Genomic DNA, 72,089 nt, shown 5'->3' on the forward strand with positions numbered 1-72,089 from the left:
GTACTACAAAATGTGAAGTTGATGGCGACACGGAAGTCCAACGGACTCAAATTTTTTGCAGGAGCAAATTAGGGTTTTCGTATGATAATCAAAACTAATTTCAAATTCCTTATTTTTTCTTTGTACTTTGAAAAAATATAATGTTGACATTCATCTGATAAGTACTGAATCTCTGCCTCAATCCGGTATAATGTCTCCTATAGAAGTTCATCTTGGAACACACGAAAAGATTTGCGGGTAAAAATCGCAGCAGCATGGCTTTCAAGGTCGAACAGTTTTGTGATCTGGAAGGGCTTCGTATGAGAACTTAAGTAATCCGCTTTCAACTCGTTCATATGCATTTTACTAATTCCATCTTCAATTGCAAGAATAACATCTAAATATGTCTTCTTGTGTTTCAGTGCAATCGCTAGTGAAGCATTCATAGACTCGCACCTTTGTGTTGAGCGAATATTGGCAAAGAAATGACCGGCTAGATATGCTTGTGCCCATAAGTGCCATGTATTTCCCTTCTCAATCACCCATGAATGCTTTTCGACGTTGAATTCTGAAACAACCGAACGCCATTGAATATCAAATTCCTCGGTTGTCCACCAGGAAGCCATGCATTTTGAGAATGCTGCTGTAAATTTTGGGTCACCAATGTTAGCTTGTGCATTGCGAGAAAGATGCCAAAAACATAATATGTGCTTAGCATAAGGGATAACATATTTGATAGCCCTCTGCATTGCCTTATCCCCATCGGTGACAACTGAAATATGTGATTTATTCATCATGACTTCTAAAAAATTCTGTAGCACCCACTCAAAAGATTGAGACGTCTCGTCAGCGATTATGGCAGTGGCAAACACAATTGTGTTATGGTGATGATTGACACCGACAATAGGCATAATTGGTCGACCATACAAATTATCTTTGTACGTTGTGTCGAACGCAATTACATCTCCGAAGCATGTGTAATCCGATCTCGATGTAGAATCCGACCAAATAAGATTATACAATGCCCCTGATTCGTCTACCGAGTATGTCATAAAAAACCCGGGATCATCATGTTTCTTATAATCAAAGTTTGCAATAAGCGCATTCACATCCCCATCGACGATTTCCTTTGCTTTACCTCTTTGAAGTGCATTGTAGAGGTCTTTATGTGTAAATCAAACATTATGATAACCCCTGCCTGCTGCATTAAATAGTTCATTACTTGTGGCGTGCCAACACCGACCTCTTTCAATGTTGTTGCCTCATCAATATCAGTCTTACTTACAGCTCTATTAGAATGCATAAATGGTGTCATAGCAGGTGTGCACAATGCATGATTATGTTCCTGATAAGACTTACTTATAACCCACTGATCATTTATATTTGTTGCTGTAACTACGACTCTAGCCTTACATCATGTTCTTGTGACTGGTGTATGAGCACGTTGACGATTAACAATATTGACTTTTGATGCTCGAAACCCTTCTTTAGAATAACAAAATTCTTGTGTCTTCACATTCCCTTCCACGTCAAGCCGTGCTATTCCCTTACGTGCACTAAACTCATGTTCCCGTGCGAATCCCTTGTAAAAGTACCAAGCTTGATCACGTGAACAGAAGAGCTGACCAACCAATCTGTTAGATTTATCAACATTATGTACTTCATGGCATTCCTCGGTTGGCTTAACATTGTTTGCATCAGTATGATCCATGGCAAAAATTTTGTTGTGCAAGTTCATTAAGTTGATGGAGATATAAGCAAAGGTTTATTGAACATGTTTCAGTCGTGTTGCTTTCAATAGGATGTGGTATTGGTAGTGGTAGTTAAATGGTGGGTACAACATTAAATTCGCAGTACATATTTAGGTATGTACAATAACTACCTAAATATGTGTCGATACATTTTATACAAGTATCGACCCAAAAAACATCAAAACCAATAATTATAATGTAATAGGTAAATTAACAATGTAATCGGTATAAATATACCGGTTAATTAGAAAACATGTCAACATAATGTATTGACACTTGTGTAATTTGTGTCGATACTTATTGTCCATGATTAATGCACAAACGAGGTGCGCGCATAAAGTGTCGACACTTGATAAATTTGTGTCGATACTTTTGGTCCAGAATGAATACAAAAAATGGTGCAACCATAAAGTGTTGATACATTTATAAAAAGTATCGATCCCGAAAACATCGAAACCCATAAGTATAATGTAATAGGTAAATTTTCAATGTAACCGGTATAAATATACCGGTTTTATGAGAGAATAGGTCTAAATAATGTATCGACACGTTGTTAATTTGTGTCGATACTTTTTTCCAGAATGAAATATGAATGTCTAACCAGGTGCAAGCATAAAGTGTCGATACATTTAAAATTGTATCGATCTAAAAAACATCGTAACCGATAATAATAATGTAATAGGTAAATGTGCAATGTTACCGGTATAAATATACATATTTACTTCGAAAATAGGTCAATATAAGCGCTACCTATTATATTATATAAGAGTTACCTAATATGTTATTGTACTTGATAATATTTCCGGTTAAATGACTATTACATTATATAAGCGATATCTATTACATTATATAAGCGCTACCTAATATGTTATTGTACTTAATAATATTTCCGGTTAAATGATATAACATTACCGGTCAAAATTTTAACCGCTCACTTGTTTAACCGATCACGTCATTTTTTAACCGTCGTAAGCCGATCGGTTTGTTTCTTTCGTCAAAAATAAATAAATAAATAAATAAATAAAACATCCCATTTTCAGGGCCACTGCTCCTTTCCTCTTTAATGGAACAAACAGACAAGAACATGATTTTACTACCATCGTCCAATTCCCTTTCCAGCTATTTCCATCTGTCTTTTTTAGCATAATTGCCTCTTCAACTTCTTTTCAGGGTAAGAATCATGGTAATGAACTTGTCAACAACCTAACAATTATAAACATTCATTGCATTCCCAGAATTAACAAACTTTAATTGTTTACACAATTCCTTCTCCACGATGAAATTACCCTTACTGAAATTGAAAAAAATGGATTGATAAAATTGAAATGAAGAAGAAAAAGATTAAAAGATATCAAGAATTTCTGCAATGGAGGCATTGCAAAGTGGGCAGTGGCCTCGCTGAATCCAGAGTTCCCTTGAACAGACGCGACAAAATGTATGACCGCATGGAATAAACGCCGCGCCTTTTTGCCTAACCATGCAAACGAAACAACCGTGTTCCATCCGCCCCATGGTTTCTTCGACTGCTTGTTCTTCCTCCGCCGCCCCCACTTCCTCGTACTTGTAACCGTCGCTTATGAGGTAACTCGTTCCCATCAGCCCCATTTGTTGGGTTGTTTCTTCCAATAATTCAATTAGTGACATCCTCACCGGCTCCTCCGCCACTGGCGGAACATTATTCACTGCCTCTACAGGTTGTTCTGCCGCCGCTGCTGGCGGAACATTTCCCGCTGCCGCAGCGGTCGCTTCTGCTGCTTCTCTCGAAGACAATGCCCTTTCCTCCGCCAATATCGCAGCCAGTCGGCGAGTACCATGACGAACCAGAGGAGAGTCATCGTCATCGCTGCTGTCAACGAAGTTTACGGCAGTGTTCGAGGAAGGCAAAGGATCCGGATCATCGCAGTTTGTTTGTGGCCGGAAGCTTCTCGACGGCGGAGCGTCACTAGGCATGCTAACATCAGCCGAATCATCGTGAGACAGCTGCACCGGATTGTGCCAAGCCCGAACCAAATCCCTCCGCGCCAATTGCAACAGAGAGTTCATAACCGGCGGATCAGAAACCGGGGCACGTTCTCCTCCATCATCAGCCTGAGTGGAACCATCCGGGTCAGAACGAAACAAACCGCTTCTCGATAACTGAGATCTATCACTATGGACATTATCATCAGAAACCGGGACAAAAACCGAGGAAGCCCAAGCAGAGGTCGGCCGCTTGAGCCGGATCTTGTCTCTAAACGCTTTCCAACTCTTCCTGTCCTTGTTGGACGCATCGTCTAGTATAATCTCCAGAAGCGTACGGTTGTTAGACGGCGGAGTTTGGGGCCGCTTATTAGCGTTTCCCAAAATGGCATCGAGAGTCAAAGCGGCGGCCAGAGTGGTCCGGCCGTTGTCGACGGCTGTCATTTGCTCAAAAAGCGTTGGTCGCCGGTGACTGCTCTCCATCGCATAAGCGTTACATAAAACAAAAAAGGAATTTTAAGATAAAAATAAAAAAATTATTGGGAGACAGAGAAAGTAGAGAGATTTCTCGGGAAAGAGAGGCGAATGTGGAAATGAGGACTTTGTTTGGTTTAAAACAGAGATCTGAAATAATAACCGTAATTAAAGGTTGAAATCATGCTTAATAAATCTTAACATTGGATTCCTCTTACTGTACAAAAACGGAAACAAGTGTGGTGAAAATGACTTTGTACACACAGCTTTTCAATTCCAAGGAAAGTATGTTAATATTATTTGAATTAAAATTCCGAATAAGTTACTTTATTTATTATGAATAATATTTAAGAAAATAAATGGAAAAGATAGATTAAAATAATAAAGATCCTCTAATTGGAGTATTCAAAATGAAAATAGGATCATATTGGTAACCGTGAATAGTCACTTAAAAGCACAAAATATAACTGACCAATTTCACATAGCTTGTATGTTGCAAATTCTATTGGCAATAGTGATGAAAGTAGGGCCACTATGAATTGTTTAGACTAAATCTCATGTTCTTATAGGAAATAGTGTTTTTTTCGAGCTCAACCAAAACACTGCCATAGTTGGACATAGAGGAAGTTGCTTTAGAAGTTTGGCTCCGGTGTTGGTTAGCCTAAAATGTTTGGGATATTCTGAGGCCTAAGCAGTGCAGAGTATGATGGCATAAATAGTCAGGAAAGCTTTATAATTATGAGGCATTCCTTTAAAACTTGGCTAATTATTCAAGATAGGCCAACAACAAGAGTAGAATGTTATTGTAAAGTTTTCTTCTCCTCATACCTCCATTTCAATATGACAATATCAGAATACAGGCCCAACGTACCATCCTTTAAACCATAGCCCTATTGTCGTACATTTGAAACAGGCCCGTCCATGTACAAATATGACATATGAAACATCACATAACCCTAAAATTTAGAGATTCCACACATAAATGTCATTTAAACCTGTCTATTAATAATTTTTGTGTTCTAATGACGTATTTTTTCGAAGAAAAAACAAACTTTCCATTTGATTCATGGGAAATTGGCAGTGAAAGTTGCAAATAAAGATTTTGACAGTATCTATAATTATTTTTCATGATAACTTTTGGTAAAAAGACATCGTAAATCTTTCATAATTTTAAATTTGACAAACTAATTCTTATTTTAAAATATTTTATGGGTATTATTTTAAAAAGTGGCATAGGGCCTACATATCTTTTGGATGAGCTTGATTTGGAACCAAATTTACACCACTATGCATCCCATAATTAACAATATATTATACTGTAAGCAAAATAATAACCAATGTAAAACGATCGTAAAATAAAAAAAATCAAGATTTTATTTGAAAAACTCATTCGGAGAAAAATCACAAGTAAAAAAAGGAGAAAATTTACTATGTCAAAAAAAGAGTACTAAGAAAATTTGTGTCTAGACATGATCTAGGGTTTAACTTACTATTAAACTCTAATTCTTAGTATCTATTTATAAAGATAAATTTATTGTTTACAGAAAAAATTTGCATCGAAAGAAATCTACCCTTTAAGTTTCTTACTGTTCATCGATGAGGAAAGGGAGGAGTAGAGTTTTATGCGAATAACTTCTTCACCCACCACCACATATTTCCATTTTAATCTCTATTTTAAGTGAGTTTCTTCCTAACTAACTCAAGTCTAATAAAAATGGATTATACAATTATAATATAATAGATTGTAACTTGATATTTTATCTAAATTTTAGGGATCAAATTAATATTTTATCTAAAGTTTAAGGTTTAATTAGTATTCAATCTAAAGTTTAGGGAAAAAATAAAAATTAACCCCTTTTAACTAACGTGTCGTGTTGTCTACCAAATAACGAGAGCTCGTTAATTGCTTAGTGATCAAAATATAACAAGAAATAACATAACTGATCAAAATTTAATAAATCAATAATATAAGTGATCAAAACTTAAGTTTTTAAAATTTAATGGATAAAAGTGTACAAATATGAAAACAAAGTGACCAATCCAAAAATTTACTCTACGTAATTTTATCTGGCACGCCGCACGCGTAAGAAGAACGAACCGTTTACGTACGGCTTCTTCAGTGTCTTACATTACTTCCATTGGCTGCCTCACATCACCAAAACAACTACCTTTCTTTTCAAGTCCCAGAGTCCACACCTTCTTCCCCCAAAAAACTCAATATTGCTGGTACTTTCTTCATATTTTTCCTCAATTAATTATAATCATTATTTACCCTTGTTTGGTTTAAATTGTTTAATTGATTTATCTGTCGTTTGAATTTTTAGAGGGCTTGATATTCGCGATCGTTGTTTGGTTTCCGAGAACCAACCATGACTCATATCCTTTTTAATTTTCTTAATTAACGGTGTATTCCTAATTTTCGTCGGCTTAATTTTAAATAAAACGATTGGGGTATTTCTAATTTTGTTGGTTCTTTAACTCATGCTAACGCGGTAACCAGAGAGAGAAAGATCGAGAAAGGGCCCAATCTAGAGCCGGCAACAAAGGAAAAACCAAGGACGATGGTTTAACCCCTGAACAACGCCGTGAAAGGTTTCCTTTTTCTTTCTTCATTTGATATTTTATTTTATTATAGTGTTATTTCCGATCTTTGCAATCGTGTCTTTTTTTTTTGGATGGGCAGAGATGGAAAGGCCTTGCAAGAAAAGGCAGCAAAGAAGGCGGCACAGGCGGCGACTGGAGGGAACACTGCTGGCGGCGGTACCGGAAGTAAAAACAAGAAATAATGTGACGATGGTGAGATGATTTAGGGTGGAGGGTAAAGATAGTGTTTTTGGTTGATTGGGGAATCAGATCTTTGTGCTTTCCTGTTGGTTTTCAGTGTCTTTGCTTATGTCGTTTTAAGGCTAACGATATGCACTTTATGTGTTTTTTTAATTGCCATTGATGTTGATCCTTACATTCTCAGTTTTTATTTTTATTTCAAGAATGGAATTGATTCCCTATGTTACATTCTGCAAGTGAGTCCTTTCTATTTTAACTGCAATCATCAATTTCCCCATTTAGAAAACCCTTTTAGTTTGATCTTCTGGTCCATTTGATTTGTTTCCTTTCATTGTTCTTGAGGATAATTGGGGTGTGGATGCTCGGTTTTGGTGTTAATTGTTTATTGTATCTTAATATAATTTCTGCTGGAGCATGATTTTATTCATGTTAGATGGTAAGGAATTAGATCCCTTCAAGACCTTTCAAACATAGAGCTTAGAAACAATCCAACATATCCATGTTGGACACATACTCGTATTAGATTCTAACACCAAGATCAACTGTTGTTGACGACATTGAGCTGTCAAGTGTCGTTTTGGAGGGTAAAAGCTTCTGGTAATGGTGTACACACTTCCTTCCTTCCTTGAAACAGAATGATCTGTTTTAGAATTTCTAATTTTTGAAACTGGATACTAATATCATGATGATTGCCTGCCCTGCCCTGTTAAGTATCAACTTGTTCAAGAGTAAGATGAGTTTTCTAGTATTCTAACATCAAACCTGCCATGTGTTGGTCATTAAGGATGACCGCATGAAAGAATTGAGCTAAAGCTCTGGCTTCACTTGTTAATGAGTTATTAGTATAACAAATATTTATAGATGTCATGACTCATCATCATTTGACCAACTCCATAGCATGTGCAGGACCCTGAGCATAATATGAGTCTTCTTTGATTTTCTATAAATTGTGCAAGGTTTTTGTCACAATTGCAAGTGAGTCGAATAGAGGTATTATGATGTTCGCATGATACGGATTAATCTTAATCGAATGGTAATAGATCATGGTATGATAATAACTATTAAGTAATTATAAAAGTTGTCCCATGCTTTCAGATTTCTCAATTTGGATTGTTGAAGGGCTGAGTTTTTGACAACTAAATCTATGAAGAAATTAAAATATGAAGGATAATTAGAGTAATTGAAGTAAATTGTAAAGAAGTTGATAAGTAATGTAGTCCGTATTGATGGTTCAACAACTTATATGACAAATGAAAATGGATATGATTGATAAAAAATTTAAACCTTGTAGAAATTTACTTATGGTTTCAAGGTAGTTGATCTTGACAATGAGGGTTTCACTATAATTGATTTTTTGAAAAATAAACTCTGAAAAATGAATTACTATTTTTGAAAAATAGGTTCTGAAAAGTATTTTCTAGTGTTTAGATAATGTGTAATTTATTTTTCGTTGTTTGGTAAGTTTTTCTGAAAATATTTTTCAAAATTTATTTTTAGCGAAACAAACACATTTGATTTGTTATTTTATTTTAATAGAGTTGATCTTATTATTAAATAATTTTTTTATAATTATAAATAATATAGACATAAAAATAATTTTTTTATAATTATAAATAATATAAACATTTATGTCGATTGTGTTATAATTATATTACTTTTTAATCTATTCAAAGAATACGTTGTTCTTAATAATTATTAAACTATTTATATTTTTTGTAACGAGTTATCTAACTTTTCGAAAAATAGACTTTCAAGTAAAAAGATTTAAGGAAATGGAAAATTTGAGAATTGACATTAAACACATTATCCAAATTGTTAAGAGAGTTTCAGCAAACATCTAATTTTGTACTACTTCACCATGTAAGCAAAAGGAAAAGGATGAAAGTGTCCTCTACACTATAATAGCTGTTTGAAAATCATATAAACAATTTAATAAAGCAAAGTAAATCACATAAAAATCACTCAAACAACAAAATTAGAACACACAGTGAACTAATCACACTATCAAAAGATAATTTTAGAGTTTTCTTCTTCTTAATTTAAGCATAAATTGTATTAATCCAATACGGTTATACTTTGTCAAATTCAATGAAATATATTTCAGGATATTATATAGTAAATACCTAATAAAAAAATGCAAACTTTGTAATTATCTAGAATTCTGAAATAAAACTCAAAATATAATTCAATTGTTTATATTACCTTTTTTTTCTATTTATACTATATTTAAAAGTTTAACTAAGTTTAGTGTTACCGGTTAATCAAACACCAATTCCATTAAAAATTAGTAAATCACTCTCATTTAAGGGTATAATATATATTATTTTAATATTATTTTTGTCTTTTCATTATTTTGTATAATCGTTAAATAAGATAGATTAAAAAAATTACTCAAAAATTGTATGTGAGACTAATAAATTTAAATACGAATTAGTTATCACTCTAACTAAGATTATTTATTGAATAAAATTTGATGAATATATTTTTATATAAAGTATTTTCTTTCCCTCACGACCACAAATCTAGTTTAGCTATAAACTAATAAAATGAAAATAAAAATATATGTTTTAATATTTTTTGTATTCAATTAAAATTATTTTTTTCTTAAAGAATAAAAAACATTAACAATTAATGAGAATAAGAACTGGATTATTATTAAAATACAAATGATAAATTAGTTTAAAAAATTATTACTAAAATATATCTTTTAAATGGAAACTTATTATTAAAATATAAATAGTAAATTAGTTTTAAATATGTCATTAATAATTTAATGATTAAATAGTTAAAAATATAAAAATTATTCAAGTGATCAAAACGTTAAATGTTGTTAGAGTACAATAAAGTTTGAAGTAATTACAATGTAGTATTTGTTTAAAATTTTTCTTAATCTATGAATAACGTACATACATCCTCTGTTTGAACCCATATCATCTAAGGACCTAAATAACAACTCTCTTTAAATGTTGTTAGGATTTAATAAAGTCTAGAGTGTGCCTGCATTTTCAATTAATTATTATTTTTAAATAGATAATATCTTATAAACATGAACACTATTATAAAAAAATCAACTTTAGGTTTGATTTCTACAGCAAAGTAACTGTTGGTATGCAGTATGTAAACAGTTGGTTAATAGCTGGATACTGTTTCTTCCTATTTTATGTAGTCTATTCTTGATCTCTACTATGGTTTCCTAACTCTTCCTTTTGCTTGTCGAGGTCTTAAATTATATCTGTGTGTGGTTCCATCACCATCACCACCTTCCTGTTGTTGATCTCCGACGACAATGTTTCTCACTGATGAAGCTCCTTTCTCATCGTTGCCGTCCACAATCATCGGCTGATCATTAGGTGCATCTTCATAAGGCAATGTCATCAACGTAGTCAAAGACATAGCATACTGAAATTCAACATTCTAACGATAAATGCAGTACAAATGTAATACTTGTGATTTACAAATGCCTAAAGAAGCTGCTTACAAATGTAATACGTAGCCACATAGGTACCATAGTGTTTGAGTTGAAAACCAGGTTTTATGTCGCATTAACAAAAGAAAAGAAGTCAGTGGCACATACCAGAAGGGGCTGGAGCTGGGGCTGGGGCTGGGGCTGGGGCTGGAGCTGGAGCTGCGGCTGCGGCTGGGGCAGGGTCTGCTGGAGGATTAATGTCCGCAAAGTATCGAGCCACATCTAATAGCAGTAAACTTGAATCAGTATCCCTTCGGAATGAGTTCATAATATATTAAATATTTGATATAACAGTTTTGGATAGAGAAATTCGTTAACGGACCTGGATCGAAGAAAACTATTTGACCATTGACAATTGTTGAAGCCAGAAATGCGAATGGTTCGGACCCCCCTTGCGTCGTATGCGGTTCGGGCTGCGGCTGATTATTGTTTTCTACAAATGAATCCAAATTCGAAGCTGATGGTTGTCCTCCAATCAACGTTGCGGGATCGCAAGAACTGCTCGATGCTGTTCCTGCTAAAGTTGACGATGAAGATGATGGTCGGCTTTCTCTCCGACTATTTCCAGCCATTGGTCCTCGTAATCTTGTGAAAAAGAAGCCACATTTATCCAAGAATCCAAGGAAATAAGAAAAGAAAACGAAAAAAATTGCTTACTCAAAGAAACTTACTATTTTCTTTACAACTATAGAACCAAAAAGATCAAACAGAAAGAAAAGGAACCCACCCTTACCCAGACGAAAGACAAATGAAAATCATTCACTAGAAAACATAGAGAAAGAGGAAGATATGAAAGAATAAAGAAAAGAACTCACTGGATGAGATTCTGTTTCTTGAGAAAAAATGGACAAGTTGAAGAGAATTAAGCTAGGTTTTGGTTTGCACAGTTTCAAATGGCAAGCCCTCTCGTGTAAACACAGATATTTATACACTTTATACTTTATCTATGTATGGATATCACGTTGACATTGCAAATATATGCAAATTTTCCAAAAATATATGATGCTAAGTTATAATTACTCATTAATTATATATATATATATTTAAAATTTGTTTAAATTTTTAAGGCTCAAAATATCGATGTTGGTACCTGAGTTTTGGAACTCTCTAGCAAGTATTGAAGCTCTTCATGAAACTTTTGAAACTCAAAAGCACGTTGGAATGGAAGTACCAGAATCACTATAAGATTTTTGGAACTCTTAAGTAGGGTTGTGAATGAGTCGAGTCGAGCTCGAGTATTATTAAGTTTGACTCGATTCAAAAAGTTTAAAGTTGAGTTCGACTCGACTCGAAAACTTGCGACCTTAAAATTGTCAAACTCGACTCAGACTTGAAATCAAAAATTGAAATTCAACTCAACTCAAAAGCTCACTAGCTTAAAATTTTTAAACTTTACTGGAGCTCGAAAATCTTGAACTTGAAATGTTCACTTAGCTCGATTGAAGCTCAAACTCGAGTTCGAACCTAAACCTTAAGCACATGAAAACCTTATATTGTATTTAAAAAAAACATATGAATGTTAATATTATTAATAATTTAATATATTATTTTTTGAGTTATTCGCAAGCTTTTCAAGTCAGATATCAAGTAGCTCGCTTCGGCTCTTTAAGAACTCAAGTCAAGTTCGAGCTCAAGTTGAAAACATTCATTTCAAGTGTTGACCGAACTTTGACCGAGTGAAACTCGAATAACTCGTAATCTGTCTCATCTCATTTACAACTCTAATCTAAAGTGAAATTTTAAACTAAGCTCCAATATTTCAGACTTTTGGTGCTTTTTTACTTTTTAAAAAAAACATTTCAAGCAGTTGAGCCAAAACATTTAAGAATTTTTTTTATATAATTTTTCATTAAGAATTATTAAAAAATTGTATATATTTTAGTTTTAAATATAATTTTGCAAGTTTATAATAATTAATTTTTGTTATATATTTTATATCAAAATTATTTATAAAAATAAATTAATGAAAAATATGAAATAAAACTTAAAATATAATTAATAAAAAATGAACCCAGAAGGAAATCCAAAATAATTTAGATTCAATTGTTCATATTACTCAATTTTCTTTCTATTTATATAATATTTAAAAGTTTAATCGTATTTGATTTCGCCAGTTAACCAAACACCAATTCAATTGAAAAATTGTAAACTATCCTTATTCAGTTGCATAAAACTTGATAGATATATTTTTTATATAAAATATTTTCTTTCGCTCACGATAATAAATCTAGTTTTTATTTGTTGGATGATCAAAATAATAACCCTAACAATTGACTAACTATTTAAGCAATTTATCCGACAAAAGACATTTTCAACTTTAGATTTCTTCTTATAGAAAATTAAATGTTGTATACAATATGTAAATAGTTGCATGTCTAGGTTGTAACTATCGGGGAAACCGGGTTATTTCTCACACGAACGTAGTTTCAAAATTGATCTGAAATGTCAAAATTAAAACAATCTAAATTGCACAGCGGATAAACCTGTCAAACTATTGAATATTGAAACACAATGGGAAAACCCAATAAAGAACAATAATGGAGAGAACATACCAAATTTACGAGGTTCGAATAAAATATCATCTACTCCTCATGCACCACCAACGGATGATAACTTCACCATCGACAAAATATTACAACAAATGGAATTTCATAGAATTCCCAAAATATTACAAAGTGGGAGAATGAAGAAAACAAATAGGAGAGAGAACTTGTTGGAATGCTTTCAAGTGAAAGTGCTTAGGCCTATTTATAGTTGAGCTTCAAGGACCAATCTTGCAAATAACCTAATAGTTTAGGGACCAAATGATAATTTTCCCATGCACACAATTTGGCAACTTGCCAACTTGAATCCTTGCAACTTGTCAACTTGTGGTAGCAAATTCAAACTTGAATTATTTGATGGTTGTAAAGTTGATCTTAAATTCATTCTAATTTTGACTACCATTTGGACTTTATCCAACTTTTGGCTTGTAAATATACAAGCCACACATAACAAATCTCCACTTTGGCTTGATATTTCCAAGCCTACTCAAATTCTTCAACTCCCCAAATCCGATGAAGCTATCCTTATGTAGTGCCTCTAATTGAGCTCACAAGCACCATATACCCGAAGGTGCTCAAACTTTAAGGATGTTAATCAAGTTCAAACAATGATTGAACTTGATTAATGTTACCACATTGGTCATCATATCTGTAGGACTTTCTGTTGTCGTAATCTTTCGTAGTATAATCTTTCATTCTTCAAAGATCTCACGCACAAAGTGATACACCACGTCAATATGCTTAGTCCTTGAATGGTAGACTTGATTTTTCGCTAAGTGAATAGCGCTCTGACTGTCACAATTGAGACTAATGTGACTTTGAACAACTCTCAAGTCTTCCATCAACCCGTTAAGCCAAATTGCTTCCTTCGCAGCCTTTGAAACTGTCATATACTCTGCCTCCATAGTAGACAAAGACACCGTAGATTGTAAAGTAGACTTCCAAATCACTAGGGCTTTAACAAGAGTAAACAAATATATAGTATTTGATCGATGCTTATCCAAATCACCAGCATAGTCGAAATTAACATATCCAACCACAAACTGACCAAGTGCTTCATCCTATTCAAAAACTAAACCAACATCCACGATTTGTTGAAGATACCGTAGAAACCATTTCACAGCTTGCCAATGTCATTTTCTAGGATCATGCATGTACCTTCTCACAACTCCAATTGCATGTGAAATGTCAGGACACATACACACCATCACACTGGTGTATTTACGCCTAATCAAAAGCTATCAAGTCGCTTGTACCACAACCTCGAAGATTGCTTCAATCCATATAACGTTTTGTTCAGCTTACAAGCCCATTTTTCACAACCACCATCTTTGTATCCTTTTGGCTGAGTCATATAGATCTCCTCTTCTAAATCACCATGCAAGAAAGTTGTTTTTACATCACGTTGAGCTAGCTCCAAATTCAATTGTGCTACCAAGGACAACAATATTCTAATGGAGAATTGCTTCACAACAGGGGAAAATACTTCATTGTAGTCGATTCCCTCCTTTTGAGCGTAGCATTTAGCTACCAACCTTGCCTTGTAACGAACATCTTTCTTGCTATGAGATCCGTCTTTCTTTGCAAATACCCACTTGCATCCAATTACTCTTTTACCTTTCGGTAATTTTTTTCAGTTTTCAAGTGTTGTTCTTTCGGAGAGAGTGTATTTCTTCATCCATGAGACTTTTTCACTTATCACTTTCTAAGCTTTGTATTGCTTCTTGGTAAGTGATAGGGATATCATCATCAAATACTGGAAGAGCATAGACCACCATATCAACAATTCGAGCAGGTCTACGAATTTCTCTCATTGGCATTGTAACTGCAAGTGGTTTTGGCGTCTCCAATGATTTTTGGGTTTGATCCTCTTCATCTTCTGATTATTCTATTGGAGTTGAAGAATCAGCAGTATCAACTTATGGAATCATCGTCTGCTGAAACTCCATCTGTTTTGGAGTATACTCCATCTGCTACCTTCTTTACTAGGGCATATTCCTCAAAGGTAACATATCTGCTACAAATTATCTCTTTGGTGTCTAAACACCAAAGATGGAATCCCTTCACTCCATGGGTGATTCCCACAAAGATAACATTCTTTACTCTCGGATCAAGCTTGGATTCCTCACATGATAATAAGCAGTGAATCCAAATACATGTAAGGAATCATAATCAGTAGCAGGTTTTTCAGATCATACCTCCAATGGTGTTTTTCCTCCTATCACTGATGACGACAGATGATTGATGAGATGGCCAGCGTATGTCATAGCCTCGGCCCAAAATGTCTTACCTAACCCAGCATTAGACAACATGCATCGAACTTTCTCCAATAGTTTTCGATTCATACGCTCTGCCACCCTATTCTGTTGTGATGTATTTCTAACAGTGAAGTGTCGAACAATACTATACTCATGACAAACATCAAAGAATGGGTCACTTTTATATTCCTATCTATTGTCCGTCCTAAGATGTTTGATATTTCTACCAATCTGATTCTCGATCATATTTTTCCATTTAAGGAAAATTCGGAGCACTTCATCTTTAAACTTGATCGGATACACCCAAACCCTTATGGAAAAGTCATTTACAAAAGTTACAAAATAATGTTTTCCTCTCAAAGAGGGTGTCTTGGAGGGACCCCGCACATCTGAGTGAATATAATCCACAATACCTTTGTATTATGTATAGTGGTACCAAACTTCACTATCTTCTGCTTTTCCATAACACAATGCTCGTAAAAGTTCAATTTGCAAGCCTTTGCACCTTTCAAAAATCCTTTCTTTGCCAAAATTTGTAAGAATTTCTCTCCAGCATGTCCCAACCGCATATGCCACAACTGGGTTGTGTCCAAATCATCGCCTTTGGAAGCTGCTGCAACTGCTCCAATAATTGTACTACCTTGGTAGTAATACAAATTATTTTTCATGATACCCTTTATCATCACAAATGCGCCAGATGTAACTTTTAAAACTTCATATCTCATAGTGACTACTAAGCCTTTGGATTCCAAGGCTCCCAAAGAGATGAGATTTTTCTTCAAACTGGTACGTACCGGACATCAGTCAGAACTCTGGTTGATCCATCTTGATTCTTCAATCGAAATAAATCTATCCCAGCAGTTTTACGGGCATTATCATTGCCCATATAAACAACTCATGCATTTAGTTCTACTAAATTGGAGAACCACTCCCGATTAGGGGACATATGATAGGTGCAACCCGAATCTATTATCAATTTATTTGACTTGAATATTGTTGATGAAACAACCAATGATATGTTTAAGTATCATGCTCTGCAACACATGCATATGGAGCATCTTTTCCTTTCTTCTTCAGCTTCGGACAATCTTTCTTCCAATGACATTTCTCATGACAAAAGGCATATTCATCTTTTCCGGTATGGACTTCGACTTTGACCTCCCTCTCCTTTTTGGCTTTTGACTTTTTGAGCGATCTCTTACCACCATGGCCTCCGCTACTTCGTACTTGCTCTCCTTCTTGGTTTTCTTCATGAGCTCATAACTACACAAAGCAGTAGTTACATCTTTAAAGGTAACATTATCCTTATCATGAAGCAACGTTGTCTCAAGGTGCTCAAATTCATCTAGAAGATATGACAATAACATCAAAGCCAAATCTTCATCTTTGAAGGTTTCATCCATGCCCAATAAGTCTGTCACAAGCTCATTGAACGAAGTGATGTGATAATCAAATCTGAACAATCTTTTCTTCATTTGGAGATGATTCTAAGAGCTTTTCTTTAGGAATTTTTCCTCCAATACTTTCCACAACTTACTTGCAGAAGTCTCGTTCTTGTAGCCATACTTCTGCTCCTTGGAAAGACAAGATCGAATCGTGTTGCATACCAAATGATTTATTGTTCCCCATTTTTTATCCTTCATATCTATGGGCTTTTCTTTCTCAATGGTGATGTATAGATATTGTTGGAATAAATCCTTGCTTTGCCACATGCCAAAATGACTGGATCCATCGATAAACTCCACCGAAAAGTTTGCATTTGACATCACCCTCCTTATCGGTCCAGATGAAGAGCTCAGTGTCTCAACTGATCCGTATTTTGGCATTTTAATTCTAACGAATAATATTCAATAGCACAAACTGTATCTTTTCAGCAACGGGACCACCAAGATAACCTCAACCGAAGCTATGATACCAGTTTGGAAACCGAGTTATTTCCCACACGAACGCAGTTTCAAAATTGATCTGAAATGTCAAAATTAAAACTATCTAAATTGCACAGCGGATAAACCCGTCAAACTATTGAATATTGAAACACAATGGAAAAACCCAATAAACAACAATAATGGAGAGAAAACACTAAATTTACGAGATTCGACGAAAATATCATCTACTCCTCGAGTACCACCAACGGATGATAACTTCACTATCAACAAAATATTACAACAAAAGGAATTCCATAGAATTCCCAAAATATTACAAAGTTGGAGAATGAAGAAAACAAATAGGAGAGACAACTTGTCGGGATGCTTTCAAGTGAAAGTGCTTAAGCCTATTTATAGTTGAGCTTCAAGGACCAATCTTGCAAATAACCTAATAGTTCAGGGACCAAATGATAATTTTCGCATGCACACAATTTGGCAACTTGCCAACTTGAATCAACTTGTCAACTTGTCAAATTGTGGTAGCAAATTCAAACTTGAATTATTTGATGGTTGTAAAGTTGAACTTAAATTCATGCCAATTTTGACTACCATTTGGACTTTATCCAACTTGTAGCTTGTAAATATACAAGCCACACATAATAGTAACTTCTTTTTGGAAAGGTAAGCGATATTCGTTCAAAATTCTCTCATAATTTAATCGAACTTAGATTTATTCGAGACAATGAAAGGGGAAAATAATATCAAGAACTTTGATTAAAACAACAGCAAAAACGTAACAAAACAACCATGATCCAATACGAGCTAAACATCATAATACAACCCAGACTCTTGTGTTAACTAAACAATTCCGTGCAAAAAGGGCTTTGATTTTTCAATCTCTAACTCCTTTATCTGTTCAAAACAGAGTTGACATTCACAAAGGTGAACAAAAGAAATAAAATTAGTGAAATTCAACTAATATATATATACATGAAGAAAAAAACAAACAGGTTTTTGAAAATACCAAACAATGGTTGAGGTGCTCCATGGATGCCCGGTTGTCCTCCTATCAATCCAAGTGTCAGATGTAGACTTAAAGTATCATCTTCTGAATGTAAACTCAAATTAGATGCGGTAATCGACACTTAAAGTATCATCTTTTGAATTTGTTTTTATTGTTTGAACGAAGATATTTTAACATTTTCAATCAGTGTCAGAATGTCAAAAGAAAGACGTTAACATTCTTGGTTGATAGATAAAACAACTCGATACCCTTATAGATATCTTCGATTGATGAGAAGATCTTTTACGTAGGAAGAGCAGTTAGGAGGTGTCTATCTCCCTTTCTACGACAAAAGCATCTCTACACTCATAGTAGCAACTGAGCAACTTCGTTGAGCATAGACATCTAATACTCTTTGAAGGGTTCATAGAGCTGTGAGAATGAGAGTACGAGATAACCCCTTCTCAGTATAAGTTATGAGGATGAATCTCAACATTTTCGGATTCAGGGTTCTCTACGCCATATGATGTGGTATTGGATAATTCCAATTTTCATGATGGAGGTATCTTAATTTTATTTTCTTAAATTTTTTATGATATTTTAATTTATTATTTAAAATTTTTATTAAAATTTGAAGTACAAACAACCAAGTATGTTTTTATTATATACGTTATAATATTATATATTATTATAAATTAAATTTGTATGTTGAGTAAAAAAATGTGATATAAATGAATTTTTACATATTGTAAATTTAAAATATAAATTAAATCGAATTGGGTGACAAAAATGAAACAAAAACTTAAGTTTAATGATGATTTTGAAAAAAATAAATAGTTGACTAACCAAAATAGAAACATAGGAATAGTTGAGTGACTTAATATGTAATTTACCTTGTATTTTTAACGGGTTAATAGATTTGAACAAATGAGATAACGATCTAAACTTTAGGAGACAAACATCTCGAAAAATATTTTAGGGGAAAACTTGGTACAAACAATATAAATTAGGGGTAACGGTGCATTTAAACATTTTATGAAAAAATAAAAAAAATCATGCATTTGATTTTCATTTCTTCCACTTTCAGTTTCCTTATAGCCAAAACGTTGTGTTTGGTGGGACCTCTTGTATTTCATTTTGAGTCTCAATTCTTTTAATAAAAGCTTAATCGACGTTATTTAAAAAAATCGTGCATTTGATTATGATATAGATTTAGATTTTTTTGTATCTTTGTTTTCAAATGAACATTAATGATAAATTTATTATTATAGTTTAATTTTAAAGAAAACCGAAGGGGTCTAAATTATATTTATTGAGTTTGAAGCATTTTATAGTGAAACGAATACCTGATCCGTATTCTATAGGTAAAAATAAGTGAAATAAAAATTTTGGATCTAATAGTCGACAACGACGATGATTAATGTCGACCAGTGGTGATTGACAAAGATAGCAGTGAGTGGTGACCGACAACAGGAGACTTTGATTGAATTTATGGGTAAAAATCATATTTTATATAAAGTTTAAGGATCAAAATAATATTTCATCTAAACCTGAAGGGTCGAATTAAAAATTAAACTCTTTTAACTAACATGTCACATCATCAAACTAATAGGAACTAATGTTTTAGTAAACAATATATAACAATTGATAACATAAGTGACAAAAATTTAATGAATTGATAACATAAATGATTGACACGCAACTTTTTAAAATTTGATGAATAAAAATAAACAGATATAAAAGAAAAAATTATCAATTCAATAATTTATTTTATTTTTTGATTTATTTTAAATCATTAAAATAAAATAAATGTTTTTACTTCTTGAAGCTCCAAATAAATATGAATATGATGACAAACATTGCAAAAGATAAACTAAAGTAATTAAATCCATCGGAGATCATCAAATTCGTAGATCTAAACAAATTTCTCTTTTAATCAAAATTATGTCTAGTTTAGGGAGAATGTTGATTCGACTCTTTTTTTTTTAGTTCAACTTAAATTGCCACACATAACAATATTAAGATGATATGAATAACCAGTAACATCAAAAATCAACAATTTATAATTGTTTTAAAAATCTTTTCAGCTTCGACAATAGCAAAAGGTAAATAACGAACAAATTACACAGAAATAACTAAAATGCCAAGCATATAAAAAAATTAAAATCAAACCCATACAAATATTTATACATCCAAATAGTTTTGCATCCACTTGTCCCTTTCTAGAAAGCTTAATACATTGTGATTTTTTTTCATTTAATTAAATAAACAACCAACCAAGTCAAACATTATGAGTAGTGAGAAAATAAAATGAAAACATTATGAATAGATTAAGAGGTGAGAGAGTGTGAGAATGCTGCCATGTTGAATATACCAGAGAAATCTTTAAGAATTTATGCACTTTCTTTATTCAATCAACAAAGATGATTACAAAAGCTAATCACAAGCCTCACGTTCTTCCAGCTTATATAACAGCTTTACAAAGCTTTAAAAACCGCTTAACAATATTCTGTTATAACCAATTAGCTTCTAGACTTATTAATTCTAGAACCATCTCAACTATATCATGCATGAGCATGCATGGAAGCACCTCTGGGACTGCTGCATACATATGAGTGCAGTAACTCTCAACATTCTCCCTGCTTTCTCAACCTTCTTAATGAAAAAAAAAATGAACACTTGAATTGAAAGTGCGACGCCTCATTCCGTTCGACTTGAATCGGAAGTGTTGATGCCTCCTTCCGTTCGACTTGACTCGGAAGGGCCGATGCCTCCTTCCGTTCGACTTGACTCGGAGGTGCCGATGCTTCCTTCCGTTCGACTTGAATCGGAAGTGCCGATGCTTCCTTCCGTTCGACTTGAATCGGAAGTGCCGATGCCTCCTTCCGTTCGACTTGAATCGGAAACAGAAGTGCCGATGCCTCCTTCCATTCGACTTGAATCGGAAGTGCCGATGCTTCCTTCCGTTCTTGTATTTCTCGACCTACCTTCGATCTCTTGGCCATGATATGGACCAAAGTTATTGACATTGTTTTCATCTGGTGTCAGATGATTAATAGCCCCTGAATCAGGGTACCATGCTGCATTTACATTTCCTGATAAAACAGGTGACCCATGCATAGTAGCAATTGCAGAATTTACCAAAGTTGGAACATAATTTTGTAGGCAGTCATTGCCAATATTTTGAACTTCAGTATGCTCATAATAGCAATGATTAATCGAGGCAAGGTTGTTACTCTTAAGACTAAAAAACACAATTGAAATCACATCGAACCTGTAGTAGCATCGATTGACTAAGTGACTGATCTTTCCGCATAGTTGACATTGATGACGAGAGCAACCACCATGGCCACAACCTCCTCTTCCTCTATACGGTGGTGTCGATGTGCGAGATTGTTGATAAGAATTATTGTTTTGGTTAGAGCCTTGATGATAAGAACCTTGTTGAACCCCTTGATTCTGAAAAACTGATGGTGAAGAAAAAGAACTCTGACCTTGAACAATAGTAGTATTACCTTCCACCAATTGAGTTGAGGGGCCTAATGAATTAAAACTTTGACGTTGACAAAGAATTGAACCTGGACTTTGTATCTGACCTTGCGCCAAGTTAACTGAAAATATACTTTGACTTAGTTGATCTTGCTGGCGAGCTTCTGTGTCGAGCAACACACTGCACACCCCATCTAGTTTATACGGTTGTTGACTAGATGTTATGATCGCCACAACCGATTCATATTCTAGAGGCAAATCAAATAATATTGTTGATATGTGCACCGTTTCAGATAAAGGATGCCCACATATTGCCAAATTATCGTAAATCGCTTGAATCTGGTCAAGATATTCGCGCATGGTGTGATCTCGCTTTCTTAGGCTTTTCAGCGAACAATATAAGTGCATAATCCTGGTGGTGGAAGAAATAAAATACATTTGCTCTAACTTTTGCCAAATATCAAAGGAAGACTTACACCGAACCAAACCTGGTAAAATGGAGGGACTAATTGATGCGAGCAACCAAGATGCCAACGCACTACTAATTGATGCGAGCAACCAAGATGCCAACGCACAATCTTGCTGCTTGTAGGCGACATATTCTTCATTAAGAATCTTGTTTCCACTGGGTTTTCTTTCTTGAACTAATAATGATAACCAAACTGACCAAGAATCGTTAGAAAAGGAAACCGTGATGAGCAAACAAGATAGCGGCAGAAATATGCAACGTAGTACCGTCGGCGACTGAATCTTCTTCATTGCTGGTGGAGAGTCAGGACTAGGCGCGAGATGCGGAGACAAGTCCGGTCCGAGTGAAGGCGAGGGTGAATCAGTGGCGAAGGCGAGTTGAAGAAGTAGGAGTAAAGCAATGGTAAGTACACAGAGTTTAGTCATTTCAGTAGATCTCTGAAAAATACTTGAAGAAGAAGAATGCAGTTGAAAAGATAAAACAAGGGGAAAACAAATCTGTTTTCTGCAGAATATGTACACAATAATATAAGGAAGAAAGCGCAACAACGGAAGATAAAACGATGCCAAGATTTTTTAGCGAATGATATCATGTGAGAATGCTGCCATGTTGAATATATCAGAGAAACCTTTAAGAACTTATGCACTTTCTTTATTCAATCAGTAAAGATGATTACAAAAGCTAATCACAAGCCTCACGTTCTTCCAGTTTATATTACAGTTTTACAAAGTTTTAAAAACCGCTTAGCAATATTCTATTATAACCAATTAACTTCTAGACTTATTAATTCTAGAACCATCTCAACTATATCATGCATGAGCATGCATGGAAGCACCTCTAAGACTGCTGCATACATATGAGTGCAGTAACTCTCAACAGAGAGGGTGAAAGGAGGAAGGAATATTATGGTGGAAAGTAAGGGAGGCTGAGGAAGAACCAAGGTTTTCGAGTTTGGGTAAAATGTATGAAATTAGGGGTCGTATCGTGGCTTCACCTATGCACTCCGGATCAATGAGAGAAACTGCATAGACTTTATCCTCGAGATACCTATTCAAACTGGGATCCATTATTTGGCTCAACTTGTTTTTATCCCAAAAAGTGTTTTGGCCCAATCCGATATTATCTCAGTTTCGGTTCGCCTAAGTGCAGGGCGTCCACAAATCAGTTCAAGTAAAATGATGTCGAAACTATAAACATTACATCTCGAACTTAGTTGATCTTCATAACATTTCGAATAGCTAATTCTCCGTACACAATTGGTTGCATAATAAAAAAATGAGGAGCAAAACCTGGAGTACCATAGCAACCAGTAACAAGATGATCATCTCTTATAGGTACTGCTACTGCAAAACCAAAGTCTGACATTTTTACATTAAAATCCTGCAACAATTTAAGAGAGTTTGAATTAATTCAATTCATAATTATGAAATATTAAAACTCAGATTTTAGACAACATACTTCATCAAGTAGGATATTCGCAGACTTTAAATCTCGCAATATGATTATTTGTGTGTGTAAGAAGAACATGCCTCTAGCAACATCGGTGGCAATTTTAAGCCTTGTTTCCCATGACAGTTTAACACTAACAAAAATTAACAAACTAATATTAAAAGAGTCCAAATTAAATGAACAACTGAAACAAAGTATGGCAAGGCACTAACTTTTTTCAAGTTGTATATCTAAGTTGCGATTGGACAGATATTTATATATCAAAAGCTTGTTATCCCCTTTCCTACTATATCCTATAGGCTTGACTACAATCGGATGACCAAGGTTACCCAAGATACGGATTTCGTTCTACAATCAACACAAAAGTTATAAGAAAAATAAAATATCTTCAAACAAAATAATTATGATAAAGTGAAAAACCTCACGACTTTTCTTTTTCATTTATCTTCACAACAACCAATTTTCTTGGTTCACACTCAGGATCTGAATTTATAAAAATTTTGAGGGGCCAAATTAAAATTTTTAAAATTTTTAAAAATCTAAATTATAATTTTAGTATTTTTATCTTAAAAAGAGGGAGGAAACAGTTAGTCTAGGTACACTCTTTTCTCTTTTTTCACTCTTATTACAATGATAAAACTCACTCATATTTATAGATTTTAGTGGTCATTGGATTGTTGACACATGTTAACATCATAGTCATTTAACATTACGAATATCAAGATTCTTTTTTTTTGAAAGAATGAACTTTGTATTAAGAATGATAACAAAGTACACCACCTCAAGGACCTCATTAAAAAACCTCCCTAATCTTAAATGGAGGAAAAAGAGTGTACCTTAAGGTGGTCATGATCAAATACACTTAACACAATTACATGGTTCAAACCGAACCCTCACCCTACCACAAGCCCCAATTCGATACATAATAACTAACACAGACAAACCGACAATATACATAGAGAACACACTAAGTACCATACACAAACATCAAAGCCAATGGTATGAACCTAATGGAACTACTAAAACACCAGGACAAACCCAACATACTAAACTAGGTTCAAACCATTATAAATAACGTTGCTTTTTGCAAAAAGTGGAAGCACCACCCATGCCTCCCATGCTTGCACTACAACCAAACAAAAACCACCCATGCTCCCACTTACTCACCACTTCCCGCTCCACTCTCACGCCCATACCATGCTCACCCTAAACCAATAAAAAACCTTGAAGCATCAAAATAGAGCTACCAATCACCCGACAACCACCTTATTTCCACCAAAAAGATCAACATGTGGGAATCTGCATGTCAGAACACCAACTTCACACCTCTTACTTATTGTAACATTGAAACTTTATACATAAAAGTCTACCTCAAAACCAACAACTGTATTGAAAACCACCTGCAGCCTAGGAAAACTCTCATCACCGTCAACTGCTGTATTCACCGCTCCACCACCGACCAAAGTGCCATAAATGAACACTCTTTCCACCGTAAGGATTTTGAAGGAAAAAACCCTATCATTAACGATAACAGAACCTTACTCTGGTACCACCGAACATTGCACATCCAGAAGCAATCTGGCTTCATCAAAAAGAACTCTATTTCTTGTTTCTTCATGGATTGAAAGAAATGATCCCCACATAGATCCAGAACATACTGAATTGCTGAAGAACACACGGAAAACTAACACAGCGAACACATGAAAATCTGGCATAGTGGCCTGCTGAAGAACACCACCCAAACCATAAAACACTAAGAAAGAGTTTGCCTTGAAGGAGCATATATTTTCGAACCAAGAAGCTTGATTCCCCCAAAAGAAGTTGAGAAATGATCCATCATCCATAATAAAAACTTGTTGAAAACATTTTGATGTTTCGATATAACAAATCAAGTGTTAATAAATTTTAAGTTTTATATTGATTCTTATATTATGTATTCGATTAATTCGAATAACATAAATTATTACTCCAAGTTTTCAAATGTCTATTTCAATCCTTACTCAAGTGTAAAATTAAGTTTCAATCTTAAAATATTTTTGAAACAATTTTTACAAAGTATTTCAAGCCATATTCGAGCAAAAAATAAACTTTATTTAGTATGGTATCGATACCCCCCATAGGGTACCGATACCCCTATGAACATTTTGGTTCCGAGAAATAATAGATTGCTCGGATGGTACCGATACCCCCCAGAGGTATCGATACCCCATGCAATGGTACCGATACCCCCTTAGGAGGTACCGATACCCTCAGGCATATAACGGTCGAAATATTTGAATTTTACACTGCAAGTATCGATACCCTATGAAGGGGTACCGATACCCCCCGCTCCCAGGAGACAAATTTAAGTGGTTTTTCACACTACAACGGCTCTAACTTCATCCAAATGGTTCCCAACGGTTAGAATCATCCCAAGGTGTATTTAAACAAGTTCTGAAGCCATTGATCAATAAGAAATCATTGAGAGACAAGAGAGAAAGCATCAAACACTAAGTTTGTGAAAATCAAGCCAATTTTCCTTCAATATTCATTTTGCTTTCAAGAACACACATTGTGCTCATTTGTAATCATTTTTGAGTTCTTGTTCTAGAATTGTGCAAACATCTTACCTTGTGAGGTTTTTCATTAAGTTTGTGAATTTGTAATATTCCCTTTGAAAAATAGTGTTCTCAAGAATTGGGATATAATCTTAAGGGAGTTGTAAGGTTATCTCTTTGGCCTCAAAAGAAAGAACAAATTAGTGAATTTGTTGGAAAATCCTTAGTGTGGATAGCTAAGGTAGTGGACGTAGACTTTGGTTGAGAAAGTTGAACCACTGTAAATTGTTGTGCAATTACTTTCAATTTTCTACAAAAGCTTCCACCAAATTTTTAATTGCCAATTTACCCCCCTCTTGGCTGATTCCATCAATCGATTAACTCAACAAAACAATATATTGATTTTGAACTTTGATCACGTCTTCCCCATCTCCAGTAAAACACACATCTTTTAGCCTTTTAGATCTGCACTTCTCATTGCTTTGTTGGATTGATGAAATGATGACATGCTTTGAAGAGCATGGGAGGGTCTTGCGATGAAAAAAAAAAGAGTGGGAACAAAGATGGCGAAGGAGAAGATTACCAAACAGAGGAACACTATCAAAGTTGTTTTGTTGTGGCTTATCCTAGTTGAAAGGAGAGAGTCGACCATGATATTTCAACCCCAACAACCATCCAATTTGCTATTCAAATCCAAAAGAGACAAACACCAACACTCAAATTTGAACTAACAAACAGTAGTAGACATTCAATAATCCCTATCGATGTCTGGGCGGTGGTGGCCGCCTCCACCACCGCCCTTGCTGTTTCACTCGTTTTGTAACACCCCCAACCCGTATCCGACCCGGATACGAGTATGAGGTGTAACATTGACTTTTCAAACTTTGACACTTGACAAAATTCAAAGAAAATTTAAACATTTCATTAAAGTAAAAGCGGTTTAGTTACATAAACTGACCACAATAACCAAAATCAATCAGAGCATACTTAATTCAACCAATTAGTACATGCCAACTATACTCAAAATAACCAAAAACATTTAAATCCTCTATTTTCTGATCTGAAATTTTATAAGGGAGATGCTGACCTGTATTGCTCCTCACAGCTTCTATATTCACTTTCTGTAACCTGCGTGTGAAACACTCACACGCTAAGTCGATGACTTAGTGAGGCATAAAGAAAACACATCTAATGGAATTCATACCCACTAATCATGCATGACTGTTTTATGCTATCAAATTATACAACTCAATTACATATACATCAATATATATTCATGTATATTATGTAACAGATACCATAACCCCTATCACACATATATCATATCATGCAATTCATATCACACATCATATACATATATCACATGCATTGTTCTCATATCACCAACCTGTTTATCCTTACTAATTCCCTTGTCATTACTTCAATTCCGTCATATGAGCATATAATGAATATAAACATATTATATATATTTTAATATGCCACAATACATTACTAATTTCTATAATCATATAATACATAAACGCATAGTATCTTATATCACCATGACATATATGCACTTCTACCATGTCACGAGAAATACACATATCATTATATCAAATTTATGTTCTCTTTTCAAAGCCCATGTATACATGTGAGAACTATAGATATGTGAGTCTATAGAGGTTGTGCACTATGCTGTCACCACAGCTCGTATAATTGCACCGAAGTGCCACGTAGAATTGCACCGGAGTGCCGCGTAGAATTGCACCGTAGTGCCATATAATAATGTCATAAGGACCACATATCATTCCTTAAGAATCATATACATATACTAGAGATCAAGTATGTGTCTCACCAGACTTCACACATGTTCCAAAGAATACATATATGTCCCGAAGGACCACATATAATCCTTAAGAATCATATACATATGCCAAGGATCAAGTATGTGTCTCACCAGACTTCACACATGTTCCAAAGAATACATATATGTCCCGAAGGACCGCGTAGACCCTCGACTCTTGGCATGCCAACTATACCCCTAGCTCTCATGACACATAACATGGGCATTAATATTTATGTTAACATACATTCACGTATACACATAGTCATGTAGTTCTTTCACATAGCTCATCGTCATATATATCACATATCCCATATACATATAAACACATGGTTCACTTACACGTAGAACATTTTCATATAATCGCATAGTCATATAATATTTCATATAACATATATTTTCTCTTTCATATATCTCATATCTTGTGATCATATAATCATGTTACTTATAATCACATAACTTCTACTCATAGGGTTCAACATCATTAAACTTAGTTCCTTTTTTCATATCATCATACATTATATATTCTTATATGTCCTATCAATAACCTATAAACTTACTCATATTCTCATATCATATTTTAATATATTTGTATAGTAATACTCTATAATTGTATCATATAATGATTTTACCCAAGTACTCCTTTATAAAGTTTATATTACATGTTCAATTAGTCATTCTTTAAATAATTTCCACTTATTATATCATTTTCCTTTTCCACTCACATAAACCATCTATTTATTTAGTTCAATTCTCATGACTTCACAATACTCTTTAATAAAACTTTGTAGCTCTTCACTTTATACATAAACCATAGTTTCCTTTAATTTATCAATCTTCCCTATATAACTTATGTATCCTTATTTATGCCCTCGAATTTATACTATTCTCTTAGAGTCTCCTAACATTTCTCGTATAATCACTTATACCATATGACTTATACTTGATTATCTTATTCTCTCGTGTTCATTTCATTTCTTATGATCTATCATATAACTTATCCATGTTTTTCCATTATTACATAATAAAGGTTTACAATCATAGCATATACAAAGCATATCATTATCTTTAGTCATGCATACAACAATCAATGTAATACAGATAATCAATATAATTATAACAAACATATCATGTCCATGACTTCATGCATATTACTCTAGGAAATAGACTCATCACAAGTCTTATTTCCATTAAACACTACATATCACTAGTATGCACTCACCTTGGCCTCACTAGTCAATTCCAATCTCTTATCTTTCCCTTGATTGATCTTACTTGCCAAATGTTCTGGAATTGCTTTACGCGCAGAATCTACATAAATGTACATTTTGAGGCAATCATTAGATACCTACACCTTGTAATTGGATACTAACAACTTAAACGAACTTATTAAACCAATATTCATATTTTTCCTTTAGGGGGAATCGATTCCCTCCTGTGGGGGAATCGGTTCCCCTATGAGATCTGGAATTTCTGGTTCGCTTGAGGGGTATCGATTCCCCATTGAATGGGTATCGATTCCCTTGAATGGGTATCGATTCTCTTTGCCCATAAATCATATTTTCAGCACAAAATTTACTTCATTTCATCTTAAACACTTCATATTTCAACCTCTTCTATATACTAAACTTAAACACACATACTTAAGCCCATTTGTACTCATTTAATCATCTTAATTCTCAAAATCCTCTCCTCTTAATGAAATTCAAGATTATACTCATTTTCACATGTTCTAATTCCTTTCTATCACTCCAAATCTCTTAATTCAACTATTGACAAGTCAAATTCAAATTAAATTCAACTTATCAACTTTATTTCAAGATTTCATCAAAAACTCAAATAAAGGGGATAAAAATATCTTTATTGTCAAATGACCATTTTGCCCTTTACTACTTTGGATAATTACTAAAAACTTCCAGAGATTATCTCCACATAAATCATTGAACTTTTCCACTTTAATCACCAAATTCTGAAATTTTACAATTTAGTCACTAACCCATAATTTGGGATGTTACACGTTTGCTCTGTCTCTCTCTCTGATTGACTTCGAAAGCTATTGCTGTTGAATAATGAATATCAAGATTCTTCTAATAGATAATTCTAGCCATATACAGGGATATTTTCTCACGCCGATTGATTTTGATTTGTGATTTGTCGATGTCTTTCAATAGCTTGATTCTTTTTTGTGGTTCGTTTGCTAATGTCATCAGATTTGTTTGTATCTATCTTTGTTCGAGTTTCTTGGGTAGGTTTTTAATAGTTCATTGTATGGTCCTTAGTGATCTTAAATGACTAGTTTTTATGTCAATGATTATAAGAAATTGTTCTAAATATATGTTTAATTGACAATTATGATTGTAAATCTTCATTGTAATTATAATATTTCATATTTTTAATAAAATTAGTTGTTTCTATAAAAAATACATTTAATTTGATTAGTTTAAAACTTATAACATGAAATATATTTAAATCCAAAAAATTATAGAGTCATAATTAATTTTGAAATTTTATGCCTTAATGTATACATAAACTTAAAAAAATAGGAGTCAAAATTTAATTTAACTAACTTTAAAACCTTTTACAGTTTGTATGGTCCGTAGGGTTCCTGTGGGGTTTACGGTAATTCAATCGGGGTGTGAGCAGCTAATTCTTCATTAAGAGGTTTGTTGGTCGAGCAAAAATCACTGACATGGTCATATGTACCACATTTGAAACACAATAGGAAGAGACTCATATTCCACGAGTTGAAAGCGACCATTAATCAGAAGTTTTGATAGCAGAGGTTTCTTGAGATTGATATTAACAACCATGCGAGCAAATCTTCCCCGACTACTGTTGTCGTTTTGGTAATCAATCTTAACAACTGACCCGATCCGAGCACCTATTGCTTCAATCATGCTTCGTTTGTACCAAGTAATCGGGAGGCCTGGGAGGCGAATCCATGCCATGATACGATTGAGATGTGCTTGGGATGGATTGAAATCTACAGACCACGGTTCAACGGTGAGGTAATGTCCGAAAATGGTCCAGGGTCCATCCGTTAACACTTTTAGATAGTCATATCTTGCCGCAAATTTTACCGGATAGAAATCATTCTCAATATCAACAAGTTTGATCGGATGTGTAGGTTTCCAAAGGGCGAGTATTCTATTGTTTAACGTTCCATATCCTATCTTACGGCCAAGTATCTTCACCACTAACATTAATTTCACGCTCTTAATCGCTAAGGATTGGACACGTTCAGAGAAATTGATGAAAGGGATGCCATCAACTTCTCCAACGTTAACATCTTCTTCCAAGAGATCTATGTCATCATCTTTCAGGGAATAAAGTTCTTCAGAGGGAAGGGTCATTTGAACCAAGGACCATATCATTATAGGAGATCGGTGGAATGACAAGTTGGGTAACAGAAGAGTAATCACGGTCCATGTTAGAGGGTAGCAAAAAGGGTGGGGGAACGTCCGCCGAAGATTCATCCCGTCGTCGTTGCTTCTAGGGAATGTGGTGTCGTCTTGAGTTTCAGAATCGCTCATAGGTTAGTTTTTTTTTTTTTTTTACAGTTTGTGATTTTAAATCAAAGAAATAATATATTTCGTGTTAAGTTATACATATAAGAAATATATTTCTTATGTGTATATAAAAAAGTGAATATTAACAATATTATTGCAACCGTCCACAAATATATAAAAGATTATTATAATGCTATTTCAAATCAAAATTTTTACTCTAAATTTAAATCTAACTCGATCCCAAATTTTAAAAGTCCAACTTGATCTAAATCAAGTCTAGATTTTTAAAATAAAAAATCGACCTAACTAGATCAAAAACTCATCAGATCCGGATGAAATATGCTCACCCCTATCCAAAGTCTCACTATAAAAAATCCTTTGTAATCTAATTGTTATTTTCCGGTTCGTTCACTCTACATTTTCTTAATTTACTACATTTCTATTTTTGCCTTATAATTTACCCTGAATTTTCTGTAAATCTGTATAATATTAGAATAATTTGTATATAATTGCTTCGTCGTGGATCTCTCTTGTAGGGAAGATGAGGATAGCGAGTGACTCTTTTGGGCAACTGCATACATAGGACCAATAGGGTTATAACTCAATTAAGTCAAAGCATGGTTTTTATTGGGTCACTCGATGCTTGAGTTAAAGTGGGTTCAAAATCTCAATAAAGCATATGATCCAATAGTCATTCTTCAATAGCATAACGTGTAGGCCTTAATGGCCCAAATTCATAATTTGAAGCCTAACAAACTAAAGGCTCTAATGGCCTAAATTTGATAAGTGACCTAAAGTTCAACAAAATGATGTCCCAAAGGTTATATTATAAATGGTGATCTAATAGCAAAATGAAACTGAAAACCTTGAAAGCATAGTTTAACTGTTGTTTTTTTTTATCAAGATCCTATAAGACCATTAATATTATGTTAATTATCAATGATTTAATGACTCTGTTCAAAGATGAAAGGCTCAAAAATGAAATTAGATTAACTAAATCTTAACTTAAAAACCTTAACATTTACTTTATTTGAAAATTCAATAAATTCGAAATTTCAACAAATAGTCACCTCATATAAAAATACCCAGTTGAAATGCATTCTTAAAGATAAAATAATCATCATCCCACATTCTTTATGAAATTGTCCCAACATGCTATATTTCCTTGCTATAAAAGATTTCAATTTTCTTGTCCTTTTAATTTCAACCAGAAATATTTCTTATTTTAATACTCCGACGATCATATTTTTGTCAGCGGGCTTCCTTCAAACATAAACCTCGACACTCTTCCTTAATCACTTTCATCGGAAGATGAACTATTGTCGGGATCATCGGCATTGCCTTGTCGAGCCTCTTTGGATCCGTCAGTGTCATCACTTGGTTGCTGCTGATCCCCGACGCCGATACCGCCTGCCGATATAGCTCCCTTCTCTTCGTTGTTATCCTCAATGTTTTCGGGTTTCATTTTCTTAATTGGCACCAGACGATATCTACGCGGTGGATCTTCAAAGATAGTTAACGTGTTAGTTGTAATTTACGTGGTTTTGCTTAATATTTATATGCATAAAGAATCGATTCTTGTGTTCGTTAAGCAAGAAAATGTGATGTACCTTAACTGGAAGATTGTGGACTTAATGCAGGACTAGGCGTTGGTGCACTTGTTCTTGGTAAGGGAAGTGAAGAAGCAGGAGATTTTGATGCAATTAATAATGCTTTACTTGGTATCTGATTCATTAACATTTCCTTTTCCTTTCGCTGAACCGGACACGGTGCTTCAGGTAGAGACAATACTGCAGTTGTACTTGGTTCCGGAGGTCTATTGCAAGTAAAAGATATGAAGGGAAACTTCATTTTTTTCTAGAAGAAATTGAAAAAAAATGAAAAAAAAAATGAATGAGATGATAGAACATGTTGCACCACCTATACTGCAGTTTAAAACGAATACGTCTAAGAGATGGAGCACTTTGTGGAGGCTGAGGGGTTGGCGGCGGTATGAGTCTTCTTGCTTCTTCTTCCTGTTGTTCTCGGCTGATGGCGGTGGAAGGATTCCGTGTTTCTCTCAGCCAAGTGGAGCGTTCTCTTAGAATCTTTCTGCACCAGCTTATATGGTCTCTGCTCCGGTTTTGTTCAACTTCATCATCATCGCCGCCCTTCTCTTTGTCACCCATTTCTGGCAAAGAAAAACAAGAAAACCCAGAAAGAAATTAATGAATGAAATGGGTAATAAAAGAAACAGTAGGTAACTTATAACTCAAGAAACCATGTAATTATGCCTGCAAAACCTTCATGCTTGATCATCAAGAATAAGAATGCAAAGCGAAATACTCACCAAGAATAAGAATGCTGCAGTTACGGATTCTTGAAGATTAATGAGAGAGAGAGAGGGAGAGAGAGTTGAGGAGAGGTGATGAGGGCTTTTGCAGAGCTTGCTTGTATATAACCAATGCCATTCATTTTATAAATCATGGGCACGCTTGTATACTTTCTGTTAGTTCAAAAATAATGCACGTTCTTCTTGATTTCCTTGAAACATTTCGATGTTATAATCTAGCAAAATAATAAGAATTATTTATATTAACCGATTTATCAATATGTATTTAATATGGTTTTATTCATTTTACAATGTTATTTCATTCTCGTACTTATATTTAGATGACGGGTATAAACAGGGTAGGAACTAGGAATATGTAACATTGGACAATTGAAGAATTGAAAAATTTTCTCCTCTAATTTTTTCTCTTATTGGTAAGTCGTTCATTTTTTTCTTTTCTTTTTTATCTTTGTTGATCGACAACGACACTAATTTTAATGTTGGTTGCCGATCATCGGTATACTTTATTGTCCCTTTATTTTCTCTTATTTTTTATTTTCAATAAGTCTGTCTGTATAGTACGTTTTTCTACGCATGTATGACACATTTTTCTCTACCTTTTGACATATTTTTCGACAGTTATTTTCACTTATCTTTTTATAATCACAACTGATAAGATGACGCTTATCTGTTATATTGTTGATATTCCTTACTTTTGACTTTCAGATTGAATTTGGATACCTGCTAAGCATTTGTGGATAACTTTTCACGCGCTCGAGTCTGATTTGCGGTTTGTCAATGGTTTTTCAGTAGCTTGATACCTTTTATGATTTATTTGCCGATGCGTTCAAATTTGTTTGTTTCCTAATTATGTGCTTAATTTACGATTATGATTGTAAATATTTACTGTAATTTAGAATATTTCATATTTTGAATAAAATTAGTATTTTCTTTAAAAAAAATTGAACATTGAAAATTATATTAGTATTTAACTTATTAAGTGAATTCAATGGTAAAAAAAGAATTATTCTCTCTAGAGGTTATAATTTTGAGAATTTATCTTTATAAAGTACATGTATTACTAATAACTATTTTATTTTTGAAAATATACTACTTTTTATTATCTCATACTATTAAAAAATATATTAATTTTAAAACTGAAAATTACTTAATATATATTAAAAAAAGAAATTAGGGGATAAGAATGGATTTGTCTAAATTCAAAATGATAAGGATAAAATAAATATTTAAATAAAAATATATATTTAACTTGATTAGCTTAAAACTTATATAATGTATTTAATTTAAAAAAAAGTAATTATAGAAATTTAGAAATAGATAGATATGATTCCATGTTCTATTAATTTTGTGTTTTATTCATATAATATAAAAAATAATTGGCATTTTATTTTTTTATTGCAGAGATGTGATTTTCAAAATAAGATCATAATTCTTTGAATATTAATAGAACTCATCAAGTGATTTTAGTAGTAAAAAATAAATGTTATTTTCTTTAGATATTTTGAATTTGATCTACGTTTGCAGAATATATTATTAATTAATTAATTAAATTTATTTTAAATAAATACCGTTTTATAATCACATTAAGAAAATATTCACATCCTTAAATAGTGTTTCAAAGAAGGCAAGCTTAGAGATTCTAAAAATGTATTTTTTCTAAAAAAATATTTTTACTTTCAATTGAAATAAGCCATAATAGAACTAATTAAACATATATCTAAAAAAGGATTAATATAAAAATAAGTCCCCAAACTATACCATTTTTTCCATTTAGGTGTTTAATTTTTTTCGATCAATCTAGGTGTCTAATATTTTCAACGTTACACTTTTAGGTGCCTCACCGTAATGAACATTAAATTTTGCCGTTAAGTGACAAATGTCACACTCAAGTAATTTTAAAATTTTATTTTTTTTAAAAATATAATTTTTAAAATTTTATAAAGGTAAAATGTGTCATTTAACGGAAGAATTTAATGGTGTAAAAATCTAGACATCTAAAAATGTAATGTTGAAAATGTTAGGTAATTATATTAAAAAAAATAATATAAGCATCTAAATGAGAAAAATGTATAATTTTGACACTTATTTTATATTAAACTAAAAAGAAACTAAACAGGGCCGAATTGAACAGAACAATAAGCCCTTGAAAACTCATAAAAACCCAAAGCCCACTGGAAGCAGCCAACCCGAGCAAAACCTTTTCAATGGTAAAAAAAAAAAACTGAAAAAGGAATTAAAAATTCGCCTAAAAAAACCAAAACCTTTTTTAGCGAGCGAAAACGGGAAAAAAATTACACAAAGGTGTAAGGACTCTTAACAGAGAGACTCGAGAACGTGCTATTGGCTTGCATTTCACAGGGATATGTCGTATTTTGTTGTTAATTTATGTCGTTTTGATTGAGGACAACATCTTTGAGGAAGGTCTCGTAGCTTCAAAGCCCTAGGAGAGAGAGATAGGAGGTAAACATATCGCTACAAAGAGCGGGAACGTTCGGGTGCTCCTCGGTGCTTTGCCCTAGTTCCAAATTGCTGGAATCCCTACCCCAATTCAGGTTTTTGTTCGCCTTAATTTTCGTTTGATTGAGGACAACATCTTTGAGGAAGGTCTCGTAGCTTCAAAGCCCTAGGAGAGAGAGATAGGAGGTAAACATATCGCTACAAAGAGCGGGAACGTTCGGGTGCTCCTCGGTGCTTTGCCCTAGTTCCAAATTGCTGGAATCCCTACCCCAATTCAGGTTTTTGTTCGCCCTTAATTTTCGTTTTGGAAACCCTAGAATTCGAGTAATGTTCCTAATTAGGGCACACTTTCCGTGATTCAATGCGTTTAGGGTTTTGGTTTGTCCTTTCCCGTGCTTTTCCAATTCTCATTTCGATTGAATGCTTGTGGATTGACGTGGCAGCTTCTTCATATATGTTTATTGACATTAATTCGAAGTTAAATGCCGGGGAAGCTCATTACGCTCTAGGCTTTGTAGTTTAGCTACTGATTTTGGACTTCTTGTGGTTCTTATCCTGGAGCTTGTAGAGAATTACTGGTGCCGAACATTTTCATGCTATCATTTGCTTCTTTGTATGCATATATATGATATGAAGGATGCTTTTTGGGTGGCATTGGTATAAGCTTTGCTTCTGTCCTTCCAATTAATGCCGAGATATATATTTCCTTTATTGTGTTCTTTAACTGTCTCAAACTTAATGGCATTCTCTCCTCATGCGAGTTTAACTTTGTTTCACATGTTTTTAATTAGATATAAGGCAGGTAGTAAAATTTAATGGCTTTTGGAGATACTTTGGTTATCTTAAGTTGCTATAAAACTGCTTTGCTGGAGGGAAATAAAACAAATGATAGATATGAAACCTTGTGGGATTGATGATATGATTATCTAAAACTTTTTTCCCTTTCTGGGAAGTAACAACTCATTGTGAAAAAGAATAAAAAAGTTAGGAATGATATAGTCTTTCTTTATTCTTTAATCTAGTTCAAGCCTTTCTTGCATGCGTTTTGTTATTTTCCAGGGAAAAACTTTTACAGTTGTCCTTATTGTAAACATTTTCCAATCTGCCTTCATAATTCTTCTCTTTGTATTGCTGTACATTTGCGGGAGTTTATACCTTGTTTTTTGGAGTTGGTTTTATACATATCCGAGCTTCTGGAAAAGTTTGTGATTTTTTTTAATTATCTTGAGTGATGTGATGTTAGTAGTTTGTATTATTGTGAAGTGTTACAGACATGAATCAGTGTTGAATGGAGAAAATTATCATACTGTAGTTATGAGGGTGTCTGCATTGCAACTTATTGGTGCGAAAAATATTTGTTCATGGTTCATTGCTGCTTCTTTTCAATTCATTGTTCATTTATTTGCCTTGATTTTCCATATACTCTAGTAGTTATTCTGACTTTTTTTCTCTCAAACATCTTTTGTAGGTATTCACCAATATCATCTTATTTCTTTTTTTTTTCCTGTTTTCATCAATGTGAGGGACCAAGTGGTAGATATTTAGGTAGGGATGCATGGATGTAACTCAGGATCAGCTCTCTTAGTAAATGCTGAGGTTGATTCCATGGGAGGTATTGTTGATGGTGGAGTTGGGATTGGTGTCAAGACCTCTCCGCGCAGAGCAGCTATTGAGAGGGCTCAAGCAGAGCTTAGGTTATACCTGCATTCCATTGCTTTCAGAAATCATTTTAGTTCTCTTGAAAAGTGCTCTTGATTCACATCCCTAACCACGTTCGATTTTTCTTTTTTCAATTTTCATTTTTACCGGTCTATAACAGGAAGGAGTATGATGTCCGTGAGGAAAGAAGAAGGGAACTGGATTTTCTTGAGAAAGTATGCATTTGATCTCCCCTTGCTACTTCTTATTTGTTATTGGTTAATATTCACGAGAAAAAAGCTTTGCTTTCAGGGTGGCAATCCCTTGGATTTCAAATTCGGCAATGCAGCATCAGTTAGTGTCCAGTCTACGTCTCTCACTGATCAGCAAGCAGAACATTTTGTTACCAGGTATGTTCTTTTTTTCTGTAGTGCGCTGCAGAATCATAGATCTAGGTCGTAATGGAGTAACTAGCTGATGCATCACCTGTCCATTACTATTACAGTGAAGCGAAAGGTAGTTTTGCACTGACTGCCTCACCTCATGGTGATTCTGTAGAGAGTAGGGGTAGACCAGGGATTCCTGCAGTTTGTGAACCCATTAGTGCTGATAACCTCTTATTTTTTCATGGTGAAAATGAGTCGCATGAAGGTGAAACGAAATCTATGCATCCTCGAAAGAGGAATACTGTTGTTCCATCAGTGCAATCTTCTCAGAGGGATGGGGCTCAAAATACCGAGGGATCAGAAGATTCTGCTATCTTCCGCCCATATGCTCGAAGGAACAGGTCAAAAATAAATCGAGATGGAGCACGGTCAAATTCAACAGAGATGGTTCAGGGTCGAGGTGGTCATGTCTCTTCTTTACCTGCTCATGGATTGTCAAAGGATGATAAGGATTTGACATCTGAAGCAAATAACCAAAAGGATAAGAACATGCCCCCTGTTAATACCAGAAAATCTGCAACTTCAAATGGTGATTTGGCTTCGAAGGTGATAACTTCTGATAATCAGTTGAATATGGAGTTAGATGGTGGGCAGGCTGCCAATGCAACAACTGACCAGTCAAAAGGTGATCTATCCAAAAGCAAGGTTGATGTTACAGTGCCTAATGAAGCTGTTCAAGTGGAGTCTCACAAATCTCCAGTTAATGTGTCTTCCGAGGAACCTGATCTTGTTGGAGGAAAGGAGCAGGTAGTTTCAACTGGTTCTGAATGTCCACCTGGAACAAATGCAACCAAAGCTGAAAATGAAACTATTTTTAACAAGCTAAATGGGGTTGGTGATGGCAAAAGAGATGAGAAAGACAAACCACTTGATGGGAAAAATAGTAGTGCAACAAGAGGGGTGAAGGGATTAGATTCGGAGTCCTCTTGCACTGAAAATAGCTTAAGCTTAGATGTAAATAATGATAATGGTGTATCTATTAATCCAAAAAATGTTGATTCCAAAGGAAATCCCACAGAACAAACGTCCAAAAAAGAGGAGTCACTAAACTTAGCTGTTGGTGATTTGTCAAAAGAAAATAACGAGAGATTGGCTGTTGACAATGTTGCTATTATTTGTGATACTAATACTTCCTTGAACCAAAATCATTCTCTGAACAATTCTATGGTCAAAGTGGAGGAAGAAATTAGATCTGAATTGCAAAATGAAGTGAATTGCCCTTCAAGCTGTGAGGTGCAACAAAGCAGTCACCCTGTAGCAGAAGCTGAAGGGAAAACTAGTACTGTGCAGGGTGATAATTCTAACTCCAAAAGCGAAAACATTTCAACTAGTAGGCCTTTACACACCAAGGGTAACTTTATTTTTGAGATTCCTAAGAGGACTTCATTAGAAATAACCTCTACTACTAATACTGATGTTCAGACCGGTTGGGATAATCATGTGAAAGTGGTGGACGAGGCACATGAAGATTCAATCTTGGAAGAGGCTCGGATTATAGAGGTGGTTTGTTTATATATTTGGTTTATATATGCTCTATGATCTCTTAGATTTAGATGTAAAATATTTGTCTTTAAAAAGTTTAAAAGGTCTCACCTTATGGTAAACAGGCTAAACGGAAAAGGATTGCAGAGCTATCTGCTGGTACCTTACCCTTGGCGAATCAGCAAAAATCTCACTGGGATTTTGTGCTTGAGGAAATGGCGTGGTTGGCAAATGATTTTGCTCAGGTATCATTTTATTAGATATAAATTAAATCTTTGGAAGCCTTTTTATTATTAGATTTAGTCTGGTATTGCAGCTGTATAAGAATTTGAATAGAGAACATAATTGACATAATTTGCCTACAGACTTACTTTTTTATTCTTTATGTGCTTATAGGAGCGTCTTTGGAAGATGACTGCTGCCGCTCAATTGTGTCGACGTGCTGCTTTTACCTCACAGTTGAAATTTGAAGAACAAAATCAGTTCTGGAAACTCAAAGGAGTAGCTTTAACCCTCGCTAATTCTGTGATGGAGTTTTGGCATTCTGCAGAGATGCTTCTAAATAGCAAGGATAGAAGTCTTGGTCCAAAGAACTCTGGTCATGATTTGGTGAGGTCAAGGGCCAATGACGTTACGGAGAACGAGAATGCAGAATTGGATATGGTACTGGTTATATTGTTGGACTTTGTTTGGGCTTAATGTTTGTGTACTTTATGCATGTCTCTTGTGATGAATGTTATGATGATAACTTTTTATGTTTAATTTTTTTACTGAACTATGATGCTAGTTTCTTCCATATTCTCTTTAACTGGTTTTGTATGTCTTTTTCATTTTGGTTATCTACTTATGAGTTCTGTTCTTCAATATGTGGTATGAAGGTACTTTTACTTAAACTGGGGAGGAAGAGAAGAGGTTACAATTCAAAAACAATACCTTAGGTCTACTATAAAAATTTGAGCCACAAACAAGATATTTTTTGCTAGGGCTCAGCCCTAATTTTTAATTTTAAACTATATATAATATCAATATAAAATTTTAATTTTTTAGATTTAAAAGAAAGATGACCATTGAGGTTGAATACGCTTGGCCAGGTGTTGGTAAAGGATATCTACTTAAATATTTGGAATGGCTCTTGAGCTATTTGGGCTCTTTCTCCCTGCCTTAAGTTTTTTTCTGTTATGAACATTTCCTAATATTCAGTATTCACTTCGTATCAATGTTCTTGATTGTTCTTTCAATCATTTCTTTATGTGCACCATGTTTTGGAGCAGGGAATGAATAAGGAGGACCCCCGAAAGGTTAATGATCTTGCTATTCGGGCATATGCTCTTAGATTTTTGAAATATAGCAGCTCCCCTGTTCCAGCACTTCAAGCTGAAGAACCAGCAAAACCCGACAGGATATCTGACGCTGGCATTATAGACATTCCTTGGAATGAACACCTAACAGAAGTATGGCTTAAAATTTTTTCCCTACCTTTTAAGGTTTATTTACACAGTATTCTTGGCTATTGAATATAGTGTTTTGATCTATCTCTTACAATAAGTTGTATCTTGTAGAAATATTTATTTTCCATTTTTTTATTATCTTTGCTCTAACTTTTTATGTGCTTTATTTTCAGGAAAGCCTCTTTTATTCAGTTCCTTCTGGTGCTATGGAAACCTACCGGAGATCAATTGAATCTTATTTGGTACAGAACGAGGTAAATATAGGCCCATAATGAGTTTATACATGACCTTTTTCTTTTGCTTCCCTTACATTTAATGAAGCAGATTCGTTTACAAAAATCTCAAGAACAGAATACTGGACTGATATAATGCATATGGAAAAAATACATCAATCAAACTTATCATGGACAACATATACCTATTTCTATTTCTTTTAACTTTTCAGTGCAGCTTTTGGAACTATTTTCTCCAATCTTGATTATCATTTTATTTTAATTTTTTTAGAAAACCTGGAGTACTGCACAAGAGGAAGTTGAAGCATCTGCTTATGATGATGGAGCAGGTAATCATTGCACCCTTTTTTGGGGTTCTTTTTCATTTAATATTCTTCTGTTCCTTACAACTTTTCAAATTCAGAGTTCGGATATGGTGACTTTTTGTGTGATGAGGATGAAGGAGAAACAAGTACATATTACTTGCCTGGAGCCTTTGAAGATAGAAAATCATCAAAACAAAGCAAGAAGAAGCGAAAGAACCTTATGAAGTCATTTCCTGCGAGACAATATGAAACTGGTGCTGATTTGCCATATGGAAACTGTGCTCAGCAGTCCATGTTGATCGGTAAAAGGCCAGGTAGTAGTCTAAATGTTGGTTCAATTCCAACAAAACGTGTGCGTACCGGTTCCAGACAGAGGGTTTTAAGTCCTTTTAGCAGTGCCGCTGCTGTTGGAGGTTTACAGGCTCCGACGAAAACAGATGCTTCTAGTGGGGATACTAATTCTTTTCAGGATGATCAGAGTACTTTGCAAGGAGGATTCCAGATCCAGAAAGGCATGGAGGTTGAATCAACTGGGGATTTTGATAGGCAGCAACCGTATGACTATGCAGAAACACCAACAAAACCAATAAAGAAGAAAAAGGCAAAGAATCTTGTACGTCGGAATTCCTTTGTTTTAACTGACTGGGTCTGTTAATCCCAGCAATGGTATGGATGGTTTCCTTATTTGTCTTCATAGTTTCTGAGTGCCTGAATTGTGTTCTTGGTAGGGTTCTGCATATGATCAGGGTTGGCAGCTGGAATCTACCATTCAAAATGAACAGGTGAATTTGTAATAAAGATTATGCCAAGTTTATTTTGATTTAAACAGACTTGTTTTCTTTCTTTTGCTTCATTATTATTTTTAAATAGTATATTTATTTTATAATTAAGGGGAAAAAATCTGGATGAGGGTGACTTAAGTCACAAATCCTTTTTGCAGCATTGAACTTTATCTGATATTCTTCTGTTCTTTGGCAGCGAGATTATTCCAAAAAGAGATCAGAGAGTCATCATTTTGATTCTAATGGATCCAGTGGTAAAGCTCTTTTTCTCATATTTGAGTTGATGGTTGATTCCTTGGTTGGTTATATCTATCCAGTGTCATGTTCTTCACACAATCATCTTTTTCTTAGTTTTATTCGGGCAACATATTGCCAAGAAGCTGAAGGTAATGAAGCAACAGCCAGATAATGCCTTTGACATCAATCCCAGTGGATCCATCCCTTCACCAGTAGGATCGCAAATGAGCAATATGTCCAACCCCAACAGGATCATTAGATTAATTAATGGCCGTGACAGAGGTAGAAAAGCCAAAACACCTAAGGTAATTTTTCCTAGACCCTTTTCTTTTTCCTTTTTGTCCAGTTGATCATGTGCTTCAGAGATGTCTTATCTCGTGTAATTATTATAATATTGTAAACTACATCTAGATGTCTGCTGGCGAGCCTGGTTCTGGTTGTCCATGGTCGCTATTTGAAGATCAGGTTAATTTTTGTATCCTGTTTGTATTCTTTAAATTCTGTTAGCATTAGCACCAGGGCCTTGAGAGGTTACTGCATTTATTTTCAGGCTCTTGTTGTCCTAGTACATGACATGGGTCCAAATTGGGAGCTTGTAAGTGATGCCATCAACAGTACCCTTCAATTTAAGGTTAGTGCTTGAGCTGTTTTTACAAATATATTCTGTTATCTAGGGCTTCCTTCTACATCTACAAAAGCCTTACATGTTTTTTTGTCTCCCTCACCTTGGTCCTCCATTTTTCTCCATTGGGAAACTATCTCATCAACTTCTCAATGCGTCTAGTGCATATTCCGCAAGCCTAAAGAATGCAAGGAACGGCATAAAATTTTAATGGATAGAAGTGGAGATGGAGCTGACAGTGCTGATGATTTAGGATCTTCTCAGTCATATCCATCAACATTGCCTGGCATCCCCAAGGTCCTCTCTATCCTTAACAACTAGTAGATTTTCATTTTTTTAAATTTATTGACTATTGACGAAGGACATGTAGAAATCAGAGATTCTCTGTAATTTCTTATTCTTTTCAATATGACAGATTACATATTTATATACAAAATATCTCTCTAAAGTAGGAAACTCTAAGAAAGGAAAAATAATAATCCTAGGATATGATCCCTTAAAATAAGGGATTGTAGAAATCTATTTACAAAATCATATCTCTATAGGAATGGTAACAAATCATATCTCTATAGGAATGGTAACAAATCATAACTCTATAGGAATGGTAACAAATCATCTCTATAATTCCTACACTCCCCCTCAAGCTGGAGAATATACATTGTATAATCCCAGCTTGAATAGGAATTTATTGAAAACAGGCTTTGGCAAAGCCTTAGTAAGAATGTCTGCAACTTGTTCTTCTGAAGGAATGTATGAAAGTGTGGCTGTCCTTTTGTTAACTTGATCAGCAATAAAATGCCTATCAATCTCAACATGCTTTGTCCGATCATGTTGAACTGGGTTCTTGGCAATTTGAATAGCAGATTGATTATCACACAAAACTTCAAAGTGATCCTCTTGATTAGTGACAAGTTCTTTCAGTAGTTTAAGTAGCCAAATTCCTTTGCATATTCCCAATACTAGTGCTCTAAATTCAGCTTCAGCACTACTTGAAACGACAGATTGTTTCTTACTTCTCCAAGTTGTAAGGTTTCCCCAAACAAAGGTGCAGTAGCCACTAGTGGATCTCCTTTCAGTAAGGTCTCCGGCCCACTGGAATCTGTAAAGATCTTAACAGTTCTGTCTTGTGTCTTCTTAAACATTAAACCGTGTCCTGGAGTTTTCTTCAAGTACTTGAGAATTCTATTTGCTGCTGCCATATGCTCTTCAGTAGGATTAGTCATGGTTGACTTTTCACATTTACAGGAATATATCTGGCCTTGTCAAGGATAAATAAATTAGTTTCCCAACTAATCTTTGAAATTTCTCTTTGTCTACCAAAGACCCATCTTCTTTGTTAAATTTCATGCTTGCCTCCATTGGTGTATCAATCGACTTACAACCAAGAAAATCAGTTTCTTTGAGTAAATCAAGTACATATTTTCTTTGGTTGATCACAAGTCCTTTGATCTTGCCCCTCCATTCCTAGGAAATACCTTAGTCCACGTACACAATAAGGATAGCTTTCTTATTTGTAGAAGTTACCTTGATGAAAAGAGTGTGATCGTCGAAGGATTGCTTGTAGCCGTTTTTTAGGATGACTTTAGTGAACCTCTCGAACCAAGCTTTGGGTGATTGTTTTAACCCGTATAGAGACTTGTTGAGCTTGCACACCTTGTTACTTCCTTCAACAGACTTTAAGCCAGGTGGCAACTTCATATAGACTTCTTCTTCTAACTTGCCATTAAGAAAAACGTTTTTTACATCAAGTTGGTGTAATTTCCAATCGTAATTTACAGCCAAACTTAGGAGTACTCGAACAGTATGCAGCTTCGCCACAGGTGCAAAAGTTTCTGTGAAATCTATCCCATATGTTTGTGTAAAGCCTCTGGCCACTAGTCTCGCTTTGTATCGTTGGATGCTACCATTTGAGTTATACTTTACAGTAAAGATCCATTTCAGCCAACAACCTTTTTTCCTTGAGGAAGGTCCGTAACAGTCCAAGTAGCATTTTTCTCCAGTGCACAAATTTCCTCTTCAACAGCCCTTCTCTATTTTGAATCCTTTAGAGCTTCAGCTATGCTTGTGGGAACCTGTTCTTTATCCAAGCTTGCTGTAAATGCTTGAAAAGACGGCATCAATGAATTATAACCAGCAAATTTTTCAATAGGATGCTTGGTGCACTGTCTAACCCCCTTTTCTAATAGCAATAGGGAAGTCATTTAGAGTAGGGGAAGTGGACTTACTGATTTCTTCTTCTATTTCGGCAGCTGGACCCAAATCCAATTCTCGGCAAGCATCATATTGCAAAACAACCTTAGGAATATGTTTTCTTTTCCTTGTACAGAAACAGAGCTGTTTGATTGGTGTTGTTTGTGGAATATTTTGAATGGGAGTAGGTGTATTTTCAGGAAGAGTATTTAAAGTGGGTATGGGTGAAGTAGTGATAGGTACTACCGGTGGATCAATGGTAGTAGTTACAAGTGACAAATCTGTAGGTAAGGACAAAATTGGTGGCAATTCTGAAGGTTGAGAATGAAGAGTAGGAGGAGATACTTGATGTGACTGAAAATCCTTTCATGTCTCCCCCTGAATTTCAGCCTGAGTGAAATAGGGATCCTGCTCATAAAATGTTATATCCATAGTGGTAAAAGATCGTTTTGAAGGAGGATGATAGCATTTATAACCCTTCTTAAGTGAAGAATACCCAACCAGTACACACTTTAATAATTTAGGATCTAACTTGGACTTATTAGTAGCAATGTTTTGGATAAAAACAGTACAACCAAATATTTTAAGTGGAAGAATGGAGGAGATAGGTTTAAAATGGGGAAAGTATTGCAAAAATATAGATTGAGGTGTTTGAAATTGTAAAACCTTACTAGGCATTCGATTGATTAAATATGTGGCAGTTAATAAGGCTTCCCCCCACAAATATTTTGGAACATTAGTGGTAAATAGAAGAGAACGAGTAACTTCAAGGAGATGTCTATTTTTTCTTTCGGCAATACCGTTTTGTTGTGGGGTGTCAACATAAGAACTAATCTGAACTATGCCTTTTTCCCTGAAAAACACACCCAAAGACTTAGCAAAAAATTCACTGCCATTATCAGATTTAAAGAGCTGAATTTTAGACCCAAATTGAGTGAGAAACATGTTATAAAATTGGGTAAAAACACCTGCAGTTTCAGATTTATCTTTTAGCAAATAAGTCCAAGTTATCTTACTGTGATCATCAATGAAAGTGATAAACCACTTACAATTATCATCATTCTTCACCCGAGAAGGACCTCAAATATCACTGTGGATCAAAGCAAAAGGGTGAGAAGGCTTATATGTAGAAGGAGAATAAGTTGATTTAGTATGTTTGGCAAGAGAGCAAACTTTGCAAGAAAAAGAATTTGGCCTTTTATGAATGAATATAGCAGGAAAAACTTTTGCAAGATAGTGAAAACTAGGATGACCTAAATGATAGTGCCATAACATAACATTATCAACTTTTTCTAAAGCGGTGAAAGATTTCGAGATTTCGGTTTTAGTAGAGGCAGGAAGAATGTAGAGACCATTATGCAAGCTGGCCTTACCAATCATCTTCTTCGAGTTAAGTACAATCTGGTCATTGAGAATAACAGTGCCATGTCCTTCTATTTTGCACAAAGAACCATCAGCCGTTTTGACAGCTTTACCAAAGTTTGGGAAAAAATTACAAAACAAATCTTTATTACCAGTCATATGATCCGTAGCACCAGAATCGAGGATCCAATCAGGGGACGACTGGGAGGAGAAAAAAACTGTAGCATGAGGTTTACCTTCTGGTTCTTTCATGACCAGATTTCCTTCTGATTGAGCAGCAGAACTAGAAAAATTTTCTGGATTTGAAGTGATCTCCGGAGTAAGAGAAGAAGTTGTGGACATCATCTAGGTTGGAAAGAAACCGTAACCTAAGCTGATACCATGTAGAAATCAGAGTAATTCTCTGTAATTTCTTATTGTTTTCAATATGACAGATTACATATTTATATACAAAATCTCTCTCTAAAGTAGGAAACTCTAAGAAAGGAAAAATAATAATCCTAGGATATGATCCCTTAAAATAAGGGATTGTAGAAATCTATTTACAAAATCATATCTCTATAGGAATGATAACAAATCATATCTCTATAGGAATGGTAACAAATCATAACTCTATAGGAATGGTAGCAAATCATCTCTATAATTCCTACAGGACATGTTCAATAGCTAATTTTATAGTCTATGATTGGATTCTAATGATGTATGTCATTGCAGGGAAGTGCAAGACAGTTGTTTCAACGTTTGCAAGGGCCGATGGAAGAGGATACTCTCAAGTCTCATTTTGAGAAAATTATACTTATTGGCAAGAAACAACACTACCGGTGGAGTAAGGTACATGTGCGATGCTTTTTTAATCTCTAGAGATCCCGAGATGTTTGGTAGTTTTAGAACAAATGAGGATGATTTAATCAATCAGTTGAAGATAGTCATTTTGTAATCTTCTGTAATGTCAATTTTGCTGTACTCCTTCCATTTTTTTTTATAGGAATAGGAAGTCTCATTAAAAACCTCGCTCTTGTGGAAGAGGCAACATCGGAAGGAGGAAAAGAGTACCTTATCTTATTAATAAACCAGAATTACATAATCTTACATCTTACATAATAAACTTCCCGAAATAAAATACAAACCAAACCAACCATAAAGCTATAAACATCAACCAATCCCCTCCTTAGCTAACTTGTCTGCCTCCGAATTGCAACTCCTAGGAATCCATCTAACAATAATACCCCTAGCAGAAACTAAGGTCCCAATTTCCCCAACCAAAGTACTGAAGCAGAAATTAGTAACAAAATCCAATCAACTGTTGTTTTACAATCACTCTCTAGGATTAGTCTACCCTTCGAAGCCCATTCAGAAGAAAGGAATAAATCAATTCCTTGTTTAATAGCTTTCAGCTCAGCTAACATAGGAGGACCAGGACCCACCGCTATAGAAAAAGAGTTTAAAATATAACAATTCGAATCTTTCAAGACTCCACCAATTCCACCCTGCAGCCCATCACCTCTCACCGCTCCATCAACATTGAATTTAAAGAAATCAGTAGGAGGTGAAGACCAGTAGATAGCCTTCTCCGTTTTATAGAATATAGTAGGAAATCTATCTGCCAACGATGGATCCCCTACTAGTAGGTCAACCTGAATATTAACACGAGGGAATTTCGCTAAAAACCATTTAACTAATCTAAACCTGGAAATGAAGAACAGAGATGAAGTGTCTAGTTTCCAGTTTTCAAACACCACTGAGTTCCTAGCTTTCCATAAAGACCATAGAACGACTCTTGGAATAAACTTCCAAATAGAAGAATGTTCCCTTAGATAAGACCACGAACAAAGAAGGGAATAAGGTTCTTGGGGCATAACTGAAGAGATATCCCACAACCTTAGAAATCTATACCACAACTCCTCTACAACCGAGCAAGAAATAAACAGATGATGGATTGTTTTCTCATATTTATGACATAAAGGACACATAATAATATCTTCTATCGTAATCCCTCTTTTCTTCAATTCCACTATAACCGCCAATTTTTGGTGAGTAATCTGCCATATAAATGTTTCCACTCTAGGAGGAGCCATTCCAGACCACACCCATTTCTTCCACTGAAAAGAAGTTCCCATTCTGCCTGAAATAGTCAGTCTACCCGATTTTGCCGAATACAAGCCTTCGCCTTTCCCCGACCAAGCCAAAAAATCCTCCACAGATTCATTCAAGACAATGTTTTGAATCAAACACATTAAGGCACACCACTGCTCAAACTCCCAGTCACAAAGATTTCTCCTTAGCTGAATATTCCAAACCCAACCATTAATTTCAAAGGCACCAAATTCAGCCACTTTACCCCTTTTATTAGTCGAAAGGGCAAAATCCTAGGGATTTGAATCTTTAGAGAAGATCCATTTACCCAAATATCATTCCAAAACTCAATTGACCTACCATTCCCCACTTGTATCTTCGAATTGGACCTCAAACATTCTCCAATCTCGTCCTTTTACTCATAGTTACTCAGAATCCCTCTCCATAACCAAGAATCTTGAGGAGAAACAACTTTGCCTATTGAAAACGATAACGTACTGACATTGTGCGTACAACATATTAATTTTTTCCATTGAGAGTCTTTCTCATTTGCATACTTCCAACCCCATTTCCCAAGCAAAACTCTATTAACCAAACTCAAGTTCAAAACTCCTAAGCCACCTTCTTCAAATGGTTGACATACCGTATTCCAATTCACCCAATGAACCCTTTTCTTGTCTGACACTTCACCCCAAAGAAATCTAGCCATTGCTGAATTTAGTTTCTGATTTACCTTCACCGGAATCTTAAAAATAGAGAGGTTGAAAATAGGTAAAGATAACACCGATTTTACCAACACCAATCTTCCAGCCATCGATAGGGAAGTTGCTTTCCAACCTGCTAATCTCATGTATACTTTCTGTACAGTGGGCTCCCATAATAGCTCAGAATTTTTATTTGCTCCAATCGGTATACCTAGATAAGTCATAGGAAAAGATCCAACCCCACAACCAACTTCCAGTGCAAATTCTTGTAAATTGTCTTCTGCCATATTAATCCCAAACAGTTTACTCTTGGACAGGTTAAGATGAAGCCCTGTAATTAAACTGAACACCCTCAAAACTCTCTTAATATTAAGAATTTGGGTAGAGGAGTCTCTGCAGAATATGATTAGATCGTCTGCAAACTGGAGATGTGTCAAATTAAAGAGATTCCCAACCTTACCAATACTGAACCCTTCGAAAAGGCCAAGAACAACAGCCTTACTCAACATTAGATTTAATAGCTCGCCAACAATGTTGAACAAAAAAGGGGACAAACTACAACCTTGTCTCAACCCCTTACCCATATGAAATTCTGGTGTAGGAGATCCATTAACTATAACCGATATTGAAGCAGAAGAAATACAATAATCCATCCAAGAGATCCATTTGTCCCAAAACCCATTACCTTCAATAATCTCAGAATAATTGGCCATTCCACTGAATCATAGGCTCTCTGAAAATCGACTTTAAAAACCACTCATTTTCTTCCTTTTTTCCTCTAATAATCACTAGATTCATTGGCCATAAAAGCACAATCCAGCAGCTGCCTACCTGGAATAAAGGCGAACTGCAATGGGCTGATCAAATCTTTAATCACCGAAACCAATCTTTTCGATAAGATTTTGGAGATAATTTTGTACAGGCTACCAACTAGACTTATAGGTCTGTAATCTTCAATGCCTTCAGGATTTAATTTCTTAGGGATCAATGTAATAAAAGCATGATTGACCCCATGCTCCCAACTCCTTCCTCTGTGAAAGTTATCCACAAACTTCAAAAGATGGTCCTTCATAATAGGCCAAAATTTCTTAAAAAACCCATCGTGAAACAGTCTGGACCCGTGGCTTTAGAACTGTCCGAATGAAACACTGCTTCCCAAACTTCCTGTTCTGAAAACTCCACCTCCAGACCACTCTTCTGCTCTGATAATTTTACAAAATTAAGATTAATGTCCTCTACCTCTAGCGTAGCTTGTGAACTGTAATTCTGCTTAAAATACTCAAAGACAGTTTTTCAGCCTATCCGGATCAGAAATCTCTTCATCAGCCACTTTCAAAGCCGAAATTGCCTTCATTCTATTTCTCTTAGTAGTTGTTAAATGGAAAACCTCGTATTCCTATCCCCTTCCGTGTTCCACTTCAGTCTTGATCTTTGTAACCAGATACTCTCTTCCTTCCTGTGCAACTTCCACAGCTCGTTCCTAGACAGAATCAGCAAATCCCGTTCTTGGATGGAAATCCCTCCTCCTTGTAACTTCAGTTCCAGACCATTTATCTTGCTTTCTAGCTGAGAAATATCTTCAGAAATCCTCTTTAGAGTCGAATTTGGCTTATTCTTGATATTTTGTTTAGTTCCTCGAAGTAAAGTAAATAAACCCCCTCGACCATTAGTATTCTTCACATTAGACAATGAATTTTCAACCAACTCCACAAACCCTTCTTCCTCTAGCAAGTAGTTGAATAATCGAAAAGGCTTAGGTCCCCAATTGTTACATTCTTCTACTAACATTACGGGATTATGGTCCGAAAGGGATTTGGGAAGCATTTTCTGGACCACGTTAGGAAACTGACTTAGGAATGAACCACTAAAAATAAGCCGATCCAACCTTACCCAAGTCGGAGACTCTCTATTATTGCACCAAGTGTATCTTCCCCCAACTAACGGTAAATCCATAAGATTCAATTGTTGAACAAAGGATCTAAACAAATCCAAGGAATGCCAATTTTGTGCAACTCCACACTTCTCCTCTGTATCCAAATAAGCATTAAAATCCCCCCCTATGCAAACTGGAAGATTCAAACTCTGTACAAAACACAATAGCTCCCTAAAGAATTCCTCTTTATCCTCCTCTACTGCCGGACCATAAACATTAATTAGAACACAATCAAAGTTGTACAACTTTAACTTCCCTGTTAATGCCATGAATCTGCTCTGATTATATTCTGCACTAACCTCAAAAAAATCCTCATTCCACAAACTTATCAAACCACCTGCAGAACCCTCAGCTGGAATAAAGATATGACCTTTCAATAGATTACCCTCTAACCTCCTCCATAGACTACTATTACTAACATTCAGTTTTGATTCCTGTAGAAATAGGATGAACAGCTTCTCTCTATTAACAAGTCTGTCCACTGCTCTGATTTTTTCTCTTCTCCCAAGACCTCTAATATTCCATGTGATCTCTTTTATCTTTGACATTTGAAATGAAAATTCTAAATTCTCGTACCAACCCGAAAAACCTTCAGGATCTCCTTGAAGACCCCCTTCATCTCCATCTTAAAAATCTTCTCCTCTAATAATTTCTGCCCCCCTTTAAAGGTGATCCCCAATAGTTCACAAACCTCCCTAGTAGCAGCAGCTTCATTCCTTGCTTTAACTGAAGAATGGGAAGACTGAGATACCTCCCTGACTTGTTCTAATGAATCTCTGACCAAACTTCTCCAAACCCTTCTATACACTCTATCATAAAAGCTAATAGACACTTCAGTATCCGAACATGCACTTCCTGAACTACGTGGAGCAATTCTCAACTTTCTCCGATTAACCAGACTTTTTGACCGAGGAATAGACTGATCCTGATGTTCAGTAGGAAGAAGATGAATCTCATTTGCTTTAAACTGATCAACCCTCACAGGATCTGCAATACCTCCCTCTTGGTACTCCTTACTCCTAATCCTTCCTCTCGAACTTGAGAAGCTTTCCTCAATGAAGTTACACAGATTGTCCTCCATGACCTTCTTCATCTTCTTTAAACCTTCCGATTGAATTACTGAAAATTTGCTCCTCTCTCCATCATTATGAATCTGTAAATTGGTAATGCTATCCCCTTCCAGACTTTTCGTGCCAACATACTTTTCTTTACTCAATGCAGCACCCTGTGTGCTTGGAAGAACTTCCTTCTCCCCCTGTAAATTATCTTTCATCACCCTAACCTCCCCCTCCTCAGCAGCAAGCAACTGATTTTCAAAAATGGCATTGGGCTGTAAGATAAACTTATCCCCAACCCATTTTAAATTAAATGCAGGCCCGTTAGGAACCAATTTTTTAATTGATGCTAAAGCAGCCTCATTGTCCTCAGATTGAACTAAGTCCATTGAGTCAATTTTATCTCTCAAACCCAGGCCCACGTGATTATCATTCTGACTTGTCCTAAATTTCAAGAAACCTGACAGCCCACAATCAGAATTATCTTTTGTTGACTTACCCGATTGGACATGTCCCCCACTGACTCCATTAACTCCACTGTTCTGCCCATAATTCAGCCAAGAAATAACTTTACGCCTAGCATCCTCTGTATGCTGTCTTCCTTCTTTTTAGATTAAATATTGTGAATGATGTTTAATATATTGTGATTGTGGGTGTTCCAAGAGACTGTGATCGAAATGAAATTACTGAACTTCATTAAATTATTAGAAAATTCTGAAAATAAATTATAAGGTGGAAACAGCACTCCTGTAGTCCCATTTTCCTCCAGCTGCCTTCTTAAAAGTTAAAAATTGTTTCCATTAGGCTTCTTGAATAAACAGGAAGAGCAATAAAGGAATGTGTTGGTTTTAGATAACCTCTTCTTTACTCCCACACTTATAGAATAAAGGCTTGCTATATGAATCTATAGTATCCTTTGTACTTTTTGCTTCACTTAGTCTGAGCAATTTATGTAGCATTTGAGTGGTAGTAGAAAACATTAATAAATAGTAACATAAGTTGAATCGCACAATTATGGAGATTTTGAAGTTTGAGATTTACTTTGAAAACTTTGAATTTGCTGCCTCTTTTTTTTGATAAGAATGTGGCCTCATTAAAAAACCCCTTCATAACCATCAAGTTCCGAAAAACTCAATAGTCATAGGAAGGAGGAAAAGAGTGCCTAAATTACTTTGAAAACTTTGAATTTGCTGCCTCTGAACAGGTCAAAGATGTGGCCCAGTGTATGAACTTTGTTTAACATGAGATTGTGCACTTAAGGAAATTTCGAATTGATTTTGAACCTAGATTAATTCCGCTGTCAGATATTTTTCACCTTTCATTTTACAATTGTGTTTGCGTTCTCTGGTGTGGAAATAAGTATGGATTTGAACAAAGCCTACACTCTTAATACTTGAAAGCATCCTAGATGTCTTTTTCTTCACTTCACCTTGATTCTTTCAAACTCTTGACTTGCTTTTATATTATTGTGTCTTGTAAATCATGATAACCAGGATTCAAAGCAGATAGTGCCTGTCCATAACTCCCATGTTATTGCCCTTTCACAAGTCTGCCCTAATAACCTAAATGGAGGGGTTCTAACGTAAGCTTTGTTGTCCCTGTTATTATTAATGTTCTTAGCTTGTTAGTTCAATCATAGTTATCAAATTTTCACTTTTCTTGCTATTATGTTAGCACTTTTACTGCTATGTGCTGCAACATCATTTTTATTTTTAATTGTCTGGATAAAGGCCTCTCGATCTTTGTGATGTCACTGCATCAAGCCAAGATGTCCTACCCCTTGGATATCAGGCTTCTCATACAAGTGGTTTAGCAATATCAAATCAAGGATCTGCTGGATCAATTCCTCCAGCCTCTGGAGCAAATTCCTCACTAAAGGGATCTTCTGGCATGGTTCTTGGCAATAATTTAGCATCACTTTCTACACCACTCAATGCATCTGTGAGGTATTAAGCTAATGTGTAGATTTGTTCCCTGTGCCTGCATACTTTCGCAAGCTAATGACACAAATTTTGGGTCATATTTTTACTCTCAGGGATGGTAGATATGGTGTTCCCAGAACATCTTTGCCAGCTGATGAGCAGCATAGAATGCAGCAATATAATCAATTGTTATCTGGCAGGAATATTCAGCAGTCCAATTTGTCTCTTCCTGGGGCTGTTTCTGGATCAGATTGTATGGTTCGTATGCTACCCGGTGGAAATAATTTGGGAATGATGGGTCGGATAAATAGAGGCATGTCACTGTCCAGGCCAGGATTCCAAGGAATGACATCATCAGCAGTGCTGAATTCTGGCAGTATGCTCTCCTCCAATTTGGTGGGAATGCCAAGCCCTGTCAACATGCACTCTGGACCAGGTTCTGGTCAAGGAAACTCAATGTTGAGGCAACGTGATACCAAACACATGATGCGAGTAAGTTACTTTTATATAGCAGTATAATCAAGTCTATGATTCAACATAGTATTGCAGTTTGGCATAAATGGTTAATTGTTATATACCAATAATCAAGTCTATTTCCCCCCCTCTTTTTTGATAGCCTGGCAACAGTCCAGAGCCTCAAAGGCAATTAATGGTACCTGAGCTCCAAATGCAGACTCAAGGGAACAGCCAGGGAATTCCTCCATTTAATGGGTTGAATTCTGCTTACCCCAATCAATCAACTACACCATCTGTTAAGTCATATCCGGGTCATCCCCAGCAGCAGCAGCAAATGCCTTCTCAGCAATCCCATGCACTGAGAAACTCTCATCATTCTCAACATCAGGGTTCCAATCATGCTACTGGGCCGCAACAGCAAGCATATGCCATGCGCCTTGCCAAAGAAAGGCAAATGCAGCAGCAGCGTCTTATGCAGCAACAACAGCCCCAGAAACAGCAGCAACAACAGTTTGCTGCATCTAGTGCTTTGATGCCACAAGTCCAACCTCCGACCCAACTTCCCATATCATCTTCTCTTCAGAATAGTTCCCAGATTCAATCTCAAGCTGCAACTCAACCGGTATCACTCCCCCCTCCATCTTCACCATTGACTCCTATGTCATTACAGCACCAACAGAAACACCACTTGGCCCCTCATGGGCTTGGTAGGAATCCCCAAACTGGTGCTAGTGGATTGAACAATCAGGTTGGCAAGCAACAGCAGTGGCAACCTCAGCAACAGCAGCAGCAGTATCAACAGTGTGGCAGGCAACATCCTCAGCAACGACAACAAACACAGTCTCAACAGCAAACTGAACTTTTGAAGGGAGTGGGAAGAGGGAACGTCCCAGTGCATCAAAACCTTTCTACTGATCCTGCTGATCTGAGTGGCCTCTGCATGGCCTCTAGCAACCAAACTGCTGAGAAAGGAGAGCAAATCACAAACTTGATGCAAGGTCAGGGCTTGTATCCTGGGCCTGGTACAAACCCCGTCCAACAATCCAAACCTCTAGTTTCCCAGCCACAGCAAAAGCAATTTTCTGGGGCAACACCCCCTTCTACAAAGCAACTCCAACAGATGGTTTCCCATACAGTGCCCTCCGGTCATACACCATCAGCTGTGAATCAATGCATCCTTCCAGCGGCCATGGGTCCCAATCCCCAGCATTTGCACCTACCGTCACAGCCGCACCAAAATCAAAACCAATCTACTGTTCAAAGGGTGCTTCAACAGAATCGGCCTGTGAATTCTGATCCTCCCAGCAAATCTCAAGCTGAGCCAACTCAAGCTGACCAACAGCAAATGAACAATTCTTCACAGATGGGTACAACCACAACCACAGCAGTATCCCAATCTGGCATTGATTCAGCTAACAACACAGTGCAAAATCTTTCTTCTGTTGGTTCTCAGTGGAAAGCATCAGAACCAGTTTATAATCCTGGTATGCCAATTGTGGCCACTCAAATGGGATCTGTAGGGAGCCCCCCTCTTACAAATTCAGCTGTTAGTGTTCCAGTACCTGCTGTCAGCCAAGGGATAGCACACAAACAATCTTCAGGTGGCTTACCACCTCATGGGAATAAGGCTGGGACACAGCGGCCACAACAGCCACAAATACAGCAATCCCCAACACCAGCTCCATCTCAACAGCACTACCAGCCGCAAGAGCAGTTACAGCACGACCTGCATAATTCACCCCCACAGCAGCTTCCATTGCATCAGCAGTCACAACAGCAAACTCCGCAACTCCAAGCTATACAAGGCAACTTATATCACAGGCCATCCAGTTCTAAGCTGGAGTGAAGCAATTTTTGGATGGATCAGTTCCAATAGCGAAGGGTTCTACTAGGTTGGGTTTGCATGCCCTTGTAACAGCAGTGTACAGGTACTAACGATTTACAGATTTAGATAGGCATGTTATAGAGTTGTTACATGTTAGATTGGCATATTAGGAAAAGGAAGACAATTGGAATTAACATACCATTCTAATATTATCAAGATAAATGCCGATCCCCGTCTCACATTGTTTCTTAATTGGTCTGTTAAGGCCTTTTCGTGACAATTTCTCTACCCTCTCTTGTTTGAAAATTATTTATGGATGGCTACTTTTTACAGCTAGCTGCCCGTAGGTGCTTGGCTGTGTGTACTGTTTGGGATTAGTTTTTATTTTTAATTTTTGTTAATTTCTTTGGTATCTAATTTTCTTCACGAACTTTGGGTTTTATGCAGACAAAGCTGGTTATTCTGTGGGGCATTGCCATATGGAAAGAGGTGGTTTCTATTTGCAGGTGAGAAATTCACAGAAAAAGGACCTTTTTTCTTTTGGGTTTTTTTTTTGGGGGGAAGTTATGTATATTAGCAGTGATCTAGACTAGAGTATTGGGAAGGATGAAGACAGAATCTAGAGGCACTTGTACATAATTCAAGTCGTCGTTTTCTTGTACTTTCGTCATTTCCTTTTCCCTGCTTGTGTGCAGAGGGGAGTCTTATTTGTTTTTGCCCCAGTAGATTAGTGCCTTGTATTAATTACCCTTTTCAGATGAAGTGGATAGCAAGCAATCATTGTTATTAGGCAAAGAAAAAAAAAAGGCCTTCCAAAATTTTATGAATATAGACCAGCGTCTGTGACAGCCATCCAATCAATTATTGATGTAATTTGTGCTAAACAATTGCATCTATTTTTCCTGCTGTTTGGCCCTGATGATGTGTATCTGAGGTCAGTTATTCTAAATGTCTAAACTAGTTGATTTTTTTCTTTTGTAAAAGATTGATGCTTACGAGCTTTACCAGAAGAGTTGATAAACATAAATAGTGTGGAAGCTGCATCATGAACAGGAAATAATACCTATTAAATTACTAGACAAGCAGGCAGGAAAGTAGCATGTCGAAAGATAGGATGTGTGGTAAGGAAGCAACTGAAGACGGCTGAATCATTGGAAGGTTGAAAAACTAATTGGTAGGTCCATGGAACACAAACAAGGCAACAACTTGCACTTCAAAACATCTGATTTAACAAAGGACTGCATATTTTAACCCAACCGTTCATCCACCTTGTTAGACTAGAAATTCTCAGCAACAATTTTGCTATGTGAATGGAGCTAATCATCTCAACCTTTGTGTTTTCCATTTCCATTCTCAATCTTTCCCTTTCCTTCAGCATTCCCATCTTTTTCATTAACCTCTCAGCAAATCTCGTTCTGCTAATTCCAGTCCCACATTCGTCACCTCGTTAATATAATTAATAATGCGGCTTTTATTAGAATGGTCTTTTTCATTACCATCCTCTTCTTGTTCCTCCTCAATCACGTCATCTTCTTTGAAGTTATAGTAATTATTTTCAACTTCATGTCCATTTTCCGAATAGAAATTTACCCCTATGGTTGAAGGAACCAAGGAAGTAGCGGTTGAGCAGAGCTAGGAAAAAGCTCGTGCTCGAGAGCTTCCATGGCGTCATAGAAAGGCCAAGGAGTGCCCGAAGCAAGGCCTCGGCGTTTGGAGCGGTAACGTCTGCGGAGCTTCTCCATCTTGTGACGGCACTGGAGGGCTGTTTTGGCGGTTGAATCTTGGAAGATGCCGTCACAGCTACTTCTTTCCATTGCCAGGCTTTGAGTTTGGTGCGTTGGAGAGAATGCCATTCTTCATGGTAGGCCTGGATTAGGTTGACGGTTTCTTGGTGTGTCCAGGGAAGTGGTTGGGGCATTTTTTTTCAGGTTTAGGGTCGGCTTCTGGAGATAGATATTACATTTTCTTTGTGGAGAATGGGGGTTTCTCAACTTCAGAAACATTGGGTGAGTATATATTACATCGTTTCGTTTTTAAAGTTGTTTATAACTTATATAAATTGATTCTTCTTTCTTGTAATCTAGGAATGGGCCTCACAGTGCTTGTTCGCCTCGCCCACAACATTTGTTTTTGGTATCTACAAACAATAATATTGCCTTCATTCTTTTTCTTTTTTCTTTTTTAATTTTTTATAAGAAAAAGTGATAGAGCCCTCCTGACTAATTACATGGGGCTATCTTTATGAAAAAGGGAAACTAAGCTATCTGGTGGTTCATGGAGTTCCTGGAGCTCATTTGGGTGTTGCCATGCCAATTAGGCTTATCCATCGGCTAGTTTATTGCCTTCCCGAGGGGTGTATGAGAACGAGATTTCTCATTGTCTGCTTAGTAGTTTCGATATATGGTGGATAATCGTGAGTCTTCTTGTAATACCCTCATACTGATACAGGTGAGCCGAATTAAGTCGGGGTGTCACATTAAGATCACTGGAGTGACCAAGACAAACTCCTGGAAAATTTAAATTTTTTGTTAATCCATATAAAACTATAAAATAATTTATATAAAAAATACAAGTTCACAAAACCATTTATATGTTAAAAATAGAATTCAACAATATCCAATAATGAAACAAGTTTCAGACTCGAATATAAAAACATAATACAACCTACATGTCCCCCTAATTACATGCGTTGTATTTCGCAAGCAATGTTGAAGAAACTCTTTTACTGATGTCGATAAAAGCACATGATTAAACTCTTTAACATGAAATGATAAGTAACAGAGTGAGCTTTGAGAAGTTCAGTAATACAGAACTACCATATGAATGCAATAGGTCATTAGGTGTAAGGTAAAGCATAAATTTTCTTAACGATACAGACATATCAGGTTCTAGTGTTGAGTTTAGATTCATTAATTAGTTTTTTAGGTAACAGTCGAGAAACTTACAGTCTAAAGGGAACATTTAGAGAAACATATTCAGGAGACTGAGAGAAGGAGTCTAGAGTGTTCCAACAAAACCATAAGAAGTGTATTGATATTTTAGAACAATTTAAAACATATTTTAAGACCACAGTAATACCCTCCAATCGAACACCAATATGCAGTCCCCAAATTGCATTCATAAGGACTTACCCTAGGCCCATTAGGTAAGAGCCAACCTAAGGGAGTGTCTTGGGGTCTGAGAGCCTACCCAATAGAGTACCTTAGGGCCTTAAAACCTATCCGAGGAAATTCCTTGGGGCCTCAGAGCCTACCCAAGTGTCACATTAGGTCCGTAAGGATTTACCAACTTGATCAGAGCTGAACCTCCATACTCCATAATCCTACCCAGTTAGTATCCCAATAAATCGGTAAATACAATAAACAGTAAATTCCATGATCCATAAATTAGGCGTAATTATATTTTTCATTGAAAACTGGTAAACAGAGAGCATATATCAAGCAACCATAGTTCATAACAGTAAAAGAGTAAATCAAAAAATCATACTATCGAACAACTAAAAGATTTAATAAATCAGTAACTTCGGTAAATCACATTTCAGAACAGATAAAACAATCATATAGCACATAATGAACACACTAGAGGATCCAATTATTTTCCGGAGGTACTTGGTATTTACCAGGCAGGGAACCAAAAGACTTTTGTAAATTGATAGAATTTTATAAACGAGATCCCTATGAAAAAGGGTTCGATAGATAATAGATTAATCAGTCATTCAGGAAGTAATACCCCATGATCATATAATATTCGGATATATCAAAAAGGTATTCAAGAACTATTGTATAAGAAATATTTAAAAAATCAGATATCCCCATAGTGATTTCATCAATCAAAATTTATAAGGTCATTTTAGTTATTCGATTTTCTAGGAAAATTGTGATAATTCAGTTTAGTAAGGATAAACAACGATTTGCAATATTTCCGATTTCAAGTGTTTTATTTGACTTCCAAGTCCAATCGAACTGAACAGATCTCAGCAATACGATATCGAGTATACAGGTAGATGAATTTTACAAATATGCACTTCTTAATACCAATTGCACCTTCGAGCTGGACTGATCACTTTAAGAATCATCATCGTACGAATCTTGAGGAGACAAACATGTATTTAAGCGGTATTTATCTCATTCATGTATTGTAACAACATCAGGGTTGGTCGACTTACTTAGGTTGTGCTCTATAACCATTTAGAGTGGTATACCATTTAAGTCATATTGGTACTCAAGGTTAATTTAGCCATTTCAGAACTCAAAGGTATTTTGGTCATTCTGGAGTTCAGGGGTAATTTGGTCATTTTCTTTCGATCAGTCATTTCATCATGTCCGATAACTTGATTTTCAGATGTTTGTTTAGGAACCAGATGTTCTAAGACTTCCGCTATCACGGAGGTTAGAAATTGATTACTACAACTTTCCCGAACATATCAATAATTTAATAGATGAATCTGAGTTTATTAGGTCGAAGACAAATTCTCAGGTAAAATTCTATTAACATGGTGAGTTCATGTCCATTTATACACCTCAAAGGTGTTTTCGTAAATTATTACCCAAGAATTTCTGGCGTCAATACTTTCAACAAGAATCATCAAAATTTAAGGATTTCAATGTTAATTCCTTAATATTTTAATCACCAAAATTGAAATTGTTATTTATCGATCTTCTGGATCCTCTACGATTCAAACAAGTCTTAATAAATTTAATATCCTTTTAATCCTTCAGTACAAGTTTAAGAATAATCATTAGGATTTATCAGACCAACATTCTAAATCATGTATTAACCAATTACCAACATGAACCATAAAGTATACATAAGGTAGTAAAGTATTACCTTATTTTTCGAGCTATATTGGTCGGTCATTAAAACTTCATTCGATCACCCTTGAACTTGAATTCTGTTGAAAACATTTTGATGTTTCGATATAACAAATTAAGTATAAATGAATTTTAAGATTTTACAAATGATTTTCTAAGTATATTCGATTTAATTAGTCGAATATCAAATTATTACTCCAAGTCTTTCAAGATCAATTTCAAACCTTACTAAATGTGTAAAATTGTGTTTTATACTTAATATATTTTTGAAACAATTTTCATAAAGTATTTTGAACCAAAATCAAGCCTAAAATCAATTTTTCAAAGTGATGCACCGATCCATGCATCGATGCACCATGGAATAAATTGAACATCGAATGCATTTCATGCATCGATGCACATACCATGCATCGATGCACTCATGGTTATCGAATGCATTTGATGCATCGATGCACCAGCCATGCATCGATGCACTCAGGCTTTTTCAAAACATCGAATGCATTTTATGCATCGATGCACACTTAGTGCACCGATGCACTAAGTGTTCCAATGGTCAAAATATTTGAATTTTACACTTGATGCACCGATGCACCCTGTGTATGCATCGATGCACGCACGCTCCCAACCAGTTTTATTAATTATTTTCACACTTAAACGATTCTATTGACTCCACTAATCATCCCCAATGTTCAGAATCAATTGAAGGATTATTTAAACAAGCTTAGAAACCATTGATCAACAACAAGAAATAACAAGAAACAAGAATCAAGTGAGAATTAAAGAGAAAGCATCAAACTCATTGTTTGAGCACTTCAAGCCTATTTTTCATTCAATATTCATTTTGCTTTCAAGAACACTACTTGTACTCGATTGTATTCATTCTTGAGCGTTCTTTTCTTTGTTCTAGAATTGTGCAAACAATCTAACTCGTGAGGTTTTTCCTTGTAAGTTTGCAAATTTGTGTATTTCTTTTTGAGAAAGAGTGTTCTCAAGAATTGGGGTATATTCTTGAGGGAGTTGTAAGGTTATCTCTTTGGCCTCAAAAGAAAGAACAAATTAGTGAATTTGTTGGAAAATCCTTAGTGTGGATAGCTAAGGTAGTGGACGTAGACTTTGGTTGAGAAAGTCGAACCACTCTAAATCGCTGTGCAATTTCTTTCAATTTTCTGCAAAAGCTTCCACCAACTTTTTAATTGCCAATTCACCCCCTCTTGGCCGATTCCGTCAATTGATTAACTCAACAAATTCAACATCCCAAAATATTGAGTCTGAATTTGGAGAAACGAACTTCGGATTTAGACTCAAGATGTCGAAAAACATAATATATGACTTTTCGGAAAAAGTTAACTTTTTGGTCAAAGTCAACCCAAAAGTCAATGGTTAACCGAGTCAACAAATCAGGGCACATGTCAGAACTGGTTCAGATTAGGCCTGACCTGGTTGGTTCAGATTTTGGACTAGCATATTGGTTCAGATTTGGGCTCACACAAAGGTTCACAAGTCTTGGGCCTCCACTCACACACTATCAACCCAAGACCACAACCCATCTTCTATGTATTGGATTTATGGTTTCTAGAGCCTTTCGTAGTGGCGGTGCGATGAACGTAGATGGGGATGACGACAGTGGCATGATCGATAGTGACGACAATGACCCAAGGGACATTTCTGGTTGCAAGTGGTCGGGAAGCACAAAGATGATGACAGTGAGACGAACTAACGATTGTGGTAGTCGGAAATCATGACAACGTTGAGGTTATCTCATTTTCCAATGAAGCTTTCGAGGTTGGGTTATGGTCAGACGAGGGTTACGCCTCAACTGGAGAGGGCAGTGTGGAGCTACACTGACTCGATCGACCGTAATCGACGAATTTCAGTGGCGCAATGCTAGGGATTTTGACGAAACATTTGAGTGCTTTCTCAAGGCGATCGACGATGATTTTTGATGAAAGACAAAAAGGGTTTTGGTCGGAGAAGGCAACAATCTCGGTAGTGGCAGTGGTGCACTCCACGACGATCAGACGTCGAGGAATTGAAGACAGTGAAAGCGTCGGGTGGATAGGAATTTGGGGGTTTTAATTTGGGGATTTGGATTCTTACAATATGATCTTGGAGGAGATGGTTTTGGGATTTAAAAATCGAATCAAATTGTTATAAACAAGTATTTCTCATTTTGATGCCCTAGCCTAGTGGCTAAAGCATGGAAGGCCATAACCTTAGGGTCATGGGTTCAAACCTCCCCGCCACCAATTTATTTATTTATTTTTCCTATGGTTAGAAATGATTGGTAAATTCAAGGTTAAGTCCTTGAACTGATTTAAAGTTTTCAGAGCCACCCCAAATATCATAAATTTAACAATTTGGTCCCCAATTTTCTTTCAATTGACTTTCAAATTTTAATACTTCTTAATTTAATCCTTTGATTAAATTTGGAGTGTTACACTTCTACCCATAGATAATGGCGGATTAATTATAGAAATTTTTTTTTGAGGTGGGTATTAATAAATTTTTCAGAGTAGGCACCAATAGTAAAATGAACCACTGATATAAAAAATTCTGATTTCTGGGTGAGCACATGGCCACCCTAGACATGCTTTGCATCCACCATTGCCCATAGAGGGGTTGGTTATCATTTGGATAGCTTCCTTACAGTCTGATTCTGCGCATATCCGACTATAGCCTAATTTCCATGCGTAGCTGAGGCCTTCAAAAGTGTCCCATAGTTCCGCCTCCAAGCTCGAGCAGATGCCTATAAACTTTGAAAATCTCATGGTCCATTTGCCTAATCGTCCCTGAGTAAATCCCCACACGATGTTCCTCCGTCTGTAGAGTTTTTTGTTCCATCGGTGTTTACTTTGATCCAACCCGGTGTTGGTGGTACCCAGTGTATATTGCGATGCACCGGCTGGAATCTTAAACTTGAGTTTGCAGTACTGAGTCCTCTTTCTTGTGCAGCCGTTAAGATCAACTGTCTGCTTTGCTCTAATATGGTTGTTTGTAATGAATCAGGGACGAAATTTTCTGTCTTTTTTCTTTGATCGAAATATTGCATTGATTATTAAGATTAGTTCATAAAATTTATATTATCATTTTTTTATTTTACTCAAAAAGTATATTACATGCAATAATAAAAATATATCACATATCACATTCTTATCAAAATTTTTTTTTTTTTGAATGAATTGAGAATAAATTGACAGCTTAAGTTTTATTTTTTAACACACAAAAATCGATTTGAGTATCGTACTATAATTCAAGAACCAATCCGCTAATAAAGTCATCTTCCAACTCAACCGTGACTTGACTGAAAATAATACTTAATTTTGTTGCCTAAATTATTAATAAAGTAGTAATAATTTATTTTTTGCGCTTTAATTGTCTATTATTCACATTACAAAATGTACCATGTACAAGACTGCATCCATTCCAAGATTATGCATAAATCATAAATCATCTCCAGTATACACTACCGATCTATTTAAGCTTTAACTTTACAAGCATAACCTAATCTCCTTTTTTTAGTCCATGGGTTCTAGAGATATGAAATGAGTGAGCTCAAGTACTGTTTCTTTATAAAAGCCAGCAAAAATGACGGGACAAAATTCATACTACGTACAGAAACTTGAAGTATATGTAACTAATATGATTTGTCAAGAACGGTTTATTTCTATGGTCTACTATACCTCCCCTCCCCCTACCTCACAGCTGTCTTGTATCCACCTTGGCTGCCATTTCGAAGACCACCCCGGAACAAAAACCAAAACGGAAATGAGATTTGAATGTTCAAAATAGGGTACAAGTCAGACTGATGTAAAAGAGTTCGTTAACCTGATTGAAGCAAGCATTTGAGACGAATATCCGAATCCTGCTGTTAATAGACAAAACAAGATAGCATATCGGCTAGGCAAACTCAGCACAATCAAAGCAAGCAAATTCATCTTTCTACGTTCAAATGTTTGTAGTTTCTTCGCCAATATGAACATTTACCCTGTTAATGTCGTACCCAATACCATCAGAATATGCAACTTTTTTTAAGATATCAAATAAGCTTAATCTATTCCATATTTGGGAGAGAAGTAAAGCAAACACACACACACAAAGCATTTGAATTAATACAAAAATTAGCTGAAGAAATAAGAGCCAATGTTTTCAATATTACATATTCTAGAGATGATAAAACTATAATTCCACCATAAATTTCAGTAAACTAGGATGAAAGTCATGGGTGTTTTGTTAGGCATATAATAAGCAATTTCAGTTTTTTGTACAAGATAAATAAGGCGCTTTTACTCTGGACCAGGCCAATCAGATAATTGAACAAAGAGAAATTGCAATTTCAGTTTGGAAAGTTTTGATAACAGCTTTTGTTGTTGGCAATAACAAAATAGATTATATCAACAATTCCCAATTATTCAGGAATATGTTGAACCTATTAATAATATATATGATCATAATATGAGATAAGTTTCCACTTCCCACTATGTTTTGTTTCTGTTTTGTGCTTTGTTTTTAATCAAATTGGTTCAAATGTCCATCGTGCCATCTAAAAGGAGAGCACTCGGAAATAATTCGAACACTGCCTACTGTCACCAAATTCCTCTCCTACACTAACAGTTAAAATTCATTTTTATTTTCCTAATGAAAATTACCATTTCTTTTCCAAGATATTAGGAACTTACAGATAAGTCTCTCTCTTTTAAATGCTCCAAGGACTTAGCAAGTTCTACTTGTTTTGATGCAGTTGTAAATAATGCCTACAAAAAATGTCATTGTTCAGTCACCAGAATATACAAAGGCAGAAAGCCGGTTGCAAAAAAAAAGAAAAAAGGTAATTGTAGAAACTAGAAAGAGGTCTTACTTTCTTTGTTTTCTGTAAATCTTGTTCAATGGATTTATTACGATTCAATGACTTCAGAAGCATGTCATCTTTTGCAGGAGGAATGGTTGCAGGTTTGTTATAAAGCTCAGTTACCAAAGTTTCTAAATTTTGTAGCCTATGCAAACATGAATGGAGTGGGTCCCTTTCTGCTTCTGTTAAAATTCCATTTTCTATAAACCCTGAACCTGTCATCTGGCAATTCGAATGGTTTTCTGTTTGTCGTTTTGAAACTTGTTCTTCTGTTAAAATTAGCATTGCCATTTAGTTCTTTTAGTGCTAAGAGAGAGGAGATAATGATCTTATTCAATAATGAGAAGTCAGCATCACTAGAAGCCCTAAAGAGTCAAAACTTGGCATGTTGAATGAATACAACTACACAAGTTCAAAACTATAATGGACAGTGAAATCAGATATATATTGCAGGATTCCTTGTCAAGATCAAGCCTTGCTAATTACGGAAGTTTGTCCTGCACATGGTAGCATATGTTATTGTTAGAGCTACTACTTTTACTTTATGCCGACTTTACTGGTCTATGTGATAGTTTTTTTTTTATAAGAATTTCAGACCTCGTTAAAAACCCCCTTCTTGATTAAAGGAGCTTATAGAGAAGTTCCTTAATCAGCGGAAGGAGAAAAAGAGTGCCTTAGGATATTATTGAACAAAAGAAATTACATAAGATACAACCTACAAAACACCCCCATGAAAAACATAAATACACCCATAGTGAACAACACTAAATCAGCCAATTCCTTCTTTAGCTAAGGTGTCAGCCTCTAAATTGGTTGTCTTATTTACCCATCTAACAACACCATGTAATACATCGAGCCTATGAACAATATCTTTAACCATAAAAGCATAAACATCAGGACATAATTCCACCTCCTTAACCCAATCCACTGCCACCTTGGTGTCATTTTCAATAATCAAACGGTCCTTGAAGCTCTCTCAAAAATCAGCATAGAACACCAACCCCTTCTGAATAGCTTTTAATTCCATATAGGTCGGAGGCCCCAGACCAGCAATTTCCTTGAAAAAGCCTAAGGTCAACCCTGTGAAATCCTTTAAAACTCCTTCTATCCCACTCTTCTTCCAATCTCTAGTAGTAGTTGCGTCAACATTAAGTTTTACAAAACCTTTAGGAGGAGGGGGACCAAGGAGAAACAGAAACAATCTGTTTGGCATTAAAAGAACATGAGTCCCCTAAGGAATGATCTGAAATAAGAGAATCTTTAGGGATAGAAACCTTTTTGTGCTTTGCTAGGAACCAAGAAGCAAGCCTAAACCTTGGTAAGAAGAAATATTCATTCATATCTAACTTCCCCCCCTCAAACACAATTACATTCCTTATTTTCCAAGTTGTCCAAAGGACGACCCCTAGAATTAAAGACCAAATTGGAGAGTTAGTCTTCATAGCAGCCCAAGCAAGAAGAAAGCTTTTCGCATTATCATGAAAACAGTCTTTATCCTCCAGAAATTCAGAAATTTGTTCCAAATAACCCAAACCACCGAACACGAGAAAAACAAATGTGAGGAAGACTCATCCTCCAACTTTCAAAGAGGACATACCACGTCTTCAATACCTTGAACACCTCTTTTAACAAGTTCTATCTTAACAACCAGCTTCCCTAAAACAACCTGCCACATAAAAGACTCCACTCTTGGCGGCAAATCACCCCTCCAAATAATCTTCTTCCAAAAGTGGAAGTCCTCCGAACCCAAAGAATCTGATGAATATAACTTCATACCAGAATTTACAGTGTATACCCCATCCCCAGTACCTTTCCAAATCATCCCATCAGAAATCTCCATTGATAATGAAATAGAGGAAATGACAGCCATCAAATTAGCCCACTACTCTAATTCCTAGTCATTTAAATTCCTTCAAAATTGCACATCCCAAATCCAGCCCGAAGAGCTATATTCCCCAAATTCGAATAATTTGCCCATTTTATTAGTGGAAATAGAAAACAATCTAGGGAAAATGAGCAAAAGAGGATAATCCAAAACCCAATTATCATGCCAAAACTAGATTAATCTTCCATCTCCTACTCGAAAACTGCACAAACTTATAAACTTGGAACCAAAAGTGTCCTCTGCAAAGTGATTATTAATCATAGATCTCCAAATCCAAGAGACTTTTTGAGGGATTTTACTGTCAAACAATAACAGAGAAGAATCCATATTATATTTCGAACAAATAAATGCCCTCCAAATAGACTCCCTTTCATTGGCATACCTCCAGGACCATTTTTAAAGAAATGCTCTATTCATGAAATTTATATTAAGAACACCTAAACACCCCTCAATCTTTGGTTTGCTCACATTCGACCAAGAAACCCAATGAATTTTATTTTTACCATTTCCTCCTCCCCATAAGAAATTGGACATAATTGAGTTGAGAGTTTTAAGAACTGAAGCTGGTAACTTAAATAAAGATAAATAATAGGTAGGAAGCGAACATAGAACCGACTTGACCAATACCAATCTTCCTGCTAAAGAAAGGGAAGAAGCCTTCCACCCAGATAATTTTCTGGTAAAATTATTAACCATTGGATTCCATAGAGCTACTGAATTCCTATTAGCTCCCAAAGGAAGCCCTAGATAGTTAGAGGGAAAACTACCAACTGAACAACCGATAGTGTTCGCCCAATCCTGAACTTCCTCCTCATTCAAATTAACACCAAACAGTTTACTTTTCTTCATGTTAAGCTGTAAACCTGAAATTACTTGAAACGCATGAAACACCCTCTTCACATTTAAAATATGCATTTTAGATGCACCATAAAATATAATGAGATAATCCGTAAACTGTAAATGAGATAAAGTGAATGAGCCTTCATTTCTGCCAAGAACTAGCCCAGAAAACAGCCCCTGATCAATAACCTTTAAAATCAGCAAATTGAGAAGTTCTCCAATAAAATTAAACAATAAAGGGGATAAAGAGCATCCCTGTCTAAGTCCCTTTGCCAATGGGATTTCCTTATAAGGAACTCCATTAACTAAAACCGAAACAGAAGTTGTGGAAACACATTTTCTAATCCAACCTCTCCACCTGGGACCAAATCCCATTTTCTCCATAACAAGAAACAAAATATCCCAATCAACCAAATCATATTTGTAATATCCCAAATAACGGGTTAGTGACTAAATTGTAAAAATTCAGAATTTGGTGATTAAAGTAGAATAATTAAATAGTTTAAAAATAATTGTTAGTAAATGTGAAATGAATTAAAGGACAAACTGGACATTTGCAAGGAAAATTTATAATTAAGAATTTTGATGGGGTTATATTATAACCCACATGGGGCTTGAGTAAGAAACAAATGTTTCCAGATTTCTCTCATCTCTTCTTCCTTCTTTCTTATCTTCTTCACTCTTCTCTTCTTCCAAACGTGAATACCCAAGCTTAAGGTAAGAATCAGAACCTTGGTCGTTTCTTTGATTTTTAGATTGGAAATTGAAGTTTGGATGTTATATAAGCTAAAGGAAAGCTTATATGACATTAAGACAACAAGATAAGTGTTTTAGAGATAGATTTGGAAAATGGGTTTTTAGATGAAATTTTGATATGGATGAGTTTTTGAAGTTAGAATAAGATTTTTGACTTGTCAAGAAGTTAATTAAGGAATATGGAGTGTTAGAATTGGATTTAAAACATGTTGAAAATTGGGTATGATTTTTAGCTTTGAGAATTTGAATGAAGCATGGGAGATTTTAAAGTATTGGAATTGATAGAAGTTAATTAAAATGGTTGTAGTTAAGTTTGGTGGTATGAAAGGAACATTGTCTGAGAAATTTAGTGAAGAGTTGATGATCTTCGGGTTTGAACAGTAAAATTTCAGATTATGCAGAGGGAACCGATACCCCCTGGGGGAATCGATTCCCCCTAAAAGAAAATGTTGAAGTTTGGTTTATTAAATTAGTTTAAGTTGTTAGTATCAAATTACAAGGGTTAGGCTTCTGATAAATATCTTGAAAATTATGTTTATGTAGATATAAAACGTAATTCTATTCCGGAACAATCGAAGAGTTAGGATTGAAACAACGAAAGCGAGGCCAAGGTGAGTGCCTATTTTAAGGGTAGTACAATGGAATAAGACTTGTGATAAGTCTAATCCTATGTTGATTTTTATAGAACAATAGTTATGAACATGCATACATGATAATTATTATGATATATGCATAAGGTATATATGCTCATATGATTTGATAAATGATATATGTGAATAAATTCAAATGTATATGTGATATGATAAGTGACATGAGCACATGAACATATGAAATATAAGAATGATGCCCATAGTATACGATATGAGAGCTATAGGTATAGTTGGCATGCCAATAGTCGAGGGTTTCATAGGTCCTTCGGGACAACTCATAGGTCCTTCGGGACATATTCACAGGTCCTTCGGGAAAAATTTCATATGCCACTCAGTGGGACTTATACGAGCTGTGGTGACAGCAATAGTGCACAACCTCAATATAATCGAATACCTTGAGTTCTCAGTAATGTACATGGGCTTATAGAATGTTATCAAAGGTAATTGCATTATTATTGTTATATGTTATATCATTGAATGGATAGATCACATGTTCATATTTATAAGGAATACATCATCATTATATTTATATACCTCACTAAGTCTATGACTTAGTGTGTAAGTGATTTACACGTAGGTACATAAAAGTAAGAAGATCGATCTTAAGAGCAGCAACGCAGCATACCATCATTAGGGGATCAAATCAGAAGTAAATAACAAAGTATGTATTTTAGTTGTATAAAGTATGTTGGCATGTAATAAGTTGTTAGTTACGAACACTCTGATCGACTTTTCTAATGTTTTTAAATGTAATTATGTAAGTGTATAGTAATGAACGGATGAATTTTTATGAATTTTATGTACATTTTTACGGAAGTACTGTAGCAGTACTGTAGTAGCACTGTAGTGGTACTGTAGCAAGGGAATCGTTTCCCTGTAGCAGGGGAATCGATTCCCTATTTGTAAACTGGAAAATTTAACATTTCGGGTACTGTAGCAGGTTACTGTTCACGGTGTTGTAGTAGATTATTGTTTATATGTATTTTATTGTTCGCAAATACATTTTTTTTTACCTCAAAATTTTATACTGAATATAATTTTAATAATATATTATCTTATTTTCCTAAAATAAGTTCAAATATTTTGTTATTTTATAAGGAAAATTATTTTAAAATGGTAATGTCACATCTCGGACTCGTACTCGGGTTGGGTACGGGTTACGGGTGTTACATTTAATGGTATCAGAGCAAGGTTTAGTCGATTCTCGGCATAAACCGGAGTCTATAGTGTTTATAATGTATACATACCAACAAAATAGTGAAAACTTCTGATCTGATCTGGTATGGTAATGAGTATGTTGTTTTGCTAATAGAATGATATGTTTATTTTTAATAGATGTCCGGACATGATAGTTCTCGAAGTCAAGAGGGAGATGATCAACCCGCTGAAAGTAGTAATTCACCTGCCCTGGCCAGGCAAGGTGAAGAACAGACACCTTCTAG

The 72,089-nt window shown here is 35.4% G+C and overlaps 4 protein-coding genes and 1 long non-coding RNA gene across 6 annotated transcripts; 2 read left to right on the forward strand and 3 right to left on the reverse strand.

Moving 5' to 3' along the window:
• Positions 1–3,071: 3,071 nt before the first annotated feature.
• LOC120143589 lies at positions 3,072–4,172 on the reverse strand. Its single transcript, XM_039157892.1, has one exon. It carries the CDS (start codon positions 4,170–4,172, stop codon positions 3,072–3,074), a length of 1,101 nt encoding a protein of 366 aa, XP_039013823.1.
• Positions 4,173–6,275: 2,103 nt separating this feature from the next.
• LOC120143483 lies at positions 6,276–6,524 on the forward strand. The gene is made up of 2 exons (XR_005517942.1): positions 6,276–6,389; positions 6,488–6,524. It is a non-coding gene; the product is annotated as an uncharacterized LOC120143483 (long non-coding RNA).
• A 29,768-nt stretch (positions 6,525–36,292) lies between these two features.
• Positions 36,293–57,688, forward strand: LOC120143503 (chromatin modification-related protein EAF1 B-like). The gene is made up of 23 exons (XM_039157808.1): positions 36,293–36,424; positions 37,615–37,840; positions 37,966–38,020; positions 38,097–38,194; positions 38,290–39,730; positions 39,838–39,957; positions 40,109–40,375; positions 40,984–41,163; positions 41,334–41,414; positions 41,665–41,722; positions 41,797–42,311; positions 42,427–42,480; positions 42,677–42,734; positions 42,832–43,022; positions 43,129–43,182; positions 43,268–43,348; positions 43,502–43,636; positions 47,606–47,722; positions 54,150–54,238; positions 54,387–54,602; positions 54,692–55,070; positions 55,195–56,962; positions 57,307–57,688. The coding sequence occupies exons 2-22, from the start codon at positions 37,698–37,700 to the stop codon at positions 56,878–56,880; spliced, it is 6,018 nt and encodes a 2,005-aa protein (XP_039013739.1). The 5' UTR covers positions 36,293–36,424; positions 37,615–37,697; the 3' UTR covers positions 56,881–56,962; positions 57,307–57,688.
• A 7,847-nt stretch (positions 57,689–65,535) lies between these two features.
• On the reverse strand, positions 65,536–66,780 carry LOC120143490 (phosphatidylinositol/phosphatidylcholine transfer protein SFH9-like). Of its 2 annotated transcripts, none has more exons than XM_039157796.1 (3): positions 66,526–66,780; positions 66,347–66,421; positions 65,536–65,655 (listed from the first exon to the last, which is right to left on the reverse strand). In XM_039157796.1, the coding sequence occupies exons 1-3, from the start codon at positions 66,736–66,738 to the stop codon at positions 65,602–65,604; spliced, it is 342 nt and encodes a 113-aa protein (XP_039013727.1). In that variant the 5' UTR covers positions 66,739–66,780; the 3' UTR covers positions 65,536–65,601. The 2 variants fall into 2 exon arrangements, with proteins under 2 accessions (XP_039013727.1, XP_039013728.1); XM_039157797.1 differs by lacking the exon at positions 65,536–65,655 and adding an exon at positions 66,166–66,210.
• A 712-nt stretch (positions 66,781–67,492) lies between these two features.
• Positions 67,493–69,616, reverse strand: LOC120143590. Its single transcript, XM_039157893.1, has 3 exons — positions 69,029–69,616; positions 68,114–68,350; positions 67,493–67,747 (listed from the first exon to the last, which is right to left on the reverse strand). Exons 1-3 carry the CDS (start codon positions 69,614–69,616, stop codon positions 67,493–67,495), a joined length of 1,080 nt encoding a protein of 359 aa, XP_039013824.1.
• Positions 69,617–72,089: the final 2,473 nt, after the last annotated feature.

The sequence above is a fragment of the Hibiscus syriacus genome, unplaced genomic scaffold (genome assembly GCF_006381635.1).
Source record: "Hibiscus syriacus cultivar Baekdansim isolate YM2019G1 unplaced genomic scaffold, ASM638163v2 tig00110858_pilon, whole genome shotgun sequence".
NCBI classification, from domain to species: Eukaryota; Viridiplantae; Streptophyta; class Magnoliopsida; order Malvales; family Malvaceae; genus Hibiscus; species Hibiscus syriacus.

Bases quoted from the DNA above. Each gene is read 5' to 3' on its own strand.
- LOC120143589 (XM_039157892.1), bottom strand. From the start codon at position 4,172: ATGGAGAGCAGTCACCGGCGACCAACGCTTTTTGAGCAAATGACAGCC.
- LOC120143503 (XM_039157808.1), top strand. From the start codon at position 37,698: ATGCATGGATGTAACTCAGGATCAGCTCTCTTAGTAAATGCTGAGGTT. The intron at 43,023-43,128 runs GTAATTTTTCCT...AACTACATCTAG, and splicing joins GAAAAGCCAAAACACCTAAG to ATGTCTGCTGGCGAGCCTGG. The intron at 43,349-43,501 runs GTTAGTGCTTGA...CAATGCGTCTAG, and splicing joins ACAGTACCCTTCAATTTAAG to TGCATATTCCGCAAGCCTAA.
- LOC120143490 (XM_039157796.1), bottom strand. From the start codon at position 66,738: ATGACAGGTTCAGGGTTTATAGAAAATGGAATTTTAACAGAAGCAGAA. The intron at 66,422-66,525 runs GTAAGACCTCTT...CATTTTTTGTAG, and splicing joins ATTTACAGAAAACAAAGAAA to GCATTATTTACAACTGCATC. The intron at 65,656-66,346 runs GTAAGTTCCTAA...CGACATTAACAG, and splicing joins TAAAAGAGAGAGACTTATCT to GGTAAATGTTCATATTGGCG.
- LOC120143590 (XM_039157893.1), bottom strand. From the start codon at position 69,616: ATGGGATTTGGTCCCAGGTGGAGAGGTTGGATTAGAAAATGTGTTTCC. The intron at 68,351-69,028 runs GTATTGGTCAAG...TTATCAATGGAG, and splicing joins TTTCTTTAGCAGGAAGATTG to ATTTCTGATGGGATGATTTG. The intron at 67,748-68,113 runs GTATGTCCTCTT...ATCATTCCTTAG, and splicing joins TTCAAGGTATTGAAGACGTG to GGGACTCATGTTCTTTTAAT.